At 48.0% G+C, this 72,089-nt stretch overlaps 2 protein-coding genes across 3 annotated transcripts; both read left to right on the top strand.

Moving 5' to 3' along the window:
• The first annotated feature begins 17,228 nt into the window (after positions 1-17,228).
• LOC144726301 (uncharacterized) lies at positions 17,229-21,715 on the top strand. Of its 2 annotated transcripts, XM_078604888.1 has the most exons (4): positions 17,229-18,068; positions 18,851-19,001; positions 20,197-20,337; positions 20,956-21,715. In XM_078604888.1, exons 1-4 carry the CDS (start codon positions 17,835-17,837, stop codon positions 20,973-20,975), a joined length of 546 nt encoding a protein of 181 aa, XP_078461014.1. In that variant the 5' UTR covers positions 17,229-17,834; the 3' UTR covers positions 20,976-21,715. The 2 variants fall into 2 exon arrangements, with proteins under 2 accessions (XP_078461014.1, XP_078461013.1); XM_078604887.1 differs by having other exon boundaries at positions 20,197-21,715.
• A 4,359-nt stretch (positions 21,716-26,074) lies between these two features.
• Positions 26,075-64,290, top strand: LOC144726300 (exostosin-1a-like). Its single transcript, XM_078604886.1, has 11 exons — positions 26,075-27,481; positions 55,819-55,912; positions 57,350-57,457; positions 58,535-58,654; positions 58,924-59,056; positions 59,966-60,084; positions 60,582-60,677; positions 61,553-61,642; positions 62,234-62,394; positions 62,933-63,101; positions 63,462-64,290. Exons 1-11 carry the CDS (start codon positions 26,430-26,432, stop codon positions 63,645-63,647), a joined length of 2,328 nt encoding a protein of 775 aa, XP_078461012.1. The 5' UTR covers positions 26,075-26,429; the 3' UTR covers positions 63,648-64,290.
• The last annotated feature ends 7,799 nt before the right edge of the window (positions 64,291-72,089 follow it).

Below are 72,089 nucleotides of genomic sequence, written 5' to 3'. Positions count from 1 at the left end.
TGTTTGGGATTTGAACTCGTTCAAACTCGTTCAAATCCCAACCAATCTTAGCGCTATGGTGAAGCCAAGTCTGGTCTTGTGTTGGAGCTTGGGCTATTTTACAGCTAGGCTAGGTGTAGGGTTAGGGCTGGGGCTGTATGGAAACTAGATTAGGTCTAGGGTTGGAGCTATATGAATGTGAGCAGGGGCGGTTTCTTCATTAGGGCGATTGGGCGACGCACCACCAATGTCATTCAACCACCGAGTTTCGCGAGCCGTTACTGTGCCTCTGGATATAGTCCAATCAGCGTCATGCTACGTTCTGTGGAGTACCGCCTCTTTTTGGGCGATTTCACTCCGGCTGAGAATCGCCCAGAGTGTTCCCATAGACTTACATTCAAAGATATGTTTTTTCGAACGGCGGGCGCTGCAATGCATTCTCTATGGCTTCCGGGAGGGCTCGCACTAACGTGCTTACGTCATCATACGTAAGCACGTTTCATCCAACAATATTATTTGTCGCCACCTAGTGGAATCTTTAATAAAAGAAACTGAGTGGATTGTAATAATAGTGAGTATAGAAACAAACAAGATGTATTGTAAGAGTCACTTTATTTTGCATTAATATTAAAGAAGTGAAGTTGCCTTTACATGCTTAAGCTGTTAATTTATCCATTGCATGGGTGGACCTTATCCTTATCAATCATCCAGACATTTGCCCCCCCTGAGAGATTTTGCAGGAGCCGCCACTGAATGTGAGGTTAGGTCTGGGTGATCTGCCTCTGTCATTCTTTGTGTCATTATATTCTCGCCCGTGTCTTTTTTCCCGTCTCGTTGCCCGGCGCCGCCACGTGTGTCGTAGGAGGGACGGCAATGCCACTCTCGCAGCGTGCAGACCCAGACGCACACGCACTCGCACAAGCACGCGCAGGGGACAGCTCGGGCCCCGTCCCCAAGCCCTGCCGTGTCCCCGGGACCCTGGGCCTCGCGTAGTCGCAGCCCCCTTCTCTCCGCGGCCCCGGCCGGGGGAATCCCCATCGCCGGAGTCCCCTCCCCCGGCGCGTCGACGGCCGGTACCTCCGCGGCCAGGGACGCTCACTGGTATCTGGTGCGACTGCGGTCCGAGGGCCAGCGCCTCGACGCGCTGTGCCGCCACGCAGAGGACCTGGCGGAGGACACGGACGTGCCGGAGGAAGGTGACCCCGTGACCCTACGACGACTCATGATATCGTGGCCCCGTGCACACAGATGTGCTTCTGTACTTTTGAAATCTCGATTGAAAACGGATTTCTTTAGAACTGCTTTTTGTGTTTAGTTGGCCTTCCCCCGCACCTCTTGATTAGAACGGTTGGCTATGTATGGTGCGAAAGAAGTTCAACATACGTCCATACATAGACGGCGGCACGAGGAAGTGTGGGGGAATGAGCAACCATATGTAGTCAAATTAGTCAATTAATTGGTAAATGAATGAACAAATAGTTAAGTGAATACATTTTGCGAACAAATGTAATAGTTTTTGTTTTATCCTCTGTGTCTATTGCGTATGGCTGGATGAATAGCAACTCATGGGTTTACGTCCGGATTAGTTAGCTAGGCAGTGGCTTCAGTTGATGCCGCGAAGGTGGCGTTGATAGCGGTTGTGGTTGTCTTGTGCAGCGCTGGGCGTGATCCGCAGCGCCGTGGGCTCCACTCGACTACTGCTCTCCCAGAAGTGGCAGCAGTTCCAGAGGCTTTGTCAGGACAACCTGGTGAGCAAAGCCACACGCACGTCCAGCCCCAATTATACCACCACCACCGTCAACTTGATTTGAACATCAGCTGTGCCTCCAGCATGCACACTCACACCACCTCCAGCGTGAACATCCACATCACCTCCATCGTGCGCACTCACACCACCTGCAGTGTGCACATTCACACCACCTACAGTGTGCACATTCACACCACCTGCATCGTGCACACTCACACCACCTGCAGTGTGCACATTCACACCACCTACAGTGTGCACATTCACATCATCTGTAGTGTGAACATCCACATCACCACCAGCGTGGACATTCACATCACCTGTAGTGTGCACACTCACATCACCTGCAGCATACACGTTACCAACTATGAAAGTAAGTTATATTGTGCTGCTTACAATGTTGACCAGCAACGCATTATATTATTAATTCTGAGTTCAAGCATTAAAATCCAGGTTAAAAGGTAAGATTTTAGAAGTTTCCGCAAGATATTTGATTTTTTTCTTGGCACGCAGTTGGCTGGGAAGCGAGTTTCAAGCCTTAGGCCCCGGCGTACGAGAAGACTCGCTCCCCACGCTTGTTTTTAACATGCGGGACGTCCTCGTCAGAGCTGTCTGCAGAGCGAAAATTAGCCCCCTTATACGAGATCTGCTTTGAGTGTGAGGGTTTTGGACAAGTAGACCGGACATTTGTTTATGTAGGCCATGTGTATTCATAGGGCGCCACCGTGATGGGATGTTAATTACCTCACCTGGTATGCATGGAGTTTGCATGTCATCCCCGTCGTGTGGATATTTATCCGGGTTCTCCGGTTTTACCCTCCACATTTGAAATCGTGCATTGAGAGTATTTGGCTGCTATACATTTCCACATGATAAGCCACTTAATTGAGCTATAATTTGTGGCCAGGTCGCATCCAAAGAAGAGCTGTATAGCTTGGTGGGTCTTACCTGGTAAAATAAAAAAAATGTTAAGAGTTTTAATGGGCAGATATTTTTACACTATCCGGATATGCACTGGGAGCCAGTGCAACATTAACGTGTGTTGTGCACCAGGACCCATCAACAGAGCTGCGCCCCACTGATGAGGACCTGGCCGGCTTCTGGGAGCTGCTGCAGATCCCACTGAGGGATGTGCAACGCCGCTTTGAACAAGTTGAACGTCTGCGAGCGCGTGGCTGGGTCGGCAGCAGCAGAACTCCCTCCCCAGAGGTGCACGCTCATACACAAAGACACAGGGTCACCTGCGTCTGCCTACACGGGCAGTTGGGGTAAGTGCTGTTAGGGAGAACCTTTGAAAGAGGGTGAAAAAACCACACCGGGCCAATGCTGGTGTTTACCGATGTAAGGGATGTCAGGGGAAGGCGGCTCTCCTTTACACCAGGATGCCCAGGACCAGTTCAGATATAACGCTCCACTGGGAATCGGTCGCAGGTTTCCTGGATTGTAGCGCAGCATGCTAATGCCCGTGCCACTGCACCCCACGTTCGTACTAAGGTTATCTATCACCTGTTCTGGTTTTTTTCCAGGATTTGTCTTTATGGGATAGCTGTCATAGCAAATCTGTAAGTCTTGCTGGAACATTGGAAGTCCTGGTTTGTGTCAGTTGCGTAATGACACACCACTCAAGTCAATACACATACATGTAACTCTCCCTTCTTCTGTGAGTTGTTCTTCTTTCCAAGATGTCCCAGTTTTTCGTACCTGAGGTGGTAACCCTAGCTCATACACACACAGAGAGACGTTTGGCAAAGACTAACAAAAAATCTCACTGTCGTCCAAACAGGAGCGGAGCACACCCGTGCCATCATCTGCGTCGCAAACTCCAACCCCTCAGTTGATGGCACCGCCGCTGCCACCCCCGTCGCCGCGGCCCCAGCCCAGGCCCCGTACCAGCATCGCGCAGCAGACGTCCATCGAGACAGCGGAGCCACGAGCCCGCTCGCCCGCCGCGCCCAAGCGGCCCATGGCGTATCGGCAGCGCTCGACGACGGAGAGCAACGAGAGCCTCGACGTGTACCTGCCAGAAGCCCAGACCAGGCTGTAGTGTGCTGGGCCCGCTGAGGCCTTGTCTAGGCTTTTTATTATTATTTATTTATTTTTCATTTTTTTACCTACGTGACTTTACCGAAAGAACTAAGAGTATACTTGTCTAGGCTGTAGTTCACAAGATGTGAGACTCTGGATTGTTTATGGTGTAGTGAACCAGCCACAAGGCACAGACCAGGCTCCAGTGTGCTAAGCCTGAGGCTCAGTCTGGGCTGCATTCCACTTGGTTTGTGGAAATGGGTTGTTTAGGCTGTAGTGCACTTGGCCCAAGTCACAGAGCACTATGCTGCAGTGTGCTAGATGTGAGGCTAAGGCTGTGGCTATGACGCTGTACAGTATGCTACACCTGAGGCCCAGTCCAGGCTTTAATGTGCTTGATGTGAGGTTCTGGGTTATTTATGCTGTAGTGCACCAGGCCAATGGCTCAGTCCAGGTCTTAGCCTACATTGTACATGAAGATCATGCCATTGTGTAACGAGTTTTTAGGCCCAAGTCCTTTGAGCCCAGGTTTAAATTTTGCTAGCATGCTAGGCCTGACGTTGAAACTTGGCTATAGCCTGCATCATGCCTGGCAGCCAGAGGACTATGACTCCAGGATTTAGTCCGCAAGATATGCCCAAGCCTCGGTCAGTTCAGACACTAAGCCTAAGCTTATTGGTGTCCCAGTCAGGGTTTTAATGCCCTGGCTTGTGAACCTTAGTGTAAAGAAGTTTATTGCATCAGATATCTTTAGGCCGCTTGTCCTGAATTAATGTGAGTACATATTTTTTAGGAACGGCACTATGACACCTAGCTGGCTAAACCAGTTCTTGCAAAGGTATTCCAGGATTTCATCATGTGCTTGATTTTCACTTTGATAAACCAACAGAAAGCAACATCGGTGTCTGACGTGCGTGTTGTAAACAATGTAATTTCGCACGGCACTTGTGAAATGCAGAAACAAACGTTAAAAGATTGGTCAAAGAATGGTTTATTTATGTTTTTGCTATAGAGCCAAATCTGGTAGCGGAATTGTCATTGTGGATGGATGCATCAAATGCTGCTTAGCACCACGTTGACACAAATTAAACATTTCCAATTTGGCGGTGACCTAAGAGCCGTAAGTCTCTTCTCGTGCCCATTCCATTGCCGAAATGGCTGTCTCCTGCAGCTTATATTTTGAATACACAAAATGGCTCCTCTTTCCTCAGCCTTGGGGCTGCTTGCTTGCTTGTCTTTTTTTTGTGCGCAAAACTTAGAAATCAACGAATTTCTTCTTGTGACAAAGATTGAGCAGGCCTTTTTTTAGATTGTTGCATTCTGCCAATCAGTCCGAAGGTTCAGTTGTGGAGTTGTCTCCGATTTGGCTTTCACTTTAGTGAAATCGGTTTAAGGTTGTTGAGGTGGCCGGGTGGTTTTGGTGATTCATACCATCCATGTTTGAGCTCCAAGCCAGCACTGTTGAGAACCTTCGTTAGAATCTAGGCAGTTGCCTGAGATTGCGCCAGTTTCTTCAGCGAGCGTTTTTGTTGGTCTCAGCCTGGCCACCAATGACTACGCAAAAAAAAAAAACTTGTTTCATAAAATTGCTCGTTCACTTTATTTGGTATGCTCAAGTCCTGGAGGGCTCAAATATATATATAGTGGACACGTGGTGAGCCGCTCTCCAGAAAGCGTGGAGGGGTGCCCTCCAGTGGTTACAGCAAAGACGGTGGCCCATCGAAGTGTCGTCCGCCTATGGAAAGAGATTCTGTGGTGTCTCGTCTGGGGTCCGGGGTCCCAACCGCGTTGAAGGATAACCCCGCTGTGTCCGTTCGAGTCTCTGGAATGCGCACGTCTTTCCCACCCCCCCGCCCCCCCCCCCGTGTCACAGACAGCTCGACTGGCACATTGGGTTGCGATGAAGTGATCACGCTCTTGGACAGGATGCTTGCTACAAGTGGGAAACTCCTTTGAGCCGATCAGAACCTGGAGATGGAGACTGCCTTGTATTTTACACCTCTCGCCCTCGTTGTACAACATCTACCATATGTCTACCTCTGCTGTGTAGCCGACATCTCTTAATATCTCTCTGCCGCGTATATTTAACATCTTTGCCTTGTGTCTTACATATCTTTCTGCCTTGATAACGATGCTCTCTCCAGTTTAGTTTTAAGTCCGTGTTTTCCCTATATTGATTTATTTTATTATAAATCGACCACTAATCCAATTTGACTTCAAGTCTGTCACTCGTAGACCATGCATGGCTCTCATTGATTTTACTGCCATCCGCATTAAAAGGTAAAAATAAATAAAAGAAAAAATATCGTGTTGCACGTGTTTATGATCCTGTTGAGTTAGTATGTTTTCCACGTAAGCGTGACTCGATCGCATACTGTTAAACCATTTTCGGTATTCACATGTATGCTACACGTGCATCATATGTTTGGCATGCCTTACATTGGAAGTGTTAATGAACTTAATCGAATTTAGGTTTTGAAAGATTTGATCAAATTTTATAGATATTATCTCACAAATTTAAAATCACACATTCAAATGTTTGATAATATTTGTCATGTCATTTTTGATGTTCGTTTTCGTGCTTTGAAGGTGTCCTGTTTGCACTTCTTTTCAACGCCTCGTTTCTTTTCTCGTCCTGTTTTGTTTCTCAGACAAAGCTAAAGGAATCGCGCGTCCCAACACGATAAATTCCAAGACACCACGGGATTTTGGCGCACGTCGGAGGTGCGTGGGAAGGACAACAAAACTAAACACAAAAAGCAGTTCTAAAACTCATTTCTTGAGAACTGCTTTTCGTGTTTAGATTGGTGTTCTCCCCCCCCCCTCCCACCGCCGATTCGCACGGTTGGCTACGTACGGTGCGAAAGAAGTTCAACATACATGTCACGTGGACACCGCGTACAGACTCGTGCCGTTTCCCAAACGGCATCGTTTTCATTGAATCGTCTTTTTCTGTTCGCATAGGGGGGCGGTGGTGGGGACGGCGGTGGCCGTGGTCAACCTGGCCGGGCGGTTGGCACAGCTCACTACTTGCCACCGATTGAAGTTTTTCACCAGTTCGATTTCTACCACTGTCGCCCCACACCAACCCCCTCCCGCCCCGGGGATAACTTAATTTTTCATGAACACAAACCAAAGCTCTGAAGTGCACGTTAAACACGATGCAGACACACTATTCGGCAAATACAATTTATAACAAAAAACATTCGCGTTAAGATAAGTCGTTCCGGCCTCCCAAGGTATCCCTTGCTATCGAGACTTTAATCTCACCGGCGATTCTGACCCAGTTAAATAAAGGACGATCGTTCGTCCATCCATTCACTCACGGACATGTGCTGTACGTCAGCTGTGCATCTGTATTGACTAAAAGGCGTACTGTATTGATTACTATGCGCGTTACTTGTAAATATTGATTAAAGGGCTTCAATGAGCATAAACATCATTACAGTATATATATAAATACGTAGGCTAGTACCATTCAGGTAGTTATGCAAAACGAGTCGGTTGATAGATCAACGGTGGTTAGGAGTCCAGACAGGTGTCCCAAGTTTCTCCAGCGATCTTTCGAGCACTGGGCTTGGCCACACTCGCCCCCTGTTGTCGATCCTGAGCCAGTGGTGGAAATTCCACGTTCCGCTGGTGGGTTTGCCCAATGTTTTGTGCTTTATTAACGCAACCCACGAGCATCTCTGTGCGCCACGTGCTGAAGCCTAGCCAGGTTGGAAGCTATTTTAGCCACCGATGATGATGATGATGGGGCTGAGTCAAACCCTGGCCAGGATTCAAACTCGTCGAACCCTTAGGTCTGTACGATCGTGTTCCCCAAGTATTCTGCCGACTTGGCTGACCCAACCGTGGCGGGGTATGGAGATAAATAGGTGTACTTTGGTGTACACTTTACATACAACCTGAATAGGAGTATTATTTAGGACATTCAGTATCTCGGTGCAAGCAATAGAAACGTGTTATATAGTGTGTGTATATATAACGTGCACAGTATGTATGCCGCAGACGTCATTGAAAGACTAAACATACACACACACACAATTGATAACGAAGTTGCTCACGTGATCATACACACGTTGATTGAATGTGTGCAATAATGAACAGGAATATATTTTTTTGTTATCTGACTGTTGTTATTGCAGTATTTTTTCTTAGCCTGTATATGATCACTAACTTACCAGCCACTTGCCAAATACATATATATACACACACAATATATATAATAAAAGGCCAAATAGAGAATGTACTTTAAACATGTATTTTATCCCCAAACAATGAAATGTAAACGTGTTTTTATTTTACCTTGTTTTAATCCTCGTTTCATGATGATTTACGATCCACACAAAGTATATGCTAAATGGGAGTATTTAATTTAAGATACAGTAACTGTAAAATGTAACATAATGTGATCTCCGGTCGGTGACAATTCCAGTCATCTCGGGGGTAATGTGTGCGAGACGAGAGATAAATATATATTACTACAGCGCCACGTTGTCGTGAACAATCGGTCGGCAAATCATTTTGGGAGATATTAATAAGGTGTTTGATGTCATCGTCTTGGTGACGCTGACCTGGCTTGATTGTCAGCCACCTGATTTAGGAAGACAGAGCAACAATTGGTGATGTAGAACCGCCCTATAACCAAAATCACCCGCAAATTAATGCGCGCACTTATCATCAGGTCTCAGTAGGCTAAGCAAAATGGGGCCTGCATAGTACTTGGATGGGCTGCCACCATGCGTTATCTGGTTGTTCTTGGCTTATGCGAGGTGGTGAGGGGGGTGGAGAACCAGAGGGGGGCAGCACAACAACAACAAAACATACGTTGTGCTATACTTCAATGCTCCCCGCACTCTCAACCAAACCTGCACTGACCAGCGTGGTGAAGCATGGTCAAATAAAGCCACGTGGCAGTGGATTCACGAAAGGGGATGTATATATAATGTACACAATGCGAATTAGAGTGTTGCTATCTTACGTGACAATAGTGGTAGCCTCGCTTTGACAATTGGGCACCCGTGGTTAAAGGAGTTAAAGTTTTTAAACCACTTTTGGTTTGGTTTGCTCTGGGCACATTTCCCAGAAAGTGACTGTCCCTGTTTCAAATATTGTAGCCTTATGCTCGACCCGGCCTGATGATACGGCAAAGGGTGGGGGGGGGGCTGAGTAGATTTCAAGTTGATGTTTTACGCAGGTGACAACTTCAGAGGCCAGGATGAGAGTCTCATTTGCAAGAGTGGCCAAAAGGGGTCACCAAAATTACGAAAGGTCAAACAAATGAATTAAACGCTGCAATAAAGCAAATAGAAATCAGGGCAGCAGCAACAACAATCAATGTTAAATAAATACATGTCCCGTAGCAAGACTGATCATCGTGCAATTTACAATCGGTCGTGAGCGGGGTTGGCAGAAGAGGGAAAGGGGCCCAACGTCACAAAGAAAGCGAGGAGGCCACTCCCTTTGTGGGTGGTGCTAGTGGAGGAGTGGGCGGTGGCTATACCAAGTAGGCAGGGCTTAGGGAGGGAGAGGCTGTCAGCTCCATTAACGTGCCCTGGCTGAGCCCTCCCAGATAAAATGTTCTTTGAAGCAATGCGGTGGTGCATCTCCCATCAACACAGGATGTGTAACACTGGCGAGCATGCTGGCCGGGTGATGTCCCTGGCGTCTCCCACAATGACTTTCCGTCTGACTGCTCGCAGGGTCTTGGCGTGTAATAACGGTGTAACGATTAATATCTCGGTGGCGCCGTGACGGTGTGCGCTAGCTGCCACGTGGCTCTCAACCCCCTTCCTCCTTTCCCCACGTTCCCTTTCCGTGTGCATGAAGCGTCGTCGGTCATTCCCCCACTCCCCCTCTCTCGTCTGTCACGCCACCGTCACGGCACGCGGCGAGGGAGGGGGGCTGCTGAGCAGGGGGGGCAACCGGGTTGGACCCCAGGTTGATGTTCCACGTGATTTCTGGAATGGGTCCTTTTTGCATCCAGGGTACAGTTTCGGTAGGTTATTTCTGACCACTGAGTCCCACGTTGGGCCAGGTGGGTCTTGTAATAAGTCCCGGATGGGTTTGTGGCGAGTGCAAGGTGGGTCTAGGCTGAAACCGTAGGTGGTTCTGGGTGAGTCCGGTTTGCGTTCAGGGTATAATCTCGGTCGGTGTCTCTACCGGGTCCCCCATGTGGGTCCACGTGGTTCTGGAGCGAGTCCCAGGTGGGTATGGTTGAGTCCTAGTTTGATCCGTATGAATCCGGGTGGGGCTGGGCAAGTGCAGTTTTTGTTACAGGGTATGGTCTCAGTCGGTATTTCTACTGAGTTCCATGTTTATCACATGGGTCTTGATTGAGTACAAAGTAGGTCGAGGTAGGTCCGTGTAAATCAGAGCGATTTTCACGTGGGTCTGGGCGAGATGGCTTTAGGTTGCCCACAATTGAATCTGGAACAATCGTAGACGAGTCTGGGTAACTTCCACATGGGCTCGAATGAGTCCCTGTTAGGTATCGGTCCTCTATGGGTCTGGGTAGGCGCCGTCCCGGGGCTGCGTCTAACACGAACCACTATGCGAATCCAACCGAAACCCAGCTCGGGCCCCCACTTATTCAGCAGCACGCTTGATGTGTATGTACCACGGCAAAACAGTGTTTAAATAAAGATAATTTATTATTATTGTTTTGGTTGTTGGTGGCTCTGTTCATGGTGCTGATAATGCTGCTGCTGCTGCTGCTGGTGATATTGACGCTGATTATGGCAGTGCCTGGTACTGACGGTGCTGCTGGTATTGCCGCTGATGACGATGCTGGTGCTGATGACACTGATGCCCATGATAACCAGGTGATGCCGGTGTTAGGGATGGCAATGCTGATGATGCTCAGATAAAGATGCAGGCGATGCTTTGTTTATGGTGGTGCTGCTGCATCTGTAAATCATCTCAGTCGCCCTATAACCCCTGGGTCCGTCCCGTGACCTGCCCACAACGAGCCTTTGATACTTCACGTGGCCGCAAGGTGCACCTAACCTGACACAAGGGCCGTGATGACGTTACCGTCACTTAGTGGCGAACGGTTGTTGGTGCTGCTGCTGCTGACGATTTAGCAAGTGATTCTGGTGCTGAGGTTGCAATTGGTGAAGATGTTTTATGTTGATGTTAATTGTGATGTGTTGGTAGTACTGTACTACCAACACTTCATCACTGTCCACATTAAATATAATTGGTGATCATTGCATTAATTTCGCGTGTCTTGTTTTCTGGCTCTCAATTTATATTTTTCCATATATATCTCAGCAAATTTTTTCCATTTTTGGCAATATTAATGTCTCAATATGTTTTCATTTGAGAGAGATTTGATTGTTCAATCAATTACCTTTTTTATATAGTCAACCAAAATATCGGCAAATCTGTATTTTACCTGAATGAATCTGGTAATGTTGCGTTGGGTGTGTTGGCAGTGGTGTACAATCACAATTAACAACAACCAAAACTCAACACGTTTGTCAATAACACTGTGGCCTTCAAAGGTAAAATATATAATAGGCAACGATTTGGCCAATGGCCGAGTCTATATATATAATGGCCTAAACGTCGCCGATTATATTTTATTCATTTGGAGGCGACGTGTTAACCAATTGCCAAAACGTTGCCTTTTATATATGTTTCCCTTTTAAGGCCACAGTGTTGTTGACGAATGTGTTTCACGTGAATAATTTTCTACAATATGATTAATGAATGGTCTAAACCAGGGGTCGGCAACCAAAATAACAAGAAGAGCCATTTCTTTCCAATTCGGTACAAAATTCAGTATTTCAAGAGCCGCAATGCATCTGAGTACATACTGTACATACGTACATATCGTCAAGAAGCAGCCCGTAAAGAGCCGCATGCGGCTCCGGAGCCGTAGGTTGCCGACCCCTGCTCTAAACAGTATATGTGGTCGATGGTAGAGAAACCTTTCCAAAACCGGGATTGCTCTGGTGGCTGGTTGGCCTCTATTTAAGTTATATTTATATTCTGTAATCGCAATGATATCAGTGAACAATTGATATCGTGCGACGATAAGAGGCTAATAGGACTCTCATTCTTCAAGTGAGTTTGATCACCCTATTTAGTAGAATAATAATTGAGGCCTCATTCCACGATTGAAGTGTCAATGCTTTGTTTAGGGATTAAAAAAATAGGACCGCTAATTTAGTTCCTATAACTGGCCCCTCTTCTTGAACTATTTTGACAGTTATCCACTTACACCATCTGCTTCCGGGAGATTTATTTCCATTCCTTTTTATTCTGCGAAGGACATCTTCATGCGCGACACATGTAACTTCCTCCTTTTCGTCTGAAAAAAAACCAGGGCAAATTTCTGGAATTGAAAAAAGCACAGCACGTGGGCTTAGACAGGGCACGTCATGGCTCGAAGGGATGATAGCCGATGGCCGAGACTCGGGACGGAGTGGCAGTCAAAGGTGAGAAAAGCCACCCAACAAGATGACGTTTCACGTGGAAATAAAAGCGATCATTTCGCCGGTAGGAGCAGATATATGTCTTGTTGCATTGCGGAATGGTGAGAGATGTTGACGACGTGGGGGTTAGGGGGGGGGGGGGCCTTCATCCTGCAGTGGATAGATCGTAGCTCATGTTGCTGCTGATTATGGCATTCACTTATATCGCTACATACATCTGCATAAAGCATAGAACCTCTATCCCGTGACGTCATCGCATTCAGCATCGCGATTCCGATTCCACGTGAATCGGAGCCGAATCGCGGCGTAAAGCGATTGCAAAAATGTCATCAAAATTAGTCCTGAATTGTAAACCTAATGAAGCAATATATATATTTTAATGAAGCACAGTGAAAGAGCGGTGTATAACATAAAGTTACGATACAATTCGATAGTTGTAAAAAGAATAGTGCATGTTAACACGATGCAACTTGACAAACGTGAATTAAATGTAAAGTACATATCATCCGAAACAATGTATTTTTGTGAACTATAATTTAACAAATTTAATTGATGAAATTTTAAACAGTAATTGTATTTTTCTCTCGCTAAATGTAACCCCTTCATTGTAAAACCATTCTAACTGCTAGTTAAAACAACAGTAAAAAAAACTAAATATATAGAACAACTATGATCACACATGATCATTATTATGATTACAGAATTATTAATATTTTTTTTTAAACACAATATTTGGTGTCAGAAAGCACCTCCATCGTGGAGCAATGGAATCTGTTCGTGTGCCGCTGCTCAGCGGATTCTTCCATCGCATGTACAAGAGATGGCCGTGAATTCGGGTGGCCTTCATCCAGCGGTAGATTAACCACGGCTGCTTGCTGCTACTGCTGTCGATGACTGCGTAGCAAAAAAACAAAATGTTGTCCCTGGGTAGGAAGTGTTATTTCCGAATTGCTTATGCCTAAAAAGTAGAGAAAATGGCTATTATTCCCCACAAACTTTGCCTGTTGTGACCAGGACAGTGATATTTTGAAATGCACCTATTTTCAATGAGAAAACGTATGCATTTGCGTCATTCCTTCACGTAAAGTCCTGGTCACAAAAGCAACGTTTGTGGGGAATAATAGCCATTTTCTCTACTTTTTAGGCATAATCAATAAGAAAATAACACTTACTACCCAGGGACAAAAATTGTGTGACACAGTGCATGATTCGAGTGATAATCAGGAACGCATCATCTCGATTTCGGAGTCGTGCGCGGCGATTCGACGCGCGAGGAAATCGGAATCGCCTCCCGTTTCTCTGCAGCGCTCATTGAGGGTGGATGGTTGGAGGAGGAGGAGGAATGGCCGTGCAGAGTGAGTGGCCTCGCCTGCCATCTCATCACCTCCACACCTCGTCGCCTCACCCCAGGGTGGTGGAAGGGGGGTGGGGTGGGGGGCTTGCACGGGGGTGCCGAGGGTGATGGTCGGGATGGTGATGGTGTGTGGGGGGGGGGGGCTGTTATAATGTTAATACCAGAATTGATGATGGTGATGATGTTAATGCTGATGATGGGGTTGATGGTTGGTGTTGCGTACCTTTGGTGGTAATAACGGTCCCCTGTGGTGGTGGTGATAACGATGCCTGTGATGTTAATGATGGGGAACAATGGTGATGATCATACCGGTCACCTTAATGCTAATGGTGTTTGTGATGATGGTGGTTGTGGTTATGATGATTACGCCCGTGATGGTAATGCTAATTATTTTTCGAATAGCGATGCATTTGATGTTCATGCTGTTGATCACGGTAATAATGCCTATGATGTATCCGCATGTATTGAAGATGGTGATGTCAATTACGTTAATGATGATGGTGTACTTATGTTGATGATTGTGAAGATGTTGAATATGATCATTCTGCTTGTGGTGGTGGTGGTGATGCTGCCTATGATGTTAATGACCCTGTTGATGATGATGAAGGTGATAATGCTGGCAATGATGTCTACTGTTACTCATTTTGCCACTGATGCTACTGTTGATGATGCCTTGTGATATAACGCTGTAATGGGTGTGTGCTGCTAATAATGATGCCGCTGCTGTGATGATAATTTAAAAAAAAGCCTACACCACCGCTCCCTATTGCTATCGATCATTCATGTGCTGGTGACAATAATACTGCCTCTGATGGTGCCGATAATTGTGGCGCTATTATTGCTGCTGATGATGATTGGCTCTGATGATGCTGATCGCATTTGAGCCCATGCTAATGCTATTGCTGCTGCTGCTGATGATTTGACCCTCCTCACTTCGTTACTGCTACTAAAGACGCCGAGGCTGTTTAATCACTGACGATGGTTGCGAATCTGCTGCTGCTAATGCCCCTATTAAGGTTTCACTCTGACAATATTGTATCGTTCATCCACCGCCAAGTGTGCGAAAATCTTACGTCATTTTAAATTATCATTAGCATGAGCAATGCTTTGCATAACGGCAATTCTGAGGGTAACCGCACTGTGTCACTGCGTTCAAGCAAATGTACCGTACACCATATGCCAATTCAGCGACACAGTGTTTGGTTCGGTTGCTTGTCTCTCTCTCTGTATCTACTTAGCGTGCGTTTAACCCCGAGCTGTGGCTCACATCAGGAGCGAGTTCATCTCTGAACTCGTCTTGACCCCCATCCCACCCCTCTTCACCAACCCACAATGATTAGTGTCGTGAAGTGTGGTGAAGCACTCACAATGACTGACAGTGTGGGGAGGCCTTCATCCAGCAGTGGATTGACAAAGTGGTGTATATTACTGTTTACAACCCCATTGGTACATGCGTGCCTTATGTAAGGCCATCACACAATTCTTCAACTGATCACGTGTTCGTATTGTAAATCGAACGAGCATGCAGCATAGCGATTATTTCCACAGCATGATGTATGTACATTGTATGCTTATAAATGTGTGCTTTATATATATAAAAGGAAGACCTGGCTTGACGACTGTAAGACGACATCGTAAGAGATTGTGGTGCCAGAAAGATGTGGCACTACTTGAGCATGCCGGCACAAGAAAGAGGAAAGTGAAAACCAATGACGAAACGAGCAGCGGAGACCCACGGGTTATCTGCCCCAAGTGGATCGTGATGATGATGATAACATATAGTACGGATTATACTGGTCAACACACTTTTTCTGGCAGAAGGTATTCCAACGGTGTTAATGTAATTTTGGGGTGCTGATTCCAAATCTGGCATCAGTTTTTGTCTATCACATCAGGTTTTTGAGATATAAAATATAGCATTTTCAATAAAAACTGCAGAAGAAAAATATTAAATAAATGTGGATATCTACATAAAATGCTATTATAAACACACTATCCTAAAAATACAGCACCCTATTTTAACACTAAAGCAGTCACTGACTCGCAACAACTTGCAATCATGAGTGAGAGAGTTAATTTCGGGTAAAATCAATGATAATCGGGTATGCCGATAGCATAAAAATGAGATGTGATAGAGCAAATCTGAGACCAGATTTGGAATCAGCACCCTGAAATTAGTCTAAAATAGCTGCAAAAGTCCAGGCCAGAATTTTTTTTTTGTTGGCCAGTGTATAGAATTGCTGCCAATAACCAAATCACCTGGAATGTGCTTTATCTCGTCAGATATCACAAAACTAAGGGGGGGGGAAGGGTGTGGTTGAGCCGGCATTGGTGAAGTATGGTCAAATGAGCCCCCTCGTACGACACGTAAGGCGTAGGGGATGCCCTTATCCACCAGTGACTTGACAATAGGCCACGTCTGTAAATGTACATTGCACAATGCATTCATAAGTATGTAATTATGTACCGGGTCTGTGACATATGTACGTATTTTTTTTCTTATTTACCAATACGTAGTTCTTATACAGAACTGCATTGATCTCTTTTGGGAAAGAAAAAAAACACTTGTTGCGTCAGTTTGGTTCCCACCTGCGTATTTAAATATATGGCTGCCGAGATGATTACAATGATTAAGAAGGCACAGGCGACGATGTACTGTGTAAGACGGTCACTGATTGTGCCCTGTACAATAATAGACTAGTACTGAAATGGCAGTCGTAAACATTTATTGACATCTTTCAATATTTATTTCACGCAGGGCGAGGGCCCATTGAAAATTACGCAATCAAAGTGAGCAATTCCCACCTTGACACAATTTGTTCGTTCGCGGCCTAAGATTGTTTTTTCCCCTGTAGCTTAAAATTGTTTCGACAGCTCAATTTGTCGGCGGATGTTGCACGCGAATGGCGCTGCTGCATTTACGCCAGAAGCCTCGACTTGCAATGAGCAATCTACCAAAGATGGGGAACGATAAGACTGAAGCAGTGGGCCAAGCCACCCAGCGTGTGCAGGTGGTGTAACTGACCCTGAGATCCATGGACCAGAAGATGGGCCCAGGCATGAAGCTATAAAAGAGGGGGGGGGGGAGGGGGGGGGGCACTGGACAGGGGGCCACATTTAATTTCTTGCACCAGAGCCCATGCCAACCACACTACTTCGTCACTGGTCCCAGAGGTGTTGTTTTCAAGAGAGACTTCCCGCTGCTCCATGTGGCGATTATGTTCTTGATGATGATAAACACATTCCTGCGGAGGGAGCTGGTAGGAACGTTGGGTTGCTCGTTCAATGGCCAGGGTCAACGGCGGCGTGGTGTATTCCGCAAATATGCCCGACTGTGAGGGCGGGCACAAGCCGGCGTGAGTAGGTTAAACGTTGAGTTTTATAAGGGCACCACGAGGTGACCAGTCCCTCCCCACCCAGCCCCACCCAGCCCCACCCTTCCCAACCCCCACCCAGCCCCACCCTCCCCACCCATCCCCTCCCCACCCTCCCCTCCCCACCCAGCCCCTCCCCACTCAGCCCCTCCTCACCTAGCCCCTCCCTCCCCACCCAGCCCCTCCCTGTACGACGGACGGACGGACGCAATAATCCCCTCTGGGCTGGTGTAACCAGGAGGTTCCTACCAGTAATAGTATTGATGATTGTAGCCCATCGTCAAGTGCATCGGCCTGCCAGTCCAGCCAGTGTCCAGCGAACGACGGATACGGGGGCGGTACTTGCCCATTGGGGGCTCTAAGCAGACAATATTAAATCTATAAACTTCTCGTGGGATTGCAGAAGAGAAACAGACAAGAGGTAGAAATGAATAGAGAGATGAGAAAAATGTGGACAAAAGTTGTAATGAGATGATGCAACAAAAATTTAGCGCAATTACAGGGATGTGGACAAAAGACTGAAACGTGTTGACGTGATAGAAGAGTTCTGCAGTATGACGGTGATGAGAAAGACATATCAGCATCGTATGATACTTGGTGCATCCTTGTGTGTTTTTTCTTCATTAATTGAGGGCCTCTTAGATTTCTTGGAGCCCTAAGCTTTTGCCTTGTTTGCTGAAATGCCTTGGGGCACCGTTGAAAACGAATTTCTCTAAAACTGCTTTTTATGTTTAACTTGTTGTCCTTCCCCCGCACCTACGATTAGCACGGTTGACTACGTACAGTGAGAATGAAGCTCATCATATATACGGACTTAAACAAGCACTCGTGGAAAACTTGCGAGAGTGCCTTGCGACTATCGTTTTGACCGTGCCTCTCGTCTCTCAGCCGCCTGCTACAGTCCCGCGCGGATGCTGCTGCTGGGCAGCTCGCTGGCCTTTGAGGAGGTCCGCTTGGAGCTCCTGGCCGAGCTGGGCTCGTTGCCCTCCGACTCTGGGCCTAAACGACCCGGCGAGCTGGGCCCGCTGGCCTCGGATGGTGGCGTGAAGCGACCAAGCCAGCCGTCTGGCCGGCGGAGGGAGGTGGGCACTCTGCCGCTCGTGAAATCGACGCTGAAATCGCCGGTGGAGAACTACGTGAGGACGGTACGGAACGGCGGTGGCGGTGGTGCTGATTCTAAATTAAAATGAAACAAAACTTTTTGTTTTACCAGGTAAAGCCCACTGAGCTATGTAGATCTTTTTCAGAAGAGACCTGGCCACAAATGGAAGCTCAACGAAGTGGCTTATTGTATGGAAATGTATATCATGATTCTAAATGTGGAGGATAAAAATCCACGTGAGCACAGGGAGAACATGCAAACTCCAGATATACAGGCATCAGGGTCGGGATCGAACAAACCACCTCATGTATACCAAGCGAGATAGTTAACATCTCGTCACCGAGGGGATCTGGAAGCATAACTTTTTGGTGAGCCACCCTTTAAAATGTATACGTGACAAAGACAAAGATCTCCCATATAGCTTAAACAGACTTTTTCGGGCAAGTGTTGTTAGCGAGTAGCACCTATGAAGGCTGGCACGGTACACGAGGGGGTGTTGTTCCAGCACCACGCCCGGCTGCCTTTGTTTCCAAAGCGACGATGTTTACACACGACAATCAGGTACACATTTAAAGGCTGCGTCGACCCAGGGGAGGTCCAATACTAGTTCAGATATTCGTCACTGATGTTGGTCGTAAGTGAAAATTGAACTCGGGTCGCTGGGTTCGCAGCCTAGCGTGGTGTGCTAACCACTGCGCCGCCGCTCGCCACATAATACGCAGAAACACATGTACCGCCGATTTGCACGGTGCGAAATAAGTTCAACATACATTGCCTCTTACCGTTACTCCATCCCCTGTTGGGTCTAACCTTACCCACCCACAGCCTCCCGCGCTGTCCCCATGGGGCGTGTACGCTGGGCTGGAGAAGCCGGCTTACACGTGGACCCTGCAGGAGGTGTGCCGGTGGCTCAAGCGCAACTGCCCCCACCATTACCCCAGCCTCCTGGAGCTGTTTTCTCAACACGACATCACCGGTAACCTCGCGTGAACAAGAGCATCGGTTTCAAACAAGACGCAAATATGTGTACATAGCAGGCAGTCTCTTTCTTTGTACATAATACAAACAAACAATTTAGCAGCATTTTCTGAAGAAGTGCATTGTGGTCCTGTTGTCTGAGATCAACATTGAGCAAATGCGGCCGACTGACAGCAGAAACACAACAACTTTTCATTGAGAAAAAGGGTCTTAATGCCACTAATGGGGGTACGGATTCTCTCCACATCCAAACAAAAGACCAACAGCAACGATCGAACACAGCAATCACTGACCACCATAAACCACAATGACCCACAAACTCTGATGAATCATCCAATACAGCCACCAAATACAACCTAGAACTCCTGTCAGCCATGACCACCAATGACCAACTTCCTTCGTGTAGCTGGGAGATATGATCAACAATGTTCGTAGATCCATGTCAAGATTGGTTTGTGAGCCAGTGGATGGCTTCAGGAGTCGCATCGTGGTGAACATCTGAAAAGCTACCAGCGAATGATCGATGTAGGCAGGGGCGGTACGATGTCATCCATGATTTGGAATTGGCCTATTCTTCGTTTTATATCGATGCAGAAGATAGCCGCATCTGCCATGCAATGTTTTGTTGTGATTCAATTACGCAATCAAATCCAAACCACTGTTTGCCCAAACGAAATTCCAGGAACCATCAACCGACAGCCGTACACCATTTATCCTCGTTGAGTTTGCGTACGATATTGATTTTTTTTCATTTAACAGGGCCCCATCGTTGTTGAGATGAATTGCTCTTGCCAATGACATGCGGTAACCCAGCATCATTTATTTAGCAACCCTGGTTCTGCGGAAGAGACCCAGGTGGTTGAAACAGGTCCAGAATTTGCAAGTTTAACCAAAATGCTGCTGGTTAATACTGGTCTGGAAAGCCAATAGGCAATGGACTAAAAATATCCTTTTATGTGGATAAATGAATCTGAAGTCGTGTTATTTATTTACCTAGAATGCTCCACAACACAGAATTAATGTTTTTTGTTCCACTATGGGGTTGTTTTGTATTTGTATGCGTTGTGCGCGTTGGTACACAGAGACACGGAATGCAGTTCTGCTTACATACGCTGTTTCCCACAAGGCCGCTTGATACATTTTCTTAAATCTAACCTCCCCACAATGCCTTTTGTTGATGTATTCCCCGCAAGGCCGAGCGTTGTTGCGGCTCAACGAAGGGAAGCTGGCGCGCATGGGCGTGCATCGGGAGAGCCAGCGTCAGGAGCTGCTGCAGCAGCTGCTTCAGCTGCGTCTTCGTGAGGAAGCGCAGCAGCTATCGCTGCTCAGCCGAGGTGAGCGAGGGAGGAAATGTTTCGGCCGAGACCCGAGTAGAACTGGCTCTGTCCGATCTTTTAAGTAATCGATTGCCGACAATCTGTTCGATTACTCGACTTGATCGGACAAACGTTGGTAGGAAAAATACAATTCTCACCTCTGTTTTACACGCGTGACGGTGGTCGGGAGGTGATGGGGCGGGGATTTATGACGTCATTGAGATTATCAGCGGTGTCACACCAGCCATGCCTGTGATACCATACAAAGAATGTTTGTCGCATTGCCATCAAACCCACTTTTTATTTTACTTTATGTTTATCTCAGAGCTGGAATAAGTGAAATTCAATGAAAAATCCTATTTAACGTGTTTTTCTGTTTTCTTCAGTAATGAGTAACGAGGCTAAGACCGCCAGTTCAGGACACTCGACATTGCAGTTTAATCACAGGTGGCTACCTGGTTGAATACTCTGACCTTTGAGCCAGCCGGACAATTTGAAAGCCATTTTTTTCATAGATAACATACATTTTTAATGATATCACCAGGGACCTCGAGAAATGTCACCAAATGATTGTTCAACTAAGGAACATTTCAGTAAGGATTAATTATTTGCCTGTCTGCCTGTGCTGCATTGCAGGATGGGGAGAGAGTTTGTAACTGGAATATGGAATTTTGGGCTGTGCCAGTGCTGAATCATTGGAAGAGGGAGAATTGGAAGAAAGAAAGCCTGGCACAGATCATCGAGAAAGTAGGGAATGGAGATTCCGCTCACATTGACGTAATCTTGTGTCGTCACATGTGCCATTTTTCACCGTTACGTAATGACCATCACTTGTGTTTTATTAGGGCTGCAACTCACGGCTGATTGTGTCACACACTCTGAACCTCCGTTGTGATTGACATTGAGTCACGAATTCATTGCTTGCGGTTATGTTCATATCTCTGAAGCCCTGAATGAACAAGGTGTGCTCACGTACCATTTGGAGGATTACTCCAAGTTGGTGGAATTGGCGGCCACTTCCAAAATGCAAAAATTGGCACCCAAATGAGGCGGTTTCTTTATTGGATGGCTCACCATGGCTGAAGTTTTTTCATTGGTTTTTATCGTAAATTTTATTAGCAAATTCTGAAATCCAAATGGATGAATCTTATATAATGATTAAAACTGAGGGCTCATCAGCAGTTGTTGCAGCTCTATTGTTTTTTTATCTAGCAGTGTGTGTGTGAATGTGTTTACGTGTGTGTATATATATTCATGTGTACAGTATTTATTTGTGCATATTTTATGTGTGCTGTATATCTTCACATATCATAACCTGGCCTGGGCCTCTCCTATCTTATTTTCGGCTAAAAAATAGTACCTGGTGTGGTGGTGCTGGTGGTAATGGTGGTATGTTCATGAACATCAGCACTGGGGAGACAAAGGTGGCCAGGAGCACGTGGTGCTGGCAACACCACCAGCTGTTCTGCCGTGCTGGCCTTAATAGGCACTTACTAACAGCACTTGCCCCAACAGGGTAACCAGGCTCACATAGGTCTGTATTTGTGTTTGTAACTAATTGGTGTTTGCACTTTAATTGTAAATGGTGGCGTTATTTATTTATGTTGGTGGAACAATAGTGCACTTTGGTAAGGACTAAATCTTGAAGCAACCTATTGTAGCATCACCTTGAATTTTGTTCTCATCACGGGTATTTCCCAGATTATAAGATGATCCGAAAAGTACGACGCGCCACAAATTTTGTGCCCGGTGTGAACAAAGTTACACAAATCTGGTCACGCGCACACACACGCGCACACACACGCGCACCGGAATACAAAACGCACCCCCGACTTTTAATTTATAAAATACCGAGAGATAAAGGCGCATGCAGGGAAGAATGGTGCAACTTAGAACCTGGGGAATATGGTATATTTATTCCCCTTTCATCCAATATATTTTCCTTTTCCCCCCACATAATTTATTTTATTATCTGATGCAGGAATTTATGTTGAGTATATTTTTACTATATATAACTTTAAGTGTACACCGAGTAACTGTGTTCACCTGTGTAAGTTGTGACCCCCACCGTGCTCTCCCGGTAGCTCCGTTAACTGAGGAGGTTTCGTAGAGTAGTCAGTAGTGCATGTCTGTGTTAAACTCACAGTGCTCGTGACAACGTTTCTGTGACTGCAGTAGCCATCAGAGCAGGGCTTGCACATACATAGAGGCAGCATTGATGAGAAATCGATGTCCCTATTTAAAAGGACTGGTAGATAGGTGTTCTCGCAGAGGTAAGAAAGGCGGTCTTAGGCACTGCTGTCCCTAACTCAAACCCCTAATCCCTAAACATAGCCCTTACCATCGGCCCTTAACCCTCACCTTTCCTACAGATATGGATTAAGTTGAGCAGTCTAAACCCTTTACCATAAACCATATCCTAACCCATAACCTAAACCGTAATAATAACCTATAATCTTAAAACTTGAAGCCGAACTCCAAACTATAACCCCCCCCCCCCCCAATCCTCTAATCGTAACCCAACACAAAAACTAAAGGACTATCACTCCTTTGTATTTCATCAACTGAAAGCTAAGGAAGTGAACATTGGAAAGGACCTGAAATAGATAAGCACAACCGCTAGAAGTTATGGGATTGAATTAAATTCTGGTCTGTAATTTGAATAAAAATGTGAGGACAGTACCGCTAGAGACTTGTTTTTTTTGCCATATATGTGGGCACAGTAGTCTGTACGAAAATGGATGGCTTGTTAACATTTACTGACAATAATAATAATGATAACAATGAGGTATGTCATGATGCATCGATTCATAGACTGACGCTCATAATACATGTATCAAATCGTACGTGAAATAAACTCTTACTTATAAAGTATGCAAATTATGTGCAGATATTAATGGTGCAGACAACACTGTACAAATAATACAAAAATGGTATAAACTGTATAAATGAGACGTTAAAGACGAGACAAAAATGATTCAAGTATTCAATTGATGTGTGACCCCAAATTGTGACGATTCCTCAAATGGCGAGGAGGTTGAATTATTACATGCCTAGTAATAACACAATTGGGTTTAAAGTCAATTACGTTACAAAATGATTGGTTAAGCCCCACGTCAGGAAATTGAGCCCAGCACCTATTCAAGGGTGTGGAACCTATGGCCCATGGGCTTCCGAATACAGCCCACAAATTCACCCCATTCGGCCTGTGGCCACACGAAGCCCACCACTTCAAAATGGCCCAAAAATTATATTTATCTGTCACTGATAGCATCCTAGCCGCACTAATTGGGTCCTAGAGGGTGAATAACTTCGACTTGGCAACAACACAGTGTTTTGTTATCTTAACGCACTCGGTCACATCTGTCAGGGCAAGGACCTCTTGCCATGACAAACGTGACAGGCGTGCGTTCATGTGGTATGTGGTATTTGAAAGTCCTAGAAAGGTATTTGAAAGTCATCTTTGGCCTTCAGGAAGGAAAAGGTTACCCCCACCCCTCTCTTGCTTGCTGAGCACTGGGTTTAAGCCCAAGGGCTGTTGTCCACGGCAGGACACTGACCCAGCACCTCTTGGGTCTATTCGTGTCTTTTCACTCGGGATGAAAGTTAAAAAGTCAAGGCATATGTAATATGCTTCATGTTCTCATCCCAGTCACCAATTTCGATGTGATTGGTAAAAAAAAAGACGAAAAATACGTTCAAATAATGAGTCGGTGAATTAATGAATACGTGAATGTTGGAACCCAATGCGGAAACAAAACTTTTGCAGAGAGAACAACACTTTCGTGCCAAACCCACGTGCAGTTCTTAGACTTTACTTTGCGTGACTCTTCTCTGGAAAAAGAAAAAAAAAATGTCGTTCATCGAGTCTGGATATCCTCACATTGTGCTGGTGACGATTTGCCATGGATCCGTATTTTATTTAATAAAGTGTTGAGATGAAAAGTTGTAGGTGTTGGTTTTTTTCCCTCCTTTTAAAACTTTTTTGTTATATTTTACGTGTAAATCTGTGTGTATTCAGCGGTAGTTATAAGCACCACGCTACACACCTGAGTTCGATTCCTGGCCACAGCTAACATCAGTGGCGAGTGACAACTGAACCGGTCCTGGGCTCCCCCTACTCCCTTCATCGACCTGCATTGACCAGCGTGGTGAAGTATAGTCAAATAACCCCTACGACCAACAGCGTGGAGAATCCTGCATCCCGCAGTGGATTGACAAAAAAGCTGTCCTTTGTGCTTGAGTGCCTCATGTCATCAACATTTCCTGATTTTAAGTCAGTTAGTGAGGTTACCAAACCTGTCAACCCATAAGGTTTACTCTTGTACAGCAAAATTGAGTTTTCAGGTCCGTACGGCATACAGCCGTTTCAATACGGGCAACAAAATACATACATTTAGTAACATAATTTTTGTCTATTTGTTTGTGTTTCTCCCTTGTGATGGGACTTTGTAGGATGAACATTGAGATGTATAAGGGCACGAGGTGACCAATAACACCTGTATCGGTGTGTAATAAGATGGGGCACTGATAAGCGGTTGACAGGTGTGGGTTCCACAGGGGGTAATAATGTGTGATTATATTATCTGGCCAAGACCTGGAAACAAGCTCCCAATAGAGATGATGGAGAGATGAAGTTACAGCTGCCATTGCCCAGCCATGACTCTTGCTTCAGGCTAGGTGCACTTGAGGCAAGATCAAGTGGAAAAAATGAACCTGTAAAAACAAAGTTTTTCACTATAAATCCTTTATATGCGTGGCATCGGGGCGGCTAGAGTCCTCTCGTCCTCTGGCTTGAGATGGCTGTCACCTATGGGTCAGATGATTGTCTGCCAGCATTAAGCAATTGGTAATTAAATATTTAAAAAAAAATTCCCTAAACAGTGTAAAATTTTGGAAAAAAATTTTCACGAAAATTAATTGTCACGCACAACGAGTCTGTGTGGAAAATGTCAGCTCGATTGGATCACGGGAAGTGGGTTAAAAAAATGACCGAAAGATTTGCACGGTCGCAAGCAAGCAAGCACGCAAGCTTCATACTCTTAGGTTTTTTCGGTGAAGTCACGTAGGTAAAAAATAATAGAAATGAAATAATAATAAATGAAAATAAATCAATTAAATCACGACGTTTCGGAGGCAACACAAGTCTCGGTCTACAGGTGGGACCGTCACAGCGAGATTTACTGTATCAAGTGTATCAAATTTGGCTGTGACGGTCCCACCTAAAGACGGAGACTTGTGTTGCCTCCGAAACGTCGTGATTAAATTATATATTTTCATGTATTATTTTATTTCTATAATTTTTTACCTACGTGACTTTACCAAAAAAACCTACGAGTATGAATCCTTGCAGTCACGAAAGCTTCAAATCTAGCTTGCTGGTTAAAAGCACGGACAGACCCAGGTGTTCATTTCGTGGGGCATATGTCGACAGATCACCCTGTTCAAATGACAATCTGAGGCTGAATGAATGGCCAAGGACCATAGAGTAGACATAACTATTTAAAGTAAGACACAAGCCACGGGGCACAGACAAAGGCAATTAAACACAACCCAGCACTTTAAATAAGGATACACGTATGCGCAAGCATTGCTATTGCTAACCGCCTCTAGGGCAAAGAGTAGCTCGTCAAGCATGCAATCCAATTGGCGTCCAACGTTCGCTCGTGTCGCTATCTGCCTGGAGGGCGTCTTGCTTCCGCATTGCTGAGTGCATCAAATGCCTTTTGGCCTCCCTCCCGCAGTCGGAGGCTTCATAGCGGCCCCGTTCTTAGCGACGGGCGGCCGCTCTTGGCAAGTAGTGGGTGCGTCACTTCTATACAACAACACAAAATTCCACCACTTTGCCGACTTCGTTTCAAAGTGTTTGGCTGAAGCTCGCTGTACCCGGCGAGGTGTGATGCCCGCCGGCCCGCGCGGACGCTCACAAGAAGCCTAATGCGCCACCGCGGGGCAGGCGAGACGCACACGGAGCCCGACCGAGGCGGGGGCGATGCTGCCGGGCGGTGCGTCCAGGCAAGCAAGGGGGCTCCGTACGTGAGTAGGCCGCCGCCGCCGCGACGCACCCGCCCGCCCAACGCCACCAGCGTAGCCTCGCCGCCGCCGCACACATGCACGCCAAGAAGCGCTACCTGCTGCTCGCCATCGCCGCGGCCGCCTGCTGCCTGGCGCTGCTGTCGGTCGCCACGCTTCTGGGCGCCGTGGCCACGGGCGCGAGGTCGCATTGGGCCCCCCGCTCTCGCCTAGCGCAGCAGCGGGGCCACGCGTGGCCCCGCTGGGAGGGGGCGCCGCTGCCGCCGGCCTTGCTCGGCGGCAACAGCGACGGAGCTGCGGGGCCGTCGTCGCCCGGTTCGTCCTGGGAGGAGGATGACGACGAAGGAGGAGGGCAGCTGCAGCAGGGACACGGGCTGCACGGGCAGCAGCAGCAGCAGCCGAGGGAGAGGCACCGAGTGTCGAGGCGCGGCAGCAGCGCGTACCGGGGCCGGCGCTGCCGCATGGAGACGTGCTTTGACGCGACGCCGTGCCAGAAGCACGGCTTTTCCGTGTACGTGTACCCGCGCGCAAAGGGCGACAAGGTGTCGGAGACGTACCAGAAGATCCTCACGTCCATCGAGGAGTCGCGCTACTACACGACCGACCCGAAGAAGGCGTGCCTCTTCGTGCTGGGCATCGACACGCTGGACCGCGACCGCCTCTCGCACCAGTACGTGCACAACGTGCGCGCACGAGTCGCCGCGCTGCCGCACTGGAACGGCGGTCGGAACCACCTGGTGTTCAACCTGTACTCGGGGACGTGGCCCGACTATGCCGAAGAGGACCTGGGCTTTGACACGGGCCAGGCCATGCTGGCCAAGGCGAGCGTGAGCGTGGACAGCCTGAGACCCGGTTTCGACGTTTCGCTGCCGCTCTTCTCGCGGGAGCACCCGCGCACGGGCGGCGAGCCGGGCGCGCTGCGCGCCAACAACGTGCCCCCGGTCCGCCACCACTTGCTCGTCTTCAAGGGCAAGCGCTACCTCACGGGCATCGGCTCGGACACACGCAACGCGCTCCACCACGCACACAACGGCCGCGACGTGCTGCTGCTCACCACGTGCCGCCACGGCAAGGACTGGGCCAGGCACAAGGACGCGCGCTGCGACGCCGACAACGCCGAGTACGAACGGTGCGTATTTGGTGGGGTTGAGAGAGAAAGGTCGGGTCTTGATTTGGGAGGGGGGCTGAACTCGTGTTACTCACGTCTGGGTCCTGGAGCGTTAAGTGGGGTGGTTTGGAATATGTGGTTGTCAAGGTGGTGGAGGGGGGGGGGTGTTAAATCTGGGTCTTGGTGGGTCGGTGTGCGTGAGGTTTGAGATGGAACTGATGAGGTCAAACTGGCGTCTGGGTGTTCAACTAATAGCTTGCGTCTGTGTGCGGTAAAGTTTGGAATGGAGCGAGCTAGGATTGGAGTGGATTACATAGGTCAGAGTTTGAGAGTTCAACTTGTGTCGTGGTTTCTGGGTCGTGTGTGGGAGTATTGGCTGTTGCATGACTAATGCGTTTGGGTTGGAGGTCTGGGTATTGAAGCTGGTGTCCTGATGTCTGGGTCGGCTTGTGGGAGTATGGGCCAAATTCCATTATTGTGGCTTGGCTGTGAAACTGGTGTCCTACTGTGTAGGCTGGTGGGTGGGGTTTTGGGTTGAAACTTGTGTTTGAATGGAGGCAGAGGTCTGGGTGTTAAACTTGGGTGCTGTGGTGGAAATCGATGTGTGGGAGTATGGAATTTCGTGTGTCAGCAAGAGTTTGATGGTGATTGGTGAGAATGGCATCTAGATGTTCAACTTGTCTGGGTCAATGTATGGGGAAGTATTTGGATTGCGTTTTAGTCCTAGTTGGTTGACGTTGGAGGTCTGGGTGTTTAAGGTGATGTGTTGGAATGTTTTACATTTCTTGAGCTCGAGTTTGGGGGTGCACTGCTGGGAGTTGGGGTCTGGGAACTTTGCCTTTCGTTCCAAGGTGTGGTCAGAGAGCGGGAGTATGGGTTGTAGTTGGGTTGGGCTTTTTAGGTCATGTCTGTGTTTACATGTGGAGTGTTGATGTCTGGGTTCGTGTGTGGTAGCTTGAGCAGGGCTGCTGAGGTTGAGGTCTGGATATTCTAATGGGGCTTTGGGAGTTTGAGGCCTGGTGGGATGTGGGCTGATAAGGCTTTAGGGGTCTGAGTCGGTGTCTGAGAATCGGAGTTTGAGTCTGGACTCTGGTTTTGGGTAGTCAGAGTCTGGGTAGATAGTAAGCTGGAAATCTGGATCTGTGTGGTTCTGAGTTAGGTTTTTTGTGTGTGTATGTGTTTGGCTCATTATCAGGTTCATCGCATCGGATTTGAAAGTGAGGTTTTGAGGTCTGGATGTTCATCTGAGAAGAGTGTAGGTCATTACCATTGACTGAGTGCTGAAGTTTTGGCCAGGGTTAGGTTGGGTTGAGGTCAGGGTTTGGATGTGGATCAGAAACTCTTGGTTAGGCCTGCGTGAGGAAGTGTGCGTGCAATGTGTGTAGCGTGACTGTTTGCAGCCACGTGTCCGATGGCGTGACGGTTACCTTTTAGATTAGTTTAAGGAAGTGTGTGCATGTGTGGGCAAGTTGTTGCACAAGGTGGGTTAGTGCATCGTGCTACTAACCCGGCCAAATGAGTGAAATTCCTGGCATTGATTGACAATTGAGAAGTGATAGCATAATCAGTTCTGGGCCTCCCCTATGTCAAATCGCCAAACTCCTCTAGCGCCTTGCCAGCCTTCATGTCTACGACGGCACTTTCTCCAAGTCTATGTAGACTATACGGGTAAATGTTGTATTTTGTGTTGTTTACAGTACGTTCTTACGTGTTTAGTTATGAATGAGGGTTAGTTGGCGTGCTTCACGAGTGCCGATTGGTATCGTAGCAAGGTTTTAAGTGGGTGTTGCTGATTATGGTTCATTGAGTGTGCGGATGCGTGAGTATGAAAGTTTGTGTGGGCGAGTGGCGGTGTGCGTGTAGCGATGAGTGAGTTGGTGGGGGTGTGAAGAAACAGCTTTCGGGGAAGAGTTAGGCAGTGTGGTGGATGGGGTGTGTCGGCGCGGTTGACCGAGCGGTTGTACGTGCGTAAGGTTGTATTTGTTAATCAAAGGTTAAAAACCGTGGTGTTTCCGCCTCTTCCTCCTCCTCCCTGCCCCCCCCACTGGTTATTTAAATTTAGGCACACCTTTGTTTTATGACGTGTGTATTGAAACTTTCAGTTTTACTGGACGAAACTGCATCATGCTGCTATTTCCCGCAGGACCAAAACCCTAAAACATGAGTCAAAACCACATCTTGCACGTGGGCGGATTGCGAAAGAGTGTGGCTGTATCCGCGAGCCCACTCTTCTACAATCCCAGCCAGAATATGTTCGATTTTGTGTTTGTTTGTTTTTAAATCATGGTTGCTGAGCACAGGCCCAAAGGCCCGAAATGTCAAGCAAGCCCAACAACAAAACAGCACGACTGAAGGTGTGATAGATGAGAGTGAGCAAGGTTATTACAATATAGATGAAAAGAGACGATGCGAGGGAATTCCAAAGTGGAGCAGCACGAAGGGAAGAAGCAGAAAGAAGAGAAGTGGTTGTGACCTGCGGTGTGTGGTGGTTGTTGAACACGGTGTGAATGACACGAAACAATCACTCCCCCAGTAGCCCCAGAGTCCTCAACATGGGTGGGGGGGGGAGTCAATGAGTGATGTTCATGCGCACAATAACCCCGGTAGCAATAGAAAGTGGGAAGGAAGCAACTCACTACCAGCGAGCTAGTGAATGGATTTGTTAGCCACACACACCACCACTGCCAGTTAGTACAGGGACCTGGTTTGGGCTGCTCTAGGTTAACTCTGATTAAAATAGGTACTTGGATAATTGCTTGGGTGATCGATGTATCCTGATGTGCTGGGTTCTGGCCATATCGTTCCCTTAAAGTTCCGTGCGTGCCTAAATATGCACTCACGAACAAGTGCTTGCCCAAGCATTTTCTTTTCCAGACGAATAGGTGGGATCTGTTATGTGTGCGTGTGTTGTGTGCGGGTGTGAACGCACAAGAGAATGTTTGTTTTGTAAAGCACCTTAGAGTGGAGCTTTCAAAATACGAGAAGTAGTCAAAAGATTTTTTTCTTTTGGGTTGGGAGAAAGTGATCCCACATTAAATATACTGCTGTATGGTTACACACTAACCCATACATTCGTATACATTAACTTATTTGAATGACTTGCACATTCATTAACTTTCAGCATACAATCCCTACTCTTGTTACATTATTTTCATAAAACCGGCACATGCTTTCTCGCACATTTTCATAATTGGGAATCTCGGCAGTGCCGGCTCATTGCTCTAACACAGTCATTATGATCCTTCCTGAGAAACAAAAACACTGAGACTGGTGTCAAGAAGTAAGAGATTCTGCAGTAATTGCTTGGTGTTCCGACAGTCATAATGAGCAGGCTAAGATGCGGATGACAACCGAAACACAGGGCTTGTATCAAGGATATCGGCATTAATGGCTTTGTGCTCCGACACAGCCATTATAAAGTCACTGAGACGCAGAAGACAACACATAACCAAGGCTCAAATCATTGATTACAGCAGTTCCGGCTCAGTGTCTCTGACAATACTCAACATCTGCCCCAAGGCATCTGTAGATTTGCATAAGCGAGGGTGTTTCTTTAATTGGGGCATGTGGCAACTCTTCCTACCCACATGCGAGCTCGCCCACTCAGCTGTCATCGCCACAGCCCTACACACTTCCTTCCCCACGCTTGCGTACTTTCGTGATTAAAGTTGCGTGTGGATGTTTGTAAATTGTTTGGGGAGCGGCAGAACAGCGGTAGGAGAACGACGGTGCTGCAAGCAAGAGGGTCCGAGTTTAATTCCGTGGCCACGACTGACATTGGTGGCGATTGATATCTGAACTTGCGCTGAATCTCCACCACCCCCCAAAGTTTGCTTTGACCTTAAATTGATTACAGTACCTAGTGTGGTGTGTAATACATCAGCATGGTGGCATAGGCCACACCACCCCCTATCGTGAGCTGTGCTGGCTTTAAAAGGTGCTCATTAACGGGGCTTGCAGCCCAACGAACGGTCTGTTAAGAGGTACACGGACAATCTCGGTCTTTGATCTGTGTTGGTGTACAGAATGTGTGTGTGTGTACACTAATGAGAACCTTAAAGTAGAAATGTTTTGTCGTGTTAAGTCACATATGCGTCAAACAACTTGGTTGTTTGACAAATATTTACCTGTGTTGATATATTTATTGGTGTTGGCGGTGGTACGCATACGTGCGTGTGCCGTAATTAATTCTGATCGTTGGCATATTTAACCAGGTGATAGCCCGTTCAACTTCGCTGCTCCCATGTCTCAGCATTACTTTACTAAACAAAACTTTGTATTTTACGAGGTAAGGCCCACTGAGCTATATAGATATTTATTAGAAGAGAAGCCAAATACTCTACACACGCATGGGAGAGAGACATGCAAACTCCAAATGCACAGACGTGAGGGTCAGGATCCAGCCCACGACCTCCTGTATACCAGGCAAGGTAGTTAACATCTCTCATGAGGGCCTAGTCACACCACGTGCATCTTGTGTTATTTAACCATACTTCACTACACTGATCAGCGTGGGTTCATGAAGGTAAGTTTATTCAAATTAAGCAAATGTTGCTATTTGCGATGTTTCCTTAAAACAAATAAAACCAGCAGGAATAATTCAGCGAAATTAAATCAGAGTTTACCCTAAGAAGTTGAGTAAGTGGAAGCAGCGGGGTCCAGTCGTTTGTGGACTGCTATGAACCTGGTGACCTGAGTTCGATTCTCACCCGTGGCTTACATCAATGCCCCCCCCACCCCATTCATCAGCCTGCACCGACCAATTGGTGAAGTATGGTCAAACAAACACCTTGACCGACACGGCCTTCGTGCAGCAGTGGATCAACATTATCATTACTAATTCGTGGATTAGTTAATATCAGTATACAAATACCATTTATGCATGTTTATAAACACAATCGCCCCAAATATATATAAGTAACATGTGGTTCAACACCACTGCCAGTCCTATCAGGGTCCGGCTAGCAAGGAAGCCCGCTCCACCATTCCCCTTTTGTCATTTAAAATCTTTTAACATGCCCTGGCGTGTTTGCGAGCGCCCATTTCTTTTATTGTCTATCCCTTTTGTGTCCTGGACGCCCTCCTTTTAAGAAGCGAGGGCCACCCCCACCACCACATCCCCGGCGGCCCAGCTACTGCCTCCTGCGAGAAGCGTTTGTCTCCCTTTTGTTGCCCCCAAATTAGCTTATAAACGGCGGGGGGGTGGGGGGCGCCCTTTGATTGGGGGGCGTTTCTGTCATGCAGTGACGATGGTGAAAGGAGTTGTTGTTGGTGGTGGTGGGGAGCGGTGGTGTTGCGGTTAGCGCGCTACGAACCCGACCACCTGAGTTCGATTCCCGTTCACGGCCAACACCAGTGGCGATTATCTAAACCGGTCCTGGGCCTTCCCTAGGTCGACTCGGCCTCAAATTAGTACCTGGTGCGATGTGTAAACATCGCCACTGGGGACACAAAGGCGGCCGGGCGTGGTGTTGGCCACCCATCCCCTCGTGTGCTGTGCCGGCCTTCTTAAGTGCTCGCTAACAGCACTTGCCCCCAACAGTCTATGATAGGCTACACGGGGGATCTTTGTCTTTGGAGGGGTCGTGGTGATGGGGGATGCTTTGAAGGGCCGGCCACCTGTTTTTTTTCCTCCCCCTCCCCTCTCCCCCTGTCGTCGTCTGTGATCGCATTCTCTTTTAAATTTGGGGGCTCCGTTGCCGTCGTTTTTAAAGCTTCGCGTGCGCATGAGGCTTAGGTCGGGGGGCGGGGGTGGTGGTGATGGTGGTGGGAGGTTTCTTTCTCTTGTTTTTGTAAAAGTAAAAAAAAATAGTTTCTCCAAAAAAATTCCCTTCCTGTGACTAAGCTGGTTTCAGTAGCACGGGGTTTCCCCCCCCCCTCTTTCTAAACCCCCCCCCCCCCATAATTAACCTGTGGCATGGCCACGTGTAACGCTTGCTAGCCTAGCATGTGTATGCGTATTGACATGCGTACCCCCATGCATGTGCGCATAGGGCTTTACATCAGCTGAGAGTGTTATCTGAATGCTTCCTGGGCCCCCCTCCTCCACCCGCATCAACAGCCTTCACCGCCCGGCGCGGTGAAGTATGGTCAAAGGAAACCCCAGTGTGGTTGCACATGAAGTATGCGCGTTATATGGACACGCGTTCGCGCAGTAAGCCATGGCTTGCATAAGCAATGAGCTCGGTTGGCTACGTACGGTGCGAAAGACGTTCAACATACATATTTGAACGCGTCCTGGGCAACCCATCAACCCCTTTCACCAGCCTTCACTGACCAGCGTGGTGAAGTATGGTCAATACAACCCTCGTAATTGACACGGCATGGGGAAGCCTTCATCCAGCATTAAGTTAATGTAGGGCTGGAAATAGCTTTTTATTGCACAAATACCACAAATGCATAAGCACAGGCACATACATCTACACATCATGCCCATGTACACCACAACCGTGTGCACGCGCGCATGTTGTCACAGATACTTATATTGAACACATATACACACACGAGAAACACAGCAGGCCAACACACGGGCTTGTGAACCGTACGTACTCACACTCCACGCAGGCACGCTCACGCGTTTGGGGTTAGCGCAGATGCGTGAGCACACACGCTTACACACAAGCACACACAATGGCACTAAAAGCAAACATCCCCTGCGCCTCCTGATCTAATTATAGGAGTGGCAAGACTCCTTCCCTGCCGCCTCTCTCGCGGGCTCGTTAACCATGGGCCCCAGGGTGCGGCGGAGGTGGGTGCAGGGATCGTAGGAGGGACAGGACAGATTTGTGGGTTTGTCGCCGACACGTCCAGCGGTTTGTGTTGTGAAGCCCTGTTTATGAGTTGAACGTTTATAATTTAATTATCGTTTGCAGGGTTTTTTTTACACCGCTATAACAGGGTTCTTCAGACAGGATTCTTCAGCCGATGACCTGCGGGGGCACATCTGGCCCACGAAGGCTCTTAGAGCGGCCCGCTGAGCTGTGGCCTTCCGAGTGGTTTGGCTCGCGGGGAGACCAATTAGTTGCGATGAATGAGAGACAAACAAGAGATGGAGACGACAGATGTAGGTAAATGAGAGATGCAGATTGTTGAGTTGAATGCGATCGTAATTCGGTGAAGTGACAAACACGGTAGGCATGACGGGCCCCAGAGACTTCGAGGTACAGAAGTGCAGACGTGACATCACGGCACCGTGTGACGTCGCAACGTCTGTACGCGTGACGCATGCCATGCCAATTTGATCACGCGGTCCGTCGGAAAACGTGAGTGAATGACCCTGGTGTGTATGGTCGAACCTGATCGCATTGATGGGTACCCATAGACAGAGCAGGGTCATGACTTGCGACATTCTGAATCTTCCACCGGCCACGTCACGGGACAGCGCGGCGGTGATGACACAGGCCCCTTGCTGCTCATCCTTCAAATCGCTGTCCTTACACCTCCACCAGGTCCATCTTCAGCTGTGCAGATGTATGAGCGATTTGCTCCGTGTCTGCTGAATATGTCTGTTGGAATATTTGTCGTCCTTCCCCCGCATCTCCAGTTTAGCACAGTTGGCTACGTACGGTGTGATAGAGGTTCAACGTACATATGGGTCTAATGATGCCTCAGTTTAATATAAATTCTTGACCTCATGATGCATTAATCGGACGATGTGTGCGAGAATCATAAGTTGTGCATCATGGGTTGACTTCACCCCTGCGGTCCATTGTAGGTGCTTCCATTCACCGCATTATGAAAAAAATGTGTCAGTTCACAATCGAATTGTGACCCTGAGTTGCGATCGTTAGTTGTCTACAGAAGAGTGGGAGGTGAATTTTTTTCACCCCGAGTGATTAATAATCCCTCTTTGTTGAGCGAGTCCGAATCAAATGGTAATTAACCACTGGGCTGAGGTTATTCAAGGCCACTGCACTTGAGAAAATGGTTTAATCTTGGGTAGGATTCGAACTCGGGGTCTCCAGCCATTCTGACTCAAGTGCACGGACACAAGGCGTCCGCATCGGCCTCCCTGAACCGCCAGGGCGAACACCCCACAAGCTGAAGGCTTTGGCCGACCACACGATGGGAAATACAAATATTTGTGGACTGGGGAGGGTGGCACGGTGGGGCTGTGTGATGTGTGTGCCCACTCCGGACACAGGCATTCCTATGTTTATGCATGTCTTCGTGTGTTTGTGTGTTAGCAAGAAAGTTGGCACTGGGATTGGTGCACTGCTCCACGATCCTTGTACCCAAAGAGTGGAGTACTACTGGTCATGATATACAATGCCAGCATTTGATATCTGGTCTCCTGTAGCTGAAATATGCCTAAAATCAGTACAGTACCCAGTTGGTTTGTTTTGTGTGTTTGTGTGTACATTAGGTGGAATGATTAACCCTGCCATGGCACTTGAATTTACTGCTGTGATTCTGGGGTTGAATGGCATCGCCACATCTAGTGGCTGCAGGGGTCATTTGCGTGTGGATTGTCCGTCAGCCTTGGTCAATCCAGTGCTGGATGAAGGCCTCACCAAAGCCGTCGCCGTCTCTCACGGTCCTGCAATTGCAGCAATTCGTCTCGTTCCTGCACGTGAGCCGAGCTCATTGCTCCTCCTCCACGGTGGAGGTGCTCTTGGGGCGCATTCCCTCCCTTATCTGCCACTCCGTCGTTAGTCACGGCCACCCGCCAGCCATCAACCCTTCGAGAGACATGGCCTGCCCTGACTAAGCCCCCTACTTAATTTTCTTAACAGTCCAAATGATATATCTAACCTGTGTAGATAGCAAAGGGGCACACGTCACCACACGAGAGAGACAAAGGCAGTGCCCAGGTGTGATGCCGATTGTGAAAAAGAGATGTACAGTTCTTCGGATTCATCCAGTATAAATACATATCCTGTTTCTGAATAGGTTGCTGGTAACATCACTTGCCCTGGCAGTCCCCAAGGGCAGATTTTGTTTAAATCGCTGACATTGCGAACGAGAGGGCACGTACGTGCAGGAGGGAGTGTGCGCAAGTGATAGAGCGCGAGCATATCGGAGTGAACGAGTGAATGTCGAGTGTGCGCGACGGTGTGCGAGCTGGCGGCATTTCTTAGGTGCCAGCGGTATCCGAACCTGTATCTGGGCCTCCCGATACTTTTGACTCGCACTCTCACACGCACACGCGAGCTCCAGTACACGCATACACACGCGCACACATACGGGCGTATGAAATTGTGATTCCATTCCAGCACGACTGAGGTTTACAGCTGAATTCAAAGAGGCTGGACGGGCCGGGGAGTGGCGTTCGCGCCTCTGCGTGACCAATTTTTATATTTTATTTCACATCTCACAGAGCGAACAGACCGGGCTGAGCCTGATCCCAGTGGCTGTGTCGCCGTGGCGTGTGGAATGTGTGTGTGTGCTGAGAGTGGGGCATTCTGGGCCAAAGAGTGGGCGGTGTATGTCTGGGGAATCTGTGAGTTGATGGTGTGTTGTGTGTGTGTGTATTGGAGACCCCGTGTGGATGGTGTGGGTTTAAGATGGTGTGGGGGGTTAGGGGGTGCTTTGTGTGGATGGTGTGGGTTTAGGATGGTGTAGGGGGTTAGGGGGTGCTTTGTGTGGCTGGTGTGGGTTTAGGATGGTGTGGGTTCAGAGGCTGTCTGCTGATGGTGTGGGTTCAGAGGCTGTCTGCTGATGGTGTGGGTTCAGAGGGTATATGTGGATGGTGTGGGTTTAGGGGGAGGACGTGTGTGTTTGTGTGTCTGTGAGACCATGTGTGGATGGGGTGGGTTTATGGGGCCATGTGTGGATGGGAATTCTACTGAAACTTAAGGATTCCCTCTGTTTTTTTTAGGGTTCGCAGGATTAAGTGGTCCCCCCGAATTTGAGAAATCCAAGAAGTTTGCCTAAGTAAACAGTCTTTCCATCGAATTATTAAATATTTCACCGTGAAAACTCTTTTTATTTTATTTCAGATCCATATAGAATGCAGCCATTTCCATCGGAAGCTCAGTGCCCTTTTGTCGTCTCATCATCTCCTTGTAATGCTTGGCTTTTCTCTCTGCTCTCCCTCGCAATTGTTAAAAAAAAATGAAAAGAGGAACTGGACGTTTAAAATGAATTACCATTCCTTGGGCCAGCTTCAATGTAAAGTCTACGTCCATGCTAAATCCAGCACTGGCATCGTGCGAGGCGCCACGGAGCCAAGGCGGTAGGGCACGCGGGTTCAGCGGCACGCGGCACCTTGACGCCGGGCCCCCCCTCGCACGCCCACGCCTGCCTCTCCTACCCAGCCTACCCACACCCACTCGCATCCTTTCGCCAAGGTTACCACCTTCCCAACCTCTGGGGCTGTTCAAACACGACCGGGCACACCGCCGTGCATGGGTACGCGTGTGTATACATGTGCATGGGTACGCGTGTGTGTACGTGTGCGCTCAGGTGAGCGGTGGCGCAGCGGTTGGCGCGCTGTGATTCCGGCGACCTGAGTTCGATTCACGCTCACGTGAATCGAACTCAGGTCGCGCTGCACATTGGGACTTTTTGTCCCAATGTGCAGCGCAGCTCTGTGGGCTCGACCTCTCGCGCTCCGGGACTTCACGCCCTCACCAAACACCCCCCCCCACCACCTCCCTGTGTGTGACTAAAGTTTAACGCATGCCTGGGTTAGGTTTTTATGAAGCTAACCTGGGTGAAAAAGTATGTCGCTCCTTTTGCAAAGGGGGGAGATGCACGGCTCGCGACAATCGAGACGCACGGCTCGGTTGGTGCTTGCTCGGCCCAGGGGGTCATGGGTTCGATCTCGACCCTTAACGCTTGTTTTGTTTGAAGTCTGCATGTCTCCCTGTGGTGGCGTGGATTTTACGCCAGGTCCTCTGGTTTTTTTCTCTCCACGTCCAGAATCGACACGCATTTAGAGTATTAGGCTGCCATAAATGTCCAGACGACAAGCCACTCTGTTGAGCTATCATTTGTGGCCAGGTCGCTTCTGAAAAAGAGCTGTGGAGCTCGGTGAACCCTACCTAGTAAAATAAAAAATAGTTTCAATTTCGATTTAAAGCTTTCGTGACTGCAGGGATTCATATTCTTGGTTCTTTCAGTAAAGTCACGTAGAACGGAAATAATAAAATACTAAAAATGATTTCCCTTCTACGTGACTTCACCGAAAGAACCAAAAATAGTTTAGTTAAAAGCTGTCGAAGGGAACGCGGGTCCGTGAACCGGGTTGGCTCTCTACCCAGCGGTCGTGGGAACGTGGCCACTTGTGGATCAGAATCACTCTCCTGCGATCTCAGAGGATCCGGGTTTGATCCCTGACTGCAATGCAGTCCAACGGTGGCCATTGATTGGTATGTTAACCCGGCCTTGATCTCTCTCCCTATGTTGGCTCAGTCGAAATCGAGTACCTGATGGAGTGCTGGTTTTGTTTGGTGTGGTCATGATCTTTCAGCAATGGGGAGACTGGTGAATGGGGGGGTGTGTGTGTGTTTGTGCTCATGACCATATGAACCCCTACACGTGTGTGCGCGGTTCATACATCATTAATAGGTGTTGGTCAAAAAAACTTGACATATACACCAGTATATCCAGATTAATGTGGCCAACTCTCTGACTCTTAAGTATGTGTGAGCATATTGGTCTCCATATATGTGTCGTAGTAATCATGTCTGCGCAGTAGTAGTTAGCGTTGTGCGAATGTGTGTGCGAATATTATAATATGTGCTTCTGGTTCCTATGTTATACACAAGTACAGCCCTTCTTGTCAATCCACATGCCGTACGGTTGGTGGGGTATGTGTGTGTGTGTCCCTCTACTTCACCATGCTGGTCAGTGCAGGCTGATGAAAGTGGAAAGCGTCGATGCAGAAGCACAGACGTACAGATAGACGGTGGATTGTGCTTCACAGCCCACTACTGACCAACGCGTAGCCCCCACAGCCCTGTGACAACCTGTTTTTTGCACGGTGCTTGCCTCAATGAAGGCACTGCAGGCTAAAGCCTGCTTAGCTTCTGAGATCTGACACGATCGGGTGCATGAATAATAACTTTATATCGCATCATTCATGCAAATTGCATCTCAAACACGGTGCACTTGCAAACCACAGTAAAGTCTAAAATCTTATGGGAACGCATGCATGTTGAACTTATTTTGCACCGTACGTAGCCAACCGTGTTAATCGGAACACCACAATGTGCGCGATTACGGGTTTGGAGGTGAGCATGTTAACTACTTCGCCCTGGTATACAGGAGGTTGTGGGCTCGATCTCGACCCTGACGCCACCTGTATATTTGGAGTTTGCATATTCTTCCTGTGGTCACGCGGATTTCTTTCCGGGTTCTCCGGTTTTTCCCCTCCACATTTAGAAACGTTCGTTTAGATTATTTGACTGCTTTACATTTCCACGTGATAAGCCACTTCGTTGAGCTGTTATTTGTGGCCAGGTCACTTCTGAAAACAGCTCTATAGCTCAGTGGGCCTGACCTGGTAAGCTCTTGATATCTGCGAAAGTCCAGAGAATGTTAATGACAATAATAGTAGTTTGATCTTATATTCCGTGTGATATGATCGTGGTCCTGTTGTGTAGGGGTTGCACAGCCCTACGTGTGAGGGCTTTGTTTTTGACCATTGTGTCATGCTAGTGAAGAATATTCCGCTGGGCACTTTCGCCGAAATCTGCGTACCCCCTTTTGTGTCGGAGAGTGACCCCTAGAAGAAGTGTGTGTTGCAGAACTACTTCTCAAGATCCTTACATGGTATTCTTATATACACTTAGATATGAAGCGCTTTATTATATGCTCAGCAGAGTGTGAATGTCACGAGGCAATGTAGCTGAAATATTTAGGAAGCAGAGCCTGGTATACGCCAAATTGAGTGACAAACCAAATTAATAATGATCGGATATTGTTTTTGTGCAGTCATTGGTGCACCAGTTGAGCCATCTAGTTGCTGACACTTGAGAACACGGTTTTAATCGCAATTGGCTAAAATCTGAATTTTGATTTCAGGATCTCATACGATGATAGCTCGTTAGTCTGTCACTGTACTTAGTCCCCTGGGCCACCTGACCACCACCTTTGTATCCGCAAAGTTAGAGCACCATTACCATCATCGTCATCATCATTACCACCACCTTCAGCATCATCACCATTCCCATCATCTTCAGCATCTTCAACCACCTTCGGTATCGTCCATTATCATCGTTCGGAATGTAACAATTCATCAACTACAATTGACTCCCACGCTCATGCGGTGGTGTATATATCGAGTGTGCAGGCAGCGCAACTGCACCGTTGCTCACTGGCCGGAGGTGCACCAGACGAAGAGGGGAGGGTGTAGCGGCGGAGGGGTGAATTGGACAGGACCCATGGCAACCACGCCACACCACAAAAACAAAGATCCCCCATATAGCCTTAACAGACTGTAGGGGCAAGTGCTGTTAGCGAGCACCTATGAAGGCTGGAACGGTACACGAGGGGGTGGGTGGCCAGCACCACGCCCGACCGCCTTTGTCTCCCTAGTGGCAATGTTTACACACCGCACCAGGTACTCCACTCTAAATACACGCAGTCGAATCGTAGCAATTAATTATTTACGATATATGCTAATGACGTGCTAACGTACTCTTAGGCTAATGAGTCGAACAAAGCTAGTACAAACTTGACAAAAAAAAAACGCGAGAAACAAACACGGGAAAAAATTAGATGGGAGGGGAAAATAATTCGTAGATTTTTTTAACAGAATCGTCACCCAGAACCGTGACAAATTGGTCATCGTTTTTCATGGATCGGCTATGGCCCCGTTTAACTTGACAACCACACACGCACGCAGTTAGGAATCCGTACGCGTGCGCACGTGCGTCCGCCCGTCCACGCGTGTGTGTACCCCGCGTGTTTGCGCTTCGAACATTTGCTCCGGGTTAAAAGGTTGATTGATTTTGGACAACGTTTAAAAATGCGCCCGTTTCAAATCTCTTTAAACATTAACTGCCCCACGTGGAACCCGCTGGCAAACACGCACAAAGGTTGTGCCTGTTTAGCTCTCCCAGCGTGCGGTCTGCGTGCAGTCTGCAAGCTCCTGTTAAGGCCGACACATGGCAGGGGGGGTGTGCTTTGGGGAGATGGGGTTGGGGAGGTCGGTGGGACTGGGACGAAGCACACTTAGGGGCCGTCCATAAATGACGTCACGCACCTAGGGGGGGGTCAGACATTTGTGACGATGGGGGGGGGGGGGGTTGAGAAATGTGACGTCACATAAAAATGCCCAACTTTAAATAAATGTAGACAGTAGACAACACGTTCTGCTTTATTAAATAGACGTTTTAATAAATGTTTTCTCCTACAACATCAGAGTGCAGCGCCACATTAAATACGCACTACAATGAAAATTGTTTAAAGCGATTTGAAGCATGTTTTATTTGGGAGGGGGGGGCAGAGCTTTGTGACGTCATATTTGAGGGGGGTCTGACTTTTTGTGACGCCGTGTGATGAAGGGGGGGGGGGTCAAAAATTGTCCAAAATCGCGTGACGTCATTTATGGACGGCCCCTTACCCGGCGGCCAGCCACCTCTCTCTGTGGGTTCATTCACTCATCCATGTTAGCAGTTTCATTCAAACCAGCGCACACATGGGGGGCGTTAGCAGCAGTGAATACTTCCTGCTGTGGTGAAAATAGGGTTGGGACGGCGACGTAGGGTGGGTTGGCGCACCGCGCAGTGAATTTGGTGGCTCCGAGTTGGATTGTTGGCCACTGCTAACATGCGAGTGAGTGCTATCCGGACCGGTTCCCAGACACCCCCCCCCACCCACCTTCAACTCAAACAGAGCAGTGTGGTGTAGTACGGTCAAACCACCTACAATGGCGAACGCGGTGTGGGGGAGGTCTTCATCCAGCAGTGGGATAGATCATTATCAATGATGGGGTTATGAATGATGAATGTGAACTGTAGCTGTACAGCAGTGTGGAAAATCCCACGATGGCGCTGAATACATTTTGTCCCAGTTTTTTTTTTACTCGGATCATCATTACTCCCCTAGTTCATGTTGGATTAAAAAAAAAAGCTTAAATATGTCAAGTTTTGTCATATATTTAAAAAAAAGAATAATTTAAAGCTTTTCTGGTTGGATGTTTGAAATTTTGGCAAACGTCATGCATCCGTCATTGGTAATTTTCTTAACGATTAAAAGAGGATTTGGGAATTTCCAGAGTAAAATTTTCAAATCCCAAATCCTCTTTAATTAGTATTGCTTTCCCATGTAACTTGCATGTGCTCTTAACTCTCTTGGTGCACACTTGCCCTCCACCCTCGGTGGGGGAGAGAGCTCTGCAATAATTCCCAGAGGATCTGATGCCCGAGAGATCTGAGCGTTCCTCTCACATGTGTGATGACAAGCCTTGGGATATGGGAATTGCCCTGCCAACGTGCCTCCACTGCAAACCCAAGATAAGCAAGCGGCAGCACACCACGCGTCCCCCCCTGTCAGCCGCTCCTGCACCAGCCAGCCGTCAAAAAGTACACGCTGACCTACCCTGCCTCCATGCGCGACCCCCACACTTGAGATAACGTCGCCAGATCGACCGCTCCTGTCAGATGTACGTGGGCCCCCCCATCCCCCTACCTTTGGGCAAATACTGCGTTGCATGTAACGATCCACCGGTGCCTCTGTTTGTTCAATCGTCATGGATTGGGGGGAGGTCCACAATTTGATTCGAGAATCAATTGCCTCTCCGGCTCGTTTTCAGGCTGTGCCGTGTGCTGCTTGGTTCTGTGTCCGACGTTTCGCTCCGCGTGCTGGATTGCTTCTGCAGACACTGGATTGGAGCAGCTCACTCTCCCCCTCGTTTATAGAGCAATGCCAGCTGCTGCTGGCGTTGCTGGTTGGCTCCGCTTTCTGACGTAGGCCACGGTGGTGTGTGTAATCTGCGGTGGCCCGACAAACGATTCATGCGTAGGTAAATATGGATCGGAAAATGTAATTCTTATCCCACAAGTTTGAGGATTATATTGTGGAGATTCAGTGAATTGGCATGGTTCTTTGGTGCAATCTGATATTTTAAAAAGAAAAATCCTTTTTTATACTGTCGTATGTCTCGTATGTTTTCTTGAGTTCTGTCACGTACTTTCCATTAGCCCTTGAGGTGCTTCATGACGTGTTCATATTAGTGTCATAAATCAAAAAAAATTTAGTTTTACAATACGATTTGAAGAATGTTTTACGTGGGTAACATTCAATTGATTTTGCATCACTACTTTACCTATGCCCGAATTGGCTGGAACGTGTCCGATATTTTAAGATCTCCGAAGCAAAAGCAAGCTTTTGCCTGGGTCTGCTTTGATGGATGACCACATGCCTAAAAAAAACAGGTGTTGAAGGCTGCTGCCGGGGTTACATTGTCAGCAGAGAGCAGTGCAGCAAAATCCATTCTTGAGCTCTACTATGCTCCCAAGGTTTACACTTCCCACCTTCACCAACCTGCGCTGTTGAGTGTGGTGAAGTATGGTCATATGTATGTATGTTGAACTTATTTTGCACCGTACTTGGCCAACCCGTGCGAATTGGAGGTGCGAGGGAAGGACATCAAACTAAAGACAAAAAGCAGTTCTAAATGAATTCGTTTTCGATCTAGATGATTGCAAACTAATTGGCTCCAGCGACTTCCTAATATCGGAAGGAAGAGCGTTCCAGACGGCCACAGCAACGCATCCGAAAGTGCGCGTGCAGTGACCGTCTTTGTTCGGTGGCCAGCCAGCCCAAAAGCCATCGTTGCGAGGGTGAGCCGAGTTCGCGTGATGGCATATGCTCCTTGACGAGATCAGCAAAGTATTGTGGTTCATTTGTGGCAAACAGTTGGGTAATGAGCACGACCTTACAATATAGTGAACGCCCTGTGATCCGCACGGCACGGGGAGGCCCTCATCCACAGGACGTCCCATCAATGTACCTGCAGCCCACGTTCTCTCCCGACTTTGCTGTCATTGTACCGCCACCCCCCCCGCACCCCCCCAACCCCCCCCCCCCTAGTTTGAGATAAATACCAACGACCCTGTCAGTGTACCTGCACCATGGGCTGACACGGACACGCCTGCCTGCCTGGCCCCCACAGCCCTGTCAAAGCGCCTGCACGCGCCGTTCAGACAAATGCTTTAACTACGAGCGTGGAATGACTTGCACTGTCGGTGTAACCTGCACCCCCCGCGTCTCCCGAGGCAGAACTCGCTCCACTCGGACCGGCCCGTGTTTTAGTTTGCAGTGGATTCGGTGAATGCTCCAGACGATAAACTCAACCCAATTTCGTCAATATGACGTGCCTTAAAATAAAAATGCATACAATCTGTGACTTTTTGGACAATGGTCCTTCCTCATAGCAGATTATGCACCCTTGTGAACTTCTACCAATGCAGTGTCTTCAAATAATTGGGAAGATTTTATTCCAAACTAAAATGGTTGGCACGCAAGACGTGAAATCCAGATATCACTGGTTTCTTTCTGCCTTCCGGCGCAGCAGTTAGAACAATGTTGCAAGTTATTCACTACACCCACAGTTTTTCGAGCAACAAGTCACGTGTGGTGGGGTAAATTGTGGGTACGCCCACCGCCTCGAACACGCCTGGTCATCGTGGAAGAGTAGACCGAATACCTGCTAGAGCTCCCTCCTAGCGGATACCTTTCTTGTCAGCAGTGACGGGGAGGAAGCAATCGCAGGGCTGCACCTTTGCCTTTTATGAACCGCAGCTCTCCCAACGTGCTTTCGGGTTGCACCCTACGCTGTTCGGAACAGGTGTCCCGGGAGTTTTTTCAATTTGGTTCCTGAACAAAAAAAAACTGAATGGGAGCAAAACGTCAGACATCGTGCTGAACGACACACGGTACGTTACAATGCATAATTGTCATCCGAGTGTTCCACAACGCGAACGCGACAACCTATCCAGTAGTACCACAAGGCTACAACGGAGTGCATGATGCCCATTACAGCTAAAGGTTGCTATTTTGTATTAGATTTACAGGTGTGGTGTTTAGCCACTGCTTAATGAAGGCCCCTCCACACACTTGTGCTGGTAATGTGGGTTGTACCGCGATGGTCGGTGTGGGCGGGTAACGGGGGAGGCACAGGAAATTCTTGCCATTGGACTTCCCCTGTCGATTTCTCGTTACGTTGTTCCCATTTCACAGAGCCCGGCCAATGCTGGGTTTTGAATTCGCAACTTTACGACCAATGGTGAGTCAAGCGCTGGTTGGAAGCCACGTGGCAGCCAGCGACGGGGTTAAACGCTATCGTGGAGAGGTCCAGACTAAGCGGATGTTAACACATAGGCAAACATGACACGTGTGATTTACAGAGTGTAGCACGTAATATGTAACAGGGTCGTCGTGCGCGACAACGTATGAGACGTGGGGTGGACGGAGGGGGGTGTAATGGTTCAGCTGAACAAATGCATCATCGGCCTCGTGCTCGGTGGAATTTCCATCGTCCACCTTCTAGGCGGAGCGGTGGTGCAGCGGTTAGCACACTGTGCTGTAAACTTCTTGACCTTAGTTTGACTGCCAGCCATGGCTAACATCAATGGTGAGTGATATCTGAACTGGTCTTGGACAGTGGACTGCCCCCCCTCCCCCCCACATCCTCTTTACCTCCCCCCCCCCCCACCACCAATTTACCAACCTGCACTGACCAGAGTGGTGAAGTATGGTCAAACAACCCCAACGACCAGCAGAAAGTAGGCAGGCCTTCCTCTAGCCATGGATTGCCAAGCAGCCGTAACTCCCAAACTGTGAATCCTTTTTCAGATGCTTGTCGGCAAGATGCTTGTATTTACCATGTACTGGTTGATCACTCTATACGATTGAAATGATTACGAATTAAAGTTGAGCGATTCCAAAGACAATCAAGAGGGTACAATGACTGCATCGGGTAGCTTTGGTATCATGTGAGGACACGTGGATCGGGCTGTAAATCCTGCAATCCCACCACAGAAGGCGTGGAATGTCACGGTGATTCATTTTTATAATATCGGTTCTTAAGCTTGAGATGCGGGGACCAACTCGAAGAGCCTGATTATTCGAAGTGTTAATCATTTCATATGAATATGCAACTGGTTCATAGCCACTCACGGCAATGTTAGAAAAAAAGTGCTGCTTCCATGGAATTGCGATCGGGCAATTAGATGCGTGTGTACGTTGATGTGTGTGTAGTTTGTGGCTAGCGGTGGTGCAGTGGTTTGCGAGCTGCGCTACGAACCTGGCAGCCTGAGTTCGATTCCTGCTCGCAGCCAATGTTGGTGATGAATATCTGAACGGGTCCTGGGCCTCCCCTTGGTCAACTCAGCCGTTAATACGTACCTCGCATGGTGTGAACATCGTCAATGGGGAGACAAAGGCGAGAGGGCATGGTGCTGGCTAGCAACCCACCCCCTCGTGTACCGTTCTGGCCTTCATAGGTGCTCGCTAACAGCACTTGCCCCAACAGTCTGTTAAGGCTATATGGGGGATATTTGTCTGTCGTTCTTCATAGGTGCTCGCTAACAGCACTTGCCCCAACAGTCTGTTCTGGATATAGGGGATATCTTTGTCTTTGTGGCTCATACATACAACACTTGGCCTATATGGGGGATCTTTAGCTTTGCCTTTTTTGTCATTCATACATTTGTGTGCATGGGTGTCCAGACGTGTGCACTTGCGTGCGTTTTGCTTGCATGTGCCCGCACGCGCGTGTACAGTTCATAAATGTGTGCATGGGGGTCCATCTGTCGGCGTGCGTGCGTGGGCGACTGTGCACTTGCGTGGGCGAGCTTGTGTGGGCGAGCTTGCGTGGGCGAGCGTGCGCGCGTGGTCGTTATGCTCTTGTGCAAGTGGCACGCGGTTTGGCCTCACATCTTTGGCCATGGGCCCAACCGCACCCGGACCCGACGACACTGCGGGGCTTGGGGGGGGGGTCACGTGGTATCTCCGCTCGATCGTTCTGACGACCTCGGCAATTGCCACCGCAGGGAGGATGGGCCCGGTCTCCCATTAACCCCCCCCCCCCCAGCAGTTAATTAGTGAAGCTGGCTCCTTCCAACTTGTCGAAATTGCTATCTTGAGCAAATTCTTGCTCTCCTGAGCCTGTGACAAATCAGCCGGAATGCAACCCTGATCGTTATCGTATTTCAGAAGCTAAGCAGGAGTTGCTGCAACATTGGAAATGTTTTTCGAATATCCCGAGTTTTCATATGTATGGGATTTGCATGTCTCTGCTTTGGGTTCGTATAAACTGAAATGCCTGGGGGAAATCCCAAGCAAATGAGATGGGGGTAATCTTTGAAGAGGGATTTCATTGGACGTGTTGTGAGCCTTCTTCCGTCCCCTGCCTCACTGCTGGTGGGCGTCTTTTGCATGCCCATGACTCCTTCTCTACGTGCACTGCTAACCCCCACATCTCAAGTCACTGCACGCATTGTAGTCGACGCCCACGCTTCACTTGTTGTACCGCGTAATGTGCAAGTAGAGCTCTCATCCTGATCAACTGCTGCATGAGGGCCTAACCCAAACCGTGCAGGTCGTGGGGGTTATTTAACCATACTTCACCCATGGCATCATCAAGCATTCAATTTGAGGCCCTTTCAAGTGCGTGCGGTCCTCTCTCGGAAGCCTCTGAGAGAGAGTTTTTTTATAGCTAGATAGATCTATGACGTGCTGATATTTGGCCCAAGTGTACCAGTTATGCAAGCTTGATATACAGGCCACGTGTGTTTTTTGTTGGATGGAAGAATTAGCATCTTAACATTTTGCTAAGCTTGTCCCGAATAGGAGGCGTCCAGCACAGGTAATGGAAAACATGTGGAACAGTACTGAGCCAAGAGGGGAGAAGGCCCTCCGCTGAGTCACCCGTTGGAGAGAAGTCGCCTAATGACACCAACCTGAAGCTATTCACGGTGGCGAAATGTTAGCCACCTCTCCTTGGGTATACAGGAGGTCGTGAGTTCGATTCCGACCCTGACGCCTGCTGTAAGTTTGGAGTTTGCGTGATCTCCCCGTGGTCGCGCGTTTTTTTCTCCGCGTTCTCTGGTTTTTCCCTCCACATTGAGAATCAACGTGCATTCAAGAGTATTTGGCTGCTATAAATGTTCACATGATAAACCACTTCAACACGTAGGCTTTCGCGACCAATATCATCTATAATAGTTTTTTTTTGTGTTAGATCGTTTTTTTTGGGTTAGATACGCGATCAAACCCAAAAGACCTCTTATTAGGGATACGCCACTTCGTTGAGCTATCATTTGTGGCCAGGTTGCTTCTCAAAAAGAGCTATGTAGCTCAGTGGGTCTCACCTGATAAAGTAACAATAGTTTAGTTTAATCTCCACGCATTCGCCACCATTGCCGGCTGTGGGAGAGAGAGGCAGAGTCGCACCCATGCCACTCGGAGCTTTTGAGTGGGTTTTTTTTATTAAGTCAGCCGGCCTTTGCCAAAAACCATTCTTTCTACAACTGGCACCTGCCATAACCCACCATACCTGAGCCTTGGCTTTGCCAGCCCTGAGCAAAAGCTATTGTGTCCGTGCCTGACCGCAAAAGGATGTGAGGTGAGTAAGTCGCACCGCGGGCGTGGTGTGCCATGTTGCATAACTTGATCGCGCATTTTATGGTACTTTGCATACCCTTCGATCGCACGTGTGCGGATGTGAGTATTTGCGGTGCCCGTGTGGGTGTGAGTGTCTTGCAATCCATGTGGAAGTGTGAATCCTGTGTTCTTTTTCACGTGTGCACGTATGTGTGTGTGTTCTTGTGAGCGTACGTATATGCATGTGCTAGTGTGGAGCGTTGGCGCAGTGGTTTGTGCGCTGCGCTACAAACCCGGCGACCCCAGTTCGATTCCCGACCACAACCAATAAAAGTGGCAATTATATGAACCGGTTTTAGGCCTCCCCTAGGTCGACTCAGCCTTAAATGAGTCCCCGGTGTGGTGTGTGTATATCAGCACTGGGGAGACAGACGGCTGGACGTGGCACTGGCCACCCACCCCCTCGTGTGTCGTGCGAACTTTCATAGTCGCTCGCCAAAAGCACTCGCCCCAACAGTCTGTTAAAGGCTAAGTGGGGGACCGTTGTCTTAAGTGCATGGCAGGTGGGCTTACCAACATGCGTGTCAGCCGTGATCTGTCCACGGTTGGCTGAAGGCTTCCCCAAGTTATCGCCATCCCTCGTGGTTTTACACAATGCAACAAATCCAATTTCATTCTTGAGTGGGTGGAGTGCGCGACGCTCCACCTCTGCGGTCAACATCATTTTGGACATATTCCATCCTTTGGCTTGCCACTCCGTTGTTATTTGCAAGCACTGGCGACGTGTCCTGCCCAAGCCCACTTTATTATTTTTTCTCTAATTTTTTTTTATAAGAGCCGGGTACACAGCACGGGCAATACAAGGGCGGGGGGGGGGGAGAGGAGGGGGCACAGAAATTCGACGAGCAGAGGCCCGAAATGCTGTGCGTTTCGGGGTTGGGGAGAAAGTGAGAGAGATGGGTTCACACTTGCCGTACTTGCGTAGGGACTGCGAGCAGGGGAAAGGACTTTTTTATATATAAAGGGAAGGAAAAGCAAAGGTGAAAGGAACAAAAGTAAGGGGAGGTGAAAGGGTTGGGGGGTTTTGGGCGTGCTGGGGGGGCACTTAACTTTTTCTTTCAAAGGCGACACGATGTGTCCAACTCGCATTTGCTGCGCGCTTTCCTCTGCATCGCGGTGGAATTCCGCGCCCGTGTCTCTCTGTCGTGCATCTCCGCGAGCTTTTCATCTCGTGACGTGCCCTTACCCGACTCCCCCTTCCGACCGATGTGCGTTTTGTTACTTTATTTTTGTGCATTGTTCACCCGTAGCATTGTTGTAAATGGGCAATTTTTTTTTTCTCATTTGTTAATTTTCTTTTGTTTATTCGTGAGTTTTTGTTTCTTTGCGAGAGCCTAGATAACTCTCTAATCCGGCTCGTGCCAAAAGCCGTGACGTGTGTACGCACAATCTCATTCACCAGACTGGCCGTGCCTGGGCGCTGTGTGGCCAAGAAGTTTCAGTCTCGGGGCTAAACTGCCACGAGGAAAACAAACCTGTCTTCAAGATCATTAAGCAGAGGAGACAGTATACTGCATATATATGCACGCACAGTGTACTAATGAATACCCTCGTGCTTGATTCATGCTGTGAAGAAAAACCAAAAAAATCTAGTGGTGGGGGGGTGGGGGGTGCGGAATGAAATGTAAAGTTTCAGCTCTGCAATTGAATGCTCATGCCTCTACTGGAGGGAAGCTCTCCTCTTCAAGAGAGACCCTCTAAATAGCTCCTTTTTAAGGGGGGGAGTATTTTCACAGACACGTTCATGCTGGACAGACGTCTCCGACGTGGTGGGGGGCGGGGGGGCGAGTAACCACACTTGGCATCTTCCTTTTTGAGGTGGTGGGGTATTTTCACAGACACTTTCATGCCGGACAGACGTCTTCGAAGTGGTGGTGGGGGGCGGGGGGGGTAAACCACACTTGGCTCAATCGCAAGCGAATCTGCCGATTGTACAAACCGTGGTGATCCCCGCCCCCCCACCGTGGGTATTTGCTGGGTGTAGGCAGAGGCTGTGGGGGAATTGGTTAGCAACACAATGGACTTGTAATCCAGAGGTCGCCGGGAAGAAGCGAGTAAGCAGATTTTTTTTTTAAGTGAACCCTTAAACGTTTACATGCGGTGCTTATTTGAGAACTATTTTGGCGAGGGTTTTCCAAAAATGCGGCTGCGTTGAGACAGGGCAGTAGGTGTTATCTAAGATTGCAACGTGTTGTTTCATCTCTCAAAGTGTACGTGAGAGAGAGTTTGTGTGTGCGTACGTGAGAGGGTGAGTGAGAGATAGTGTTGTGTGCGTGCATGTGTCAAGAGTCTTCACAGCTACAAAATTAGAGCGGCGGGGCAGTGGTTAGTGAAGTGTGCTACAAAAACGGCAACCTGGGTTCGATCCCCGGCCGCAGCTGACATCAGTGGCGAGTGATGCCAGGACAACCCCTGGGTCCTGCTCCCTTACATCAATTTGATTTTGAAATAATATTGCACATCCGATTAGCACGATTGGCTATGTACTGTGTGCATAGTTAAACATACATTCGCTGGTGCGATGTGTAAACATCAGCATTGGGAAGACAAAGGCAGCCAGGCTTGGTGATGTGTGTGTGTGTGAATGTCAGCCTTCATAGGTGCTCAATGATGGCACTTGCCCCAACAGATTTACGTAAGATGTACGGGGATGTATTTACACGTTTACCATGCACTGCCACCATGTACTCCAGCTTAACCTCGCCTGAAGTGGCCTGCTTTACCCCACGCTACCTTTCCTTTACCTTACCCTGCAGTACCTGGGCGGAGGTGAATCATTACACCCCCGAGGGATGTAATGATTCACCTCCACCCACACACATTTGGAAGAATTGTGTGTAGTGCCAACTGGTAGCATCCCCCCCCTGCCACTTGCCCTACCCCCCCAATCAATCTACACTGAGTAGCGTAGTGAAGCGGTCAAAACAACCTCTGTGGCCGACTCTGCTTGGGAAGTCCTTCATGCAGCAGCAGATGGACAAAGGGCTGTAAGTCAGTGTTAGCTGTTAGTATCCTGCCTTGCCCCACCAGGTAATACGGGATTATCCGGTACCATGACATGTAAAGGGTGCGGAGTGAAGGACGTCATTCGCCATACTTTCACATTCATCAAACAAAATAACAAATCCAGATCAGGCCCTCAGTATCGAGATGTTAACTACGTCGCCTGGTATACAGGAGGTCGTGGGTTCGATCCCGATCCTGACACCTGTATATTTGGAGTTTGCGTGTTCTCCCCGTGGTCGCGTGGATTTTTCTCGGTGTCCTCCGGTTTTTCGCTCCACATTTAGAAACATACGTTTAGAATATTTGGCTGCTATAAATTTACACATGATAAGCCACTTCGTTGGACTTTCACCTGTGGCCAGGTCGCTTCTGAAAAGGAGCGATAGAGCTCGGTGGGCCTTACCTGGTAAAATAAAAAATTGTTTAATAGTTTGAGACGGCCTCACAGGCTGTCGTTACAAGTGTTGTTCGTGACCGCCTATGAAAGCTGGCATAGTACCTCACCCAGCAGCTTTTGTCTCCCCACTAATGACATTCACACAGCACTAGATATTAATTTTAAGGCTGAGTGATGTTTTGTATAAACGCTACTTAGCCGGGAGCAGGAATCGCACTGGGGTAGCTGGGTACGTGACTCAGTTCGCTCACCCACCCTACTACCGCTCCCGACCTTAGTCTTGACCCACACTCGCTCGGTCGCTCGCACAGTGAGTGGCAGAGCGTGTGCTGACACGCATTAGCAAAACAATCCGATATTACGTGGATACATTTGCAGTGCAGCCTGGTGACGTGGCAGAACCGACAAACCGAATAATCCCTTTTATTGTAATGTTTTTCTCGCCCTACCATGCGAGGACGCTCCCTTCCCTTGGGAACGCTTCTGATTTTGCGGTTGGTGGTGGCGGCTGAGTCAGCCTGCGTGCATGTGCGTGCGTGTGCGCGTGGGAGGGAGGCGCGGAGCTTTGGATGGATATTGGGCTTTGCGAGCGCGCACGTTCCATTCGCCTTGGGCATAGAGCCCACGAGGTGGAGACGCGGCACGGGCGTTGATGTGGCTGGCAGAGGAGCTGAGTGATCTCCCTCCGCAGATCCTTTCATGTCACCGTGCCGGAAAAAATAATTGCCTTGCTTGATGATACAGCGCAATCGGGTTTGGCTTCAGATAGCTTTGCTGCTGTGATGGCTGACGTGGCTGCCTCGACTGTCCCTCGGGCTTGTCGAAGGGCCTCAGCCTCTCCGAGAATGCCCTGGGGGACTCATTGGTGCTGCCCTGCCTTCCCCGGCTCTCCCTGCAGCTTATTGTTGCTGGATGCGCTGATCCCAGGTTGCTTCATCGCAGACGATGCCGTGCTGTCTTCTGTCTCCGACATTTCCCCCGCCGAGACCCATTTACCCCCGCCCCTTCTCTGTATTCTAATTTTATAAAGTGTCAAGAGACCAGATTGCATTTATGGTCAAACAGCCCCCGATTGCTGACACGGCGTGGGCAGGCCTTCATCCTGCGGTGTATTGACAAAGAGTCATCGATGTATGATTAATATTTCAACCTTTGTCTGAAATGCACGTCATTGCAATAGAATTCACTTTAGCCATTAACATTGTTGTCGTCTAAAATCTTGAATGAGCCCGCAACTCGGTATGCTGTGCACAATGGAATCGTGATAAAATAAAATTGTGACTCTGCGTTTAACAGGACCGGTACATTGAATCACAGTTGGGAGAGAATCTTTACTTGCTTGCTGTTACTGTACTGAACAAAGTGCTCCGTTTGCTGCATAGTGGACCTTAATGACCCGGTGATGTCAATGGTGGCAGTAGCCAATCGTATATCGGGGCGGGTGCCTCGCCTGGTATACAGGAGGTCGTAGGTTCTATCCCAACCCTTGACGCCTGCTGTATTTGGAGTTTGTGTGTTCTCCCCGTGGTCGTGTGGATTTTCTCCCGGGTCCTCCACTTTTTCCTTCCACATTTAGAGTATTTTGTTGCTATAAAATGTCCACGTGATAAGCCACTTCGTTGAGCTATCATTTGTGGCCAGGTCGCTTCTGGAAAAGAGCTGTATTGCTCAGTGAGTCTTACCTGGTAAGAGAAAAAGTGAATTTTGCACCTGCAAATTATAAATAAATAAATAATGGCTCGCATGACAGACGTTAGCAAGAATGCTAATTTAAGACACTTGCGCCATTGTTTCAACGACGACCTCTGTACCGCGAGTCCGGTGTATTCACCACTACACCCTGGCAAGCATCACTTCTGTCGCTCGGGGTTACCGTAACATGTGTTTTTCAATGGCTGTGTTGAATTCCTCGAGTCTTATTGCCACGGGGAACAACCCCCGTCTGGTTAACAGGGAAATTGCACCGGGATCACCAGTAAAGCAAAGAAAATCTTTCGAAACAAGATACTAACACTAAAGTAAAAAAAGAAGGGGGAAAAAAAATCCCTTCTCACCTGGGTTCAAACGAGGGCAGAGAAGCAGGGGAAATAAAAAAAGAATGAATGTAAAGAGAGACAGTGTCACACACGCACACACAGACCAAAAAAAAAATCCCCTTAAGTTTAAAGTATAAAAAAACGTCGTGGAATTTAAACAATCCGGTGGCGTGGAGCTGTTCCGCGGCGTTTGATGTGGCGTGGCCATGCGTGCTCCCAAGAGCGCGAGCACCCGAGATGCTCGGAGAGATCCCCGGACTCGGCTCACACAGTCGCTCGTCCGCCACCGCCAAGTCTGATCAAACTCCACCAGAGACGGGGGCCCCCCCTCCCATTCAAGTCGACTTGTGCGTGTGTGCGTTCGTGTGTGTGTAGACAGCGGTGGTGTAGTGGTCAGCACGCTGCGCTACGAACCCGGTGACCCGAGTTCGATTCCCGCTCACGGCCAACACAGTGACGATTATCTGAACCGGTCATGGGCCTACCCTAGGTCGACTTGGCCTCAAACTGGCACGAGGTGTGGTGTGTAAACATCACCACTGGGAGACAAAGGCAGCTGGGCGTGGTGTTGGCCACCGACCCCCTCATGTGCCATGCCCGCCTTCATAGGTGCTCGCTAACAGCACTTGCCCCAACAGTCTGTTCAGACTATACGGGGAATATTTGTCTTTGTACAGACACTATCAGGCAGACTGGTAGCACAGTCGGGAGCCCAGATGTTGCATCTGCCAGTCAACTCACTCCATTAACCCGTACAAAACACCTCCTACCGGCGAGCCTGACGCTTGACGGGATCTCAAAGCGGGACCTGGGCTGACATTTGGTAGTGAATGGCATTTGTTATCATAGTTGTTTGCACCGCCGCGCTACAAACCCCGGTGGCCCGAGTTCGATTCCCGGCCACAACGAACATTGGTGTCGATTATCTTCGGCCTTCCTTAAGTCGACTCAACCCATGAATGAGTGCTATATGTGGTGTGGTGTGTAAACAGCAGCATTAAGCATGGTGGTGCCCCCCCCTCCCCACCCAATGTGCGGTGCTGGCTTGCATCGGTGCTTGCTATAACAGCACTTGTCGCTATTGTCTATTTAGGCTTTACGAACAACAACGCCTTTTGAACGTGCAGTAATGGCACTGCATCTTCTGAACGTGATCAATTATGCTCACCTGCTTCTGCGTAACTAATTTTTTGAAATTGTTATTCAATACAGCATTTATAGCAACTAAATTTGCCACTGCAATGCTGCTGTGTGTCCCTATCATGGAGGTGTCATCGAGTCCCCGTGGATCTCTTGGGTCTGTGTGAATCTCTTGTCCATCCCCTCCCCCCGCCGCTGTGTGCTCGTGTGCGTTACAGATACGACTACAAGGAGATGCTCTACAACTCCACCTTCTGTCTCGTCCCGCGGGGCAGAAGACTCGGATCCTTCAGGTTCCTCGAGGCTCTGCAGGTAGGAGGAGCGACGGCGTCTGGCGCTCGCACTTTAACGTACACCCGTGCTCGCCGTCGCTCGTGCCCACCACGACTTTTGCCGTGACCCAGTCACCCAAAATTATTAACCCGATTCACGTCGGATCTCAGAAGCTAAGCAGGTTTTTGAGCCTGGTTAGTGCACGGGCGGTGACCTGGCCTAGCACAGCTTGTTGCAGAGATTTTCGGTTGGAATCCACCGGTTGTCCTGATTTAATATTGCGGGTGTATTAATCGTAAAAGTATGCCCCGTTTGTTTCATAGTGGACGTTAAAGATCCCGCGATGTCATTTGTAAGAGTTAGGACCATTGTGTGGCAGCATTATGGTCCAGATTTGATCAAATTTCAAAAGTTACCTGCAAAATTACTCAATTGTAAATTGCATCGCAATCATCGCCCACTTTGAAAACTTGGTAGGATCCTCCTGAAAGAGAGTCATGAGACTTGGTGAAGCTTTCCTGGGTCGACAAGGAGAAATAAAACAAAGAAACGTGGATGGGTTCCCTCTGGGCGGGCCAGATGTTTTGGGCGTTTGGCTTCGAGGTGTAGCCTGGAGATAGCAGTGTTGGGAGTCAGTCTCACGTAAGCGTGGTGGGTTTTCTCCGTGTACTGGTTTCCTCCCCCATTCCAAATTCTCATTTTCTCATTGGTGGAATTGGCCAAACATCTCCCAAGCATTCCAGTACAGAACCCTCCTGAAAGAGTGTCTTGAGACTCTTGAGGATTTGCACGGTATATAATTTTCATAATTATTATTTTCACGCCCATGTTTGTGGCCATAAGCTTTCCATGTTGCCGGTGTGCTGTAAAAGTGAGGTGTGTGTGCACGCGCCTGTGTGCCTCTTGTATCTTTGTGCCACACCCTTGGTTGCCATGCGTCTTAACGCCTGCCCTACTTGTTATGTCTATTCTGGGGGTGATCCGTGTCTGCCTTGTGTTTGGTCTGCCTTCGTGTCTCACGTCAGAGCCGAGTCTGATTCGTGTGTCTGACTCATGCCTGGTCTATGTCCGTGACCCGTGTCAAACCCGTGTCAGATCTGTGTCAGACCCGTGTGTGACCCGTGTGTGACCCGTGTTTGACCCGTTTCCACGTCGCGTGCGTGTGCTTGCGGTAGGGTCGCGGTTAGTGCACTGCGTTACGAACCCGGCAACCCGAGTTCAATTCCCGCTCACGGCGAACACCAGTGACAATTATCTAAACCTGTCCTGGGCCTCCCCTAGGTCGACTCGGCCTGAATTGAATACCTGGTTCGGTGTGTAAATATTGCCACTGGGGAGACGAGGTGCTTGGCCACCCACACCCCTTCGTGTGCCGTGTCGGCCTTCATTGGTGCTCGCTTTCAGCACTTGCCCCAACAGTCTGTTCAGTATTAAGGCTATATGGGGGATCTTTGTCTTGTGCGCGTGTGTGCGCAGGCGGCGTGTGTGCCTGTGCTGCTCAGTAACGGCTGGGCCCTGCCTTTCTCGGAGGTCATCGACTGGAACAAAGCGGCCGTCATCGGAGACGAGAGGCTGCTCCTCCAGGTGAGCCCAGCGCTGTAACCCAAATTATTTATGGTTTTTAAATCTTATTAAATCCTTTCATTGTCTTTTTCCCCAGCTGTATGCCGGTTGTGCTGTAACTTGGCTTCCAACTTTTAATATTGCATTTCAGATTTACATACCAAATAAAAAAGACCTCTCTCACCCCAACACTCGCTCACCATTACACTCGCTCACCCCAACACTCGCTCACCATTATTTTCTCACCCCAACACTCGTTCACCCCAACACTCGCTCATCCCAGCACTCGCACGCCCTAATACTTCCCCGCCCCAATGCTCGCTCACCAAAGCACTCACTCGACTTAACACTCGTAAACCCTGCTGAATGCTCACTCGATCCTCGCTGTAACACTCACCATCAAAATCTCTTCTGGAAGGGGGTGGGGGAGGCGTGTAATGTTTACACTGCCGTACGAAGCGCATTGTGTGTATTGTGCCCTAAGCTGTCATGAACAGAATGTCGCGTTCATCTCCTACACGTGCCGTGATGGGTACTGCTAGATCTGACCATGTCCATCCAGTGCTCGCCGAGCTGAATTGGTTTTTGGTTGCTGAACAAATACATTTTAAGGTCAGAGTCATTACACAAATGAACCACAATACTTTGCTCATCTTGTCAAGGAGCATATAAACCATCATGCAAATTCAGGTCATCTTCGCAGTGGCTTTTGGCTAAGCCATCGAACAAAGATGGTCACTGCATCGCGCACTTTCAGATGTGCTTCTGCGGCCATCTGGAGCGCTCTTCCGATATTAGGAATCCACTGGAGCTATGCACTTTTAAATCATCTCGATTGTGTTTACTTTGTTGTCCTTCCCCCGCACCTCCGGTTAGCATTGTTGGCTGCGTGCTGTGCGAAAGAAGTTCAATATACATACATGAGGTTAAGTTTGAACTGCATGTAATGTATTCATTAATTAGAGCATATTGCCACCGAGGCCAGTCGCTTGCTCACTCGCTTGGCGTCAGCGCTTTAAGGCCAGCAAGGAAATATTGTGACCCCCTATCGCCAACCCCGAATGCTGACCCTGAACTCCACATGTCCGTGTATCCCAGATCCCGTCGACAGTGCGGTGGCTCGATCACGACCGCGTGCTTGCCATGAGGCAGCAGACGCAGCTCCTGTGGAACGCGTACTTCTCTTCCATCGACAAGATTGTGCACACCACGCTCGAGGTGAGCCCTGCTCGCTTGCTCGCTCGCTCGATCACGAGCTCGCCCTCTTACTTGCTCATTAACTTACCCATTCTCTCACTCATTTACCTGCTCGCTAACTTTCTCGCTCGCTCGTTCACGGCCGGACGCGTCTTTTTCGGCCACACTATAATTTTGTGTGCCGCACGAGTCTGAGCAGTCCCTCGTCCAACAGCGCTTTGCCACAACAGTCTGCGCAGGCTGCACATACGGAGGGTTAAACTTTGTCGTCGTGTGCGCGTGCCTGCCAGATTGTGCGGGAGCGTGTGGCCGGAGTGGCAGTGCGCCCGGCGCTTGTGTGGAACCACCCACCCGGCGGTCTCCACGTGCTGCCCGGCTTCTCGTCCGCCCTGGCGCACTACCCCTTCTACCACGCCTACCTGGGTGAGTGCCAGAGAGGGTGGCTCGCATCCCGGGGGAAACAAGATCCTAGCTGAACCATTCGCGAGGTGCAGAGGCTGGGGTTTCATGAGTAATGATGTGTGTGTGTATCTGCGTAGTGGGGGAGAGTGGGGAGCGGTAGTACTGTATAGTGGTTAGCGCGCTGCACTCCGGACCTGGCGACCCAGGTTCGATTCCCGCTTACAGCACACACCAGTGACGATTATCTGAACCGGTCCTGGGCCTCCCCTAGGTCGACTCAGCCTCAAATGAGTACCTGGTGCGGTGTGTAAACATCGCCACTAGGGAGACAAAGGCGGTCGGGCGTGGTGCTGGCCACCCACCCCCTCGTGTACCGTTCCGGCCTTCATAGGTGCTCGCTAACAGCACTTGCCCCTGCAGTCTGTTAAGGCTATACGGGGGATCTTTATCTTTAGTGGGGGAGAGCTAGTGTAGTGGTTAGCACACGGCACATCGAACCTGGCAACCCAAGTTCAATTTCCGCTTAGAACCAATAACAGTTATGAATATCTGAACTGGTCCTGGGCCTCCCCTTAGGTTGACTCACCCTTAATTGAGCACTTGATGTGATGTGTAATCATCAGCACTGGGGGGACATAGGCAGTCTGGCGTGGTGTTGGCCAACCACCCCCTTGTGACAGGCCAGCCTGTATAGCTGCACCTTCCCCAACAGCCTGTTAAAGGCAATATGTGGGATCTTTGTGCATTTGTGTGTGTGTGTTTCAAGTGTTTTGTGTTTCATCTGTTTGTCGTGTGTGTTTTGTGTGGTTTTGTGCATATGTTACTTGCCCGTGCGTGCCTTCATGCTCCGTTGCACGTGTGTGCGTGTGCGTATGTTGTGTGTGTTATGCGTCGTGTGTTCCCGTCACTCACTTTCATATCCGCCCCCAGGCCAGAGCCCCGAGGCCAAGTTCACCGCCGTGATCCACGCCACTTCGCCACTCCTCGTGCAGTCGCAGCCGATCATCAAGCTCATCCAGGCGGTCGGCAAGTCCAAGTTCTGTGCCCAGGTGAGTCTCGGGCAAGTCGTGTGGCAAATCCGGTAGTTTCGCTCCTGGCCACATGCGGGGGTGGGGGGCAGAGTTCTCAGCCAACGCAGTTAGAAATGCCCAACGTTTCCCATGATCCCCAGGGATTGGGATTAATTATATTAATTATCAGTTCTCAAACACCAGTCTTCGTTTCTGTCCACAGTCCAGGTTTTAAATGTTTAAAGGAAAAAAAGCGGAGGTCAGGGTCGGGCTCGATCCCACGACCTCCTGCATACCAGGTGAGGTAGTTATCATCTCGCCACTGTGGCGCTTGACCATGCTACACTGTGCTGGTCAGTGGGTGTGGGTCGGTTAAGGTGATGGAGCAACCAGGACCAGCTCGGATATCACTCGCTCCTGATGATAGTCATCGGCCAGGTTCCCGGTTTCATCGTGCAGTGTGTGAACCAGCTCTCTGCTAGGGTCACACACAGTGTTGGGTGATCACTGGCTGACGTGTTTTTCACTGTGTGCAGGTGCTCGTCCTGTGGAACTGCGATCGTCCACCACCCGCAAGGAGCCTCTGGCCAGTGCTACCTGTGCCTCTCATCATCTCAGAGCCAGTCGCGAAGGTACGGAGTGTCCACGCATTGGCATGTGCTGCATCGGCGCATGTCAACACACGTGCGGGACGTGTATTTCCCAAACGGTGGCAATTTTGCCGCGTGTTGCAGAGGTTCGCGGTTTAAGCCCGGCCGTACACCCTGGATAATACTTGTATACTTCACTTTTTTTATTAAGTGACTTGCTTAGCTTTCCTATTCTTTGCACACCTATCTGTTTTTGTATTGTCTGTTGTTGTAAATTTTTGACCCACCCTTAATGGGACATCTGTGAAGAAGAGCTTCATAGCTCATCCGAATTCTTCCAGTCTAAATAAGGATTCTGATTATGAATACCGGCGGGTGACGTTATTCTAAAAACTAGAAGATACATGTGGCTGGCATCTCCTTCGAAATTTGCAAAATTTCCCACAAATACGGTAAATACCACACGGTAACATTGCCGACTTGCAGACCATACCCCACCACGGTGGAGGGATGTTAACCACCTCGCCCGGTATACAGGAGGTTGTGGGTTCAATCCCAACTATGATGATGCCTGATATATATTTGGAGTTTGCATGTTTTCCCAGTGGTTGTGTGTATTTTTCTCCGGATTCTACTCCCTCCACATTTAAAAACGGCGTCCGTCTTGATAAGCCACTTTGTTGAGCTATCATTTGTGGCCTGGTCACTTCTGAAAAAGAGTTACATAGCTCAGTATCTGGAAAAATCAAAATTGTTGAGTTTAGTTTTAGTTTATTTGTGAAAAACAGGCCCTTCGTGATAGCCTTGTGCTGTAGGAACGATGCGAATACCAAAATTCAACTTATTAGATTTGTCTTTTCGTTACGAACCTGCGCGTGCGCTCACGTGTACGTGGTGTCCCTTGTCGCCACTTGCAGACGATCAGCAGCCGCTTTGTGCCGCACGAGGCCGTGACGACAGACGCCGTCCTGAGCCTCGACGAGGACACGGTGCTGTCTACGGACGAGGTGAGCGCGAGTGTGCGCGGGACGCACCGACGAGGTGTCTAACCGGTTGCACAGACGTATGCGATCGAGATGGACTCTGCCACGGTCTCGTGGTGAACGCACTGGACTCCCCCACCACCACCCTACCCCCCACCGCTTCTGTCCATCGTTCCTCCAGCGGGATACCCCCCCCCCCCCTCGCGCCAGCAGTAGAATAAGCACGCCATTTCAGTGCTCCACCTTTGCCTTCAGCTTTTATAAAACACTGCCCAGAATACACACAAACTCGCAGCTAAGCGAAGTTGGATGGGTGGCCACCGTGTATAAAACAGGCATCATAGGCTCGCTTTGGGGCCACGTGGTGGTCCACAGCTCCAATTATCACGGTTGGCTGCATACGGTGCGAAAGAAGTTCAACATGTGTACAGTACATGCGTGGTGGGCAGTGCGAGACGGTGCAGCAAAATCAATTGTTGCACTGTTCCTGCAACCTCTCGCCTCTGTCCATCCACCCAAATGGTTATAATACACCAAACGGTGATGAACCTTCGAGTTGGCTAAACAGCGTTCGATCCTAACATTTCTGTGTGTGTGCACGCGTGCTTTGCGCAGGTGGACTTTGCGTTTGTAGTGTGGCAGAGTTTCCCGGAGCGGATCGTGGGATACCCGGCCCGGAGCCACCTGTGGGACAGCAGCAAGAGCCGCTGGGGCTACACGTCCAAGTGGACAAACCACTACTCCATGGTGCTAACGGGAGCCGCGTTCTACCACCGGTGAGAGCTGTCGTACACTACTAACATGGACACGTGCAGTGAATGCTGTACCTTTCATTAGTTTATTTAAATTATTTGGCTGCGATAAATTTCCACTTGATAAGCCACTTTATTGCGCTACAATTTGTGGCCGGGTCGCTCTGAACAAGAAGCTAAAAGCTCAGAGGGCTTTACCTGGTCAAATAAAATAGTTTAGTTTTAGACGGTCACTGCAATGCACGCTGTCAGATGTACTTCTGCGGAATGCTCTTCTCTTCTGATATTAAGGAGCCACTGGAGCTATGCAGTTTTAAATCTAGATTGACAACTCATTTCTTTAATTTAGTCTGTTGTCCTCCCCCCGCAGCTCTGATTAGCATGATTGGCTATGTACAGTGCGAAAGAAGTTCTACATACATAACGACACATTCATATATTTACGCGATCTAACCCAAAAACCTCTATTATGGATACATACAAACACTAACCCTCAACCTAACAGTGGTCCTAGCCCCCTAACCCCAACACCGTGTCCCCCACCCCTTCTCCCGCACCGCAGATACTACAACTACCTATACACGCACGCGCTGCCGGCATCGCTGCGGGACATGGTGGACTCGCTGTCCAACTGCGAGGACATCCTCATGAACTTCCTCGTGTCGGACGTCATAAAGATGCCACCCATCAAGGTCACACAGAAGAAGCAATACAAGGAGGCCATGATGCAGGTGCGGTGCTGCTGCTGCTGCTGCTGTGCCACATGCTTGTGACGGTGGTCCTGGGTGTTGGGCTTGTTGATGCAGCTGCTGTTGGTGGTGGTGCTGATCGTGGGAGTGATGGTGGTGCAATTGCTGGTGGTGTAGACGTCCCTTTGATTGTATTGGTGGTATTACTGGTGGTGTAGACGTCCCTTTGATTGTATTGGTGGTATTACTGGTGGTGTAGACATACCTATGATTGCATTGGTGGTATTACTGGTGGCACGTACATACCTGTGGTTGTTGGCAGTTTTGTTGGCATGTACGTGTTCACGACAGCATGCGGCTGGGCAGATCATGATGATTTTCGTTCGCTTTCCCCACCCGTAGGGCTCAAAACTGTCACGCTGGGCCGACCCAGACCACTTCGCTCAGCGGCAGAGCTGCATGAACGCGTTCGCCACGTGGTTCGGCACCATGCCGCTGCAGCACACGCAGAGCCGCATGGACCCACTGCTCTTCAAGGATCAGGTCTCTATCCTGCGCAAGAAATACCGCGACGTCGAGCGCCTCTGAGCCCCCCACACCACCACCTCCAGGCTCTCTCGCTGGCTCAGTCTCGCTTGCCGGCTGGCACCGAGGATAGCTCGCGGGTGCACAGAGTCTCGTTCACTGGCTGGCTCAGTGGAAGGCTCGCTGGCTGGCTCCGCTAGCTGGCTCGGTGGCTGGCTCGGTGGCATGTCGTCTCTCACATGCTGGCTGGCTCAGTGGCTCGTTGCTTCGGCTCGGTGGTTATTCTGCGCGCCCGTTGGGCCCTTGTGGTGCGGAGTCTCCGTATCGGAGAAGCCGCTCCTGATCCGAGGAGGAACGGGAGGTTGGAAGCTGCAGACTATAGACAAAAAGGACTATGGCTGACCTCCCAACATAACTAAGCGAGCCCATCGACCAATCATGTGATCGCACACACACACCCGTCGACCAATCACGTGTTTGCTTCGATGGACCGAAGGAAGAGAATCGAACGGTTGTGTTTTTTTTTACAAAAAAATGCCAAACTATAAACAAGCCTGAGTGGAAGTGAGCGTGCTGACTTACTTGACGCTGAACTCTTGAGGTACACAAATCAGTACAAAAATAATAGTTTTTACTATGACCGTTTGTTTTCTTATTTACGTTTTTATTTTACAAAAAACTGACAAGACGAAAATGCAAAAAAAAATTAAAATGGTACCTTGAGGGAAAAGCACGGTCGTATAATTTTTTTTAAACTTAACGTGAAAAAAATCACTTTAACACTAGAATTTCACTTTTTTGACAAAGTCAAGAAATAATGAAACACACCTGTGCTGTTTGAAGTCCAGTGACGGAAGTTGGGGTCACTTTCAGAGAGCTGCGCTGCTAGCTTCATTATTTAATTACAGTTTATTTGCCCGTTCATCTCATGCATTCCTTACAATACAATTTACAGGTATCTTGCATAAACAAAAATTCCTGTCGGTTGAAACAAATGTATGCAGGCCGAGGTAATAATCAAAGCATATATGCTCTCCATTTGTTTTTACCAACTTATGTTGCATTGCATCATGGGAGACGTGAAATAATGTTTGTGGTGCACACCGGAAATACGGTGTGGCCTCTGAATATAATCATGTTCATGTCGGTATGTGTTGTTTAATAATAATTGTATAAACTGAGCCACTGGCTTGGCCAGGCCAGTTTTATAAATCTTTTTTTTTGTTATTACGATGCTGGCAAAACGATGTCGATTTTAGACTGTTTAGCAGATGACTGGCTTGTAATCATGTCCTGCATGGCTTCTTCATACTCTTGATATGATGCCAGTCTTTTTAAGTTATCGGTACTGCTCATTTACATATTTAATTTCGTTTTTACTCTTGTAGTGGTTACAATTGTAAAGAAATTTGTGATTTACATTCGTTTCGATACAACAGTTCCGGCCGTTTAGTTATAATTTTATTTTTGTTCTATTACTACATTTGTATTCGTTATTTTGGAAATAAGTTATTGATAATTTTGTTTTTAATTTTAATACCATTACGGTTATTTTAGGCACCATGAATCTGAAAAATGACATTATTTAATATAAATATTGAAGATGTCATTGCCATTATTATTATTATTATGGCCTCAGGCCGAAGTAATCATTTGCCTTGAGTGGAGGTCTTTCATTCAGGACTTACCGTCCTTGATCAGAACACTAGCCAAGTTTGAGAAACATGGTGTTTAAATCGAGTGTCAATTCTGCAGTGACAACGGTTAAAATCACAACAGACACAAATCATGGAGCGTTTGTGCATCGACCATGATTTGAAATGCAATGTTTAACATTGATTTTTTTTATATCAATCCATGATTTCACTTTCAACCACTGTCACTTTCAATAGCACAGCTTTCTAGCTAGTTGTCTGCAAAACTTAAAGGGTTAAATCACAACGGTGTTGCTGATCATCACCGGAATCGCTCAATTGCCGTCCACACTTTCCCTGAAGCGAGCAGCCCATCGCTGCTTGTTGGCGTCAATATGGGAAGGCTTCCGTCCACCAGCGGGTTGAGAATAGACCACACCATTTGTGGAGATGACACTTGAGTGCAGTGGAGGTTTAATACAGGTAGGAACAACAGTTCCACACTGCTCACCAGGGATTATTTGTCTGTCTGTCGTGCATAGCCACGCCCTCGATTTGTATTTCATAGAGCGCTTCGGGCGGGCTCGGCACCACGTGACGCGCCGCCCCACGCAGCTTGCGCCGCGTGACACGGATAGCACGAATGCGCTGTCCAACCAAGTTCCTACCTGCCCACTCCGAAGGAACGTGTTATCTTGCCTTTCGGCCACATGGCTGGTAGGGTTGGATATATGACCACATGACTGCCCAAAATTACAACCTCATTGGACGCCTGTGTGGCCCACTAGTTATTTGAGCATTTTGGTGTCTGGCTTGTCTCTGGTTGAGTAGACTTGTCTGGTGGTTCACATTGTCTGGTTGGTTGACCAAATAGTTGGCTAGCTGGCTGTCTGGTGGATAATAACTGATTGACCCTCGTTGACTAGTGGGATAAATTAGTTATATGGTTGGCTGTCTAAAAGGTGGTCCTGTCAGATCAGCCATCATATGAGTGGCTTTATTGGCTATTTCAATGATCGAAAAGCTTTATTGGAGATCCATCTGCGTAACTGTCTTCTTGAATCGTTTGACAGTTGGCCCACTGGTTGGCTAGGTGGTTGACTGGTCAAACGATTTTACTGGATGCATTTTGGATCAAGTAAAAGCAAATCTGAAAAAGGATATCATAAAGGAGACACTAGCGAGACAGCATTCGTACGCCATAAAACCGTTTTTATTTCGTTCTGGGTTATTTTTATTTTTTTTACGGTCCATCATTGCAGAGAGCAGCTTGCTTTATAGGTTCCAGAGTGAATTGAAACTCAGAAAATGGACTGGTCTTACCCAGCTTGTCGGTTCTATGCAAGCATGAAGGTTGCGCCCTCTCGTGAAGACAGTGCTTCAAGCTCTCCAGTCTCAACGCTGCATAATGTGAAATGCGCACAAAAAAAACAAAACGAATGGGGGAAACATTGCTCGTTGAACAAAAACCAACAGTGGTGACGTTGTGTGCATTGCTGAAGGAGGAGTGATACGTTGGCGACTGTAAAAATCATGTTTGCTGGAAAATAAACAAATTGAAGCAAAATTTGAAAGGAAAATATGTATACACACACACATTGTACATTGTAAATACCGCATTATGTATACTGTATAGTGTATGCTGTATTTGTGTATATAGTGTGTATATATGACACGTAGTGTGTGTACACATATACAAAAGCATAAAGCGCTGCTTCACAAAGTGAAATGCAGTACCATACCACACATACTGTATGGCAATTAGACATTTTACAATGTATTTTAAACATGCACAGTGTGTATGTACGTTCCGTTGATGCAGACGTTCCGTAAGGCGTCTGTAAATAGATTATTGCATTTGAAGGTAACCCAGTGTACGGATCGTGGAAATATAGACAAAATGCAAATATGACACGAGTACAATTACCGCGCCTACATTGACGGGCACACTTGCACACATAAACACCGCCGCGGATAACGGAATTCAGGGACAGGTGGTGAAAACGCCTTAAAATAAAGCTGGTCGGGCAAAGTTCTTTCCAGAGAGGACCTTTAAACGACGGAACACTTTGAAAATACGGACAAAAGCCAACGGTTATGGAAGTGAAATTAAACAGCACAGAAGATGCTTCCGTCTTGGATCCAGTTGACTTTGTCATCAACGTCATCGTCATCCTCGTAATCTTCATTATTGTCTTGTCATTAAATATGTTTGTCCTACACTTGCATTTAAGCGCACCCCCACGATGTTTCGCCTGTTCCCAAGAGGTTTTCACGAGATCCTGCCACTTTTCCGTGGCTATTCAAATATTCGCGTATGTCGGTTGGTCTGGAATAAGAAGTGAGTTGATTCTGATTTACATACTTGGGAATACAGCTTGTGGAGTAGAAGTCATCGGACACTGCCAAGCCTCACACCAACAACACGGCTCCAACGATCCCTCCGCTTTATAACTATTGACTTGTTAGGGTGCCTTTGTTATCTCCGTGTCGGGCAATTTAACTCGGCCAGAGCAGTCAGTACAATATTAAGCGTACACACATCGTTTATTACCACGAATGTGTCACGACTGTAGTTAACATTTAGTTGCAGTTGTAATGCCGAATATATATATTGTCTCAAATTAAACTCGCTCTAAATAGAGAAACCCGGAGACGCTGGCCTCACTCAGTCTCAACAGTCCATGAGACGCAGTGCTCGTCTCGTATAATTAGATATCATTTCCAAGTTACCAGGAGACCTAGTTGGTCTCAGTCGAGATGAGAACACTAACTGGTATGGTCTTGGACCCAGACTACCAGGGTCCCTTGCAAAAGGCACACTGACCCATCATCGGACTTGCGTGGTTTAAATAAAGAACCCAACCTGACTTTAAAGCCACCCGAGGAAGTTGGTCACAGTGGCACCAGGGCTTTGTGCTCTTGCACGATTGATCAGATTTCCTTTGGTGGACAGGTGAATTGACCATCACACATTTAAGTGAGACCTAGGGTTGTCGGTGGCCCTGTGCTGTGATGCGCGCCATTGTGGATTTCCCCGTCCACATTCTGGTTTATTAACGGGACCCACTAGGTCCCCGAAGAAGGATTTATTCCATGATATTATGATCATCACTTGTTACGCTGGGTTCGCTGCAGGCTTCACAGGTGGTTGGGGGGGCTTCACCTAGGTCACAGTAGCCTTAAATAAGCACCTTGTATGTGTGTGTGTGTCTTTGTGTGTATCCGTTGAATGGGGGCCAGTCCAAATGTGTTGAAAGCTAAACTGTCATCCGTGCCCCTTTCATACCCAATCAACTATTTCAAATTATTTGGTGTTCCTGCGTTTGGCAGTGTTGCACAAGCACAAATAACAAAAGCGCTCGACACATTCGTCGATAACAGAGTGGCCTTAAAAGAAAAACATAATAATAGGTGGCATTTCAGGCAATGGCCCTTCATAGCACATCGTTTTTTTAAAGGCCACTGTTATTGACGAATGTGTTGAGTGAAAGTGTATGGGAGCAGACTATTGGTGTAGACTGTTTCAGTGCTTTGTGGATGTGGGCTCCTCATTACCCAAATAGAGTATGTATTTAGCACAAGTCACGTTTGTAAAACATTCATAACAATTGAAGTCAAACCATGAATACAAAAAGGACCAACCAGAAAATTAAGCAAGCTGGAAAGGAAAATTAAATGCATATGCATGTCCTTCGCCTTGCAGTATTTAAGTAGCACACTGTTCGCTAGCCGGGCAAAGTCATTTGCATATTTGCAAATGCTTGTTATTTTTTCTCTGGTTTGAGTATTCCAAGTTTTGAGCAACGGGTTGATCAATTTTGGCAAATCGCTCATAGCAACACAACTTTATACCACAATGTGGTTCGTATGGGATCATGTGTACAATAATTATAGTGCTCCCCTTTTTTTTTATTACAGACGTATGGAGCTAATGCATAAATGATTTCAACCCGAGTTGGAAAGCGTTAAACATATAAAATATCAGTCTCACTCCCACTCCTGCCACACTGCCCCCAAAACAAATGAATGAAAAATACATGACATATAAAATATCAGTCTCACTCCCACTCCTGCCACACTGCCCCCAAAACAAATGAATGAAAAATACATGACCGTATTTTTTATCGGTTACAAAAATCGAATATAAATCAATTTTAGTCACATGACGCGCTCGAGATACTCACCTAACTCAGAGCGATGCAGAGGATCAAACAAACGAGAAAAATGCAATTTTCTCACTTCATCTTGAATAAAAACAACCGCGCTTATCGTGGTTTGCACACATTGTGTGGGAATTAACTGCGTACGTCCTAAGTTGCTTTTATCGTTCGTATTTGTTTCTTGCTCTGTTCTGTTCATTTGACAAAAACCATCCCCAAAAAAACTGACGTTTAAGTCTGCCACGACTCCAGAATATTTATATTTTTTATTTCCTCCTTCCCCCGCCTCCCAGCTGTGGATTTTGTTGTCTTGACGACCCACTTATTGTGTATAATAATGTTGAACCTTTAATAAAGTTTCAATGTTTAAAAGTTCACTATTTCTAGACTATTCGCCATTATTTAAAACCGTATTTTTTTCAAACTACCAATACACACAAACCAGGTTTGTACAGCACTTTACATGAATATCTTAATTTGTTTTAAAGTAAAAAATATATTTTTTACATACGAATTTCTCACCGAGTCTTTTTGACTTTTTTTCAGTAGAGGACCGCTTGAATTTGGATCCTATCATTTGAATGTATTTTCGGTATTTGTGAGAGGCAATGCCTGGATAAACCCCACGCATAGGGGAGTGTAACACTCAATATTCTCATTATTTTTTTTTTACATTTAAAACATTTAACCCAATTTTATCCCACTTGTACAATATACGTCATCTCACGGAACGAAGTATCCGTTCGGATCTCTCACGGAGCAGTGAAACCCTTCGTGTCGGAGAATGGCCCATGTAAGGTAGGAGGAGGGCAGCACTTTTCCTCCTCGCTATGCCACTGAGAGTAATGTTTGTCGTATGGCAAACCAATATTTTGCATTTTCAGAGTCGGACTTTAAACAAATGTTACGCATTCTTTGGTGACCGGTCTGACACCGTGAACTCACTACACTTGAAAATCTGGTTTTATCAAAGGTGACTGCCTGGATTTAAACCCAGGATCTTAGCGGAAGCTCGCTCAGCGCTCTGACCTCTGACCCACACTGTTACCTCTCAATTACCATTTCAAACAATCGGCTCTCTGTGAATCCCACAGGGAAACCAACCAAATACCTACGTGAGACACCAGCGATAGTGGTGGAGTCCTGGCCAACTTCAGTTGCAGACAGTGAATATGCAAGACTTGTATCCTCGTGACAACTAACACAATAATAAAAAGAAAACTAAATCATTGTAATAGCTTAATAGGCTTACATCAGAGCTGGCGCAATTTGTAGAGATATACTTCTTTTAGAACAATATTCCCAGCCCTTTTATCAGTCCACGTCTGGATTCAGACCTCCACATCATATCGGTCATGCGGTTCATTTGACCATACTTCACCATGCTAGCGAGAGAGGCAATGGGCATGGCTTAATTATGACCTCTGCACCAGTGCCAGACTTTCCTGAATGCACTTGTGTGATAACCTTTGATTTTCCTGTTAAATGGAGCTGATGGATACACGGTTATTTTTAATGTTTTTGTTTTATGCTCTTGATTGGGAAACTTGATATTCTTCGAACACACCAGTGTAATCATCAACCGCACTAGTACATCTTACAGGCCGATCTCGACATCTGTAGTGAGTTCAACTGAGTCGCAGACGCACTCTTTGGAGGCAACACATTTATTAACACCAACACACGGGGTAACTGCCCCTTGACAGAATAACAACCTATGGTGGTGACCACCAGGCTAACTACACTAATTACACGGTAACTAGCTACAACGGACAGGACCACAACTTGGGTCCAGGTCCACGTGTTGGAGACTCTGTAGGACGTAGAACGTAGACGAAGGATTCTTCAGGATGAACAACAGCAGCCGTTCCTTCTAGGGGACCCGGCTTATACTGGTAGGAACGAAGTGGACCAGCCACCAATAGATTATTTCGTCCGTCCGTCCGTCCGTGTAGCAACATCGCCCCCTACTGCAAACACTTGGCATGACCCTACAAAAACCTTTAGACTCTGTGAGGCTTTCCTGCCTTATAATTCCCTCAGATAGCTTTTAATTAAAACATTTAAATTAATGAGGCTTTCCTGGCTAAACACGTGTACCATTCCCTTATAATTCCCTGAGATAGCTTTTAATTAAAACTTTGAAATTAAATAAAAAAAACTCACAGCGCCCTAAAGCCTACAGCTAGGCCTAAAGCCTAGAACTGGGCCTCAAAGTCTCCCTTCGTATCGTAACCCCGCGTGTGTGCAAGGGAGTTAATGTTTAACAATGTTACATTCCCTAATGCTTTTAAATAGAAACATTTAAATTTAAAGCTTTTACATAAATAATAAAAACATTTAAATTAAAAATTAACTCTCGACGGCCTAAAGCCTACAGCTAGGCCTCAAGCCTCGAACAACGCCTCAAACTCTCCCTTCGTATCGTTCCCCTGCGTGTGTGCAAGGGAGTTATGTTTATCAATGTTACATTCCCTGATGCTTTTAAATAGATACATTTAAATTTAAAGCTTTTACATGAATTATAAAAACAGGTAAATTACAAATTAACTTACGGCGCCCTAAAGCCTACAGCTAGGCCTAAAGCCTAGACTTAGGCCTCACACTCTCCCTTTGTATCGTCCGATTCGGTGTAGCAACATCGCCCCCTACTCCAAACACTTGGCAGGACCCTACAAAAACCTTTAGACTCAGTGGGGCTTTCCTGG

Source organism: Lampetra planeri, chromosome 23 (assembly GCF_965212315.1).
Source record: "Lampetra planeri chromosome 23, kcLamPlan1.2.h2, whole genome shotgun sequence".
NCBI lineage: Eukaryota > Metazoa > Chordata > Hyperoartia > Petromyzontiformes > Petromyzontidae > Lampetra > Lampetra planeri.
This window is presented reverse-complemented; position numbering and strand designations above follow the sequence as displayed.

What these genes read in the sequence shown, in the direction of transcription:
- LOC144726300 (XM_078604886.1), top strand. Translation starts at nt 26,430, where the DNA reads ATGCACGCCAAGAAGCGCTACCTGCTGCTCGCCATCGCCGCGGCCGCC. An exon ending in TTGTGCACACCACGCTCGAG is followed by an intron (nt 58,655 to 58,923) that starts GTGAGCCCTGCT and finishes CGTGCCTGCCAG; the next exon opens with ATTGTGCGGGAGCGTGTGGC. An exon ending in TCTCAGAGCCAGTCGCGAAG is followed by an intron (nt 60,678 to 61,552) that starts GTACGGAGTGTC and finishes CGCCACTTGCAG; the next exon opens with ACGATCAGCAGCCGCTTTGT.
- LOC144726301 (XM_078604887.1), top strand. Translation starts at nt 17,835, where the DNA reads ATGCTGCTGCTGGGCAGCTCGCTGGCCTTTGAGGAGGTCCGCTTGGAG. An exon ending in TGGAGAACTACGTGAGGACG is followed by an intron (nt 18,069 to 18,850) that starts GTACGGAACGGC and finishes ACCCACCCACAG; the next exon opens with CCTCCCGCGCTGTCCCCATG. An exon ending in TTCTCAACACGACATCACCG is followed by an intron (nt 19,002 to 20,196) that starts GTAACCTCGCGT and finishes ATTCCCCGCAAG; the next exon opens with GCCGAGCGTTGTTGCGGCTC.